The 58,164-nt window shown below is 40.1% G+C and overlaps 1 protein-coding gene across 1 annotated transcript; it reads left to right on the top strand.

Annotated features, from left to right (window-relative positions):
* The first annotated feature begins 1,855 nt into the window (after positions 1–1,855).
* On the top strand, positions 1,856–57,473 carry SERINC5 (serine incorporator 5). Its single transcript, XM_089494796.1, has 12 exons — positions 1,856–1,976; positions 24,215–24,382; positions 30,282–30,460; positions 31,860–31,942; positions 37,261–37,354; positions 38,663–38,874; positions 41,045–41,140; positions 42,841–42,967; positions 46,469–46,535; positions 49,459–49,498; positions 54,494–54,641; positions 55,914–57,473. The coding sequence occupies exons 1-12, from the start codon at positions 1,950–1,952 to the stop codon at positions 56,059–56,061; spliced, it is 1,389 nt and encodes a 462-aa protein (XP_089350922.1). The 5' UTR covers positions 1,856–1,949; the 3' UTR covers positions 56,062–57,473.
* Positions 57,474–58,164: the final 691 nt, after the last annotated feature.

Raw genomic sequence — 58,164 nt, 5'->3', positions numbered from 1 at the left:
GCACTTGCTGCATCATGAAGGTGCCACGACATGACGACGCTAGGCATGTCATGTCAAAATGGTGGCGCCCATGTGTATAGGGCGTCACCATTTTTACGCCCCATCACGTGCGAGGGGCGTTTGAAAGCCCCGCCCCTCACACGTGACGGGGCGCCTCATAGCGCCCATTTAAATAGGGCCATAGAGAGCTGGGTATGTTCAGCCTGGAAACATGTCGGTTAAGAGGTGATATAATAACCTTGTTAAAAGTATTTGAAGGGCTGTCACATTGAGGATGGAGCAAGCTTGTTTTCTGCTGCTCCAGAGGACAGGACACAGAGAATGGATTCAAACCACAGGAAAAGAGATTCCACCACAACATAAGAAGGAATTTCCTGACAGTAAGAGCTTTTCAACAATGAGACACACTTCCTCGGAGTCGGAACGTGGTGGAGCCCCCTTCTTTAAACAGGCTGGATGGCCATCTGTCAGGGGCGCTTGGATTGTGTGTTCCTGCATGGCAGAAGGGGGCTGGACTGGATGGCCCTTGGCCTCTCTTCCAACTCTATGATTCTAGATACAAGTTCATAAACTTTGAAAAATGCTATGGTAGAAAATGGAAGGAAATGAGGCAGGCAAATGCCACACAACTGTCACAGATTATCTGAGTTTGCTGGTGAAAGCACTCTTGCCTCTGACTCTTTGTCTCCTTGGCCTGAACCCTTGAGGCTGGGGCTGCTTGCTCATCTTACTCTCTGGAACCCTTGACCTTTGGACACAGCCTTGTCAATCTGCCTCATGGGAATCCTAGATCTCAGACTGCTTGACTATTCTCTGGCTGGGACCCCCAGTTTGTACTACGGAACTTTGCTTTAATCCTATTTTGTTTGCAATGGACTTTGCTTTGCCTTGAAACTGCGCCAGCCTCCCTGGGAAGTTTCTCTTCTTGAGGGCAGCTATCAGCATTCTTGGCCGCTTTCCCAGACAGCAACCAGTTTCTACCCAAATATATGGGTTTGTGGGGGAAGCAGTGGAGCCCCCTCCTTCAGGGTGTCACCTGGGGCAGTCTGTGCCCCCTTTTTTGTTGTTAACTGTCTTCAGGTTGATCTGGATTCATGACGACCCTATGGATGAGGCATCTCCGTCCTCCACTGCTCTGCTTCATTCCTGCAACCCCATAAAACCCATGGTGGCCTCTTTCACAGAGTCCCATGATCCACCTGGCATGCAGCCTTCCTCTCTTCCTACTTCCCTCCACCTTTCTCAGCATGACTGCCCTTTCCAGTGAGTCCTTCCTTCTCCTGATGTGTCCGAAGGAGGACAGCCTCCCTTTGGTCCTCTTGGCTGCCAGGGAGCTTTCTAGGGCCCATGCCCTTCTCCTTTGGGATGTCCGCGGGATCCTCAGCACTCTTCTCCGGCTCCACATCTCCCAGGAATGAATGGGTTTTCCTCCTGTCCTCTTGCTTGACTGCCCAGCTCTGGCATCCCTACTACCGACCTGGCAATAGGGGAGTCTAAGCTTTGCCCTTGCATTTGAGGGTCTTCTCTGGTTCTTTCCCTGGAGGCCCCAGTGCCTTTGCTGGCCCTTCGGGAGAGCTGGGCTTCCAGAGGAGCGTGGGAAAAGCCAGGGCAGCAGGTGGCCTACCTCCTTCCCCTCCATCCCTCCCTGTCTCCTCCTCCTCTTGTCCTTTTCAGGGCGGGCTACGCTTCCCATTCCCAACCGCCTTCCCCTTGATCTCCTGCTAAGCGAAACTGACGACAGCGGAAGCTTTGAGCCTAGAAGCCAAGGCAAGCCAGGCGCCTCCTCTCTCTGGCTCAAGGCAGCAGCAGCAGCAGAAGAAGAAGGAGGGTCCATTGCTGCTGCAGCCTGAGCTGGAAAGGCAGAGAGGCAGAAAGGCAGACCCCGCTCCCTCTCCTGCAGCCCCTGCCTTTGGACCTCCGCCAGCAGCCAGGCATCAGGGGCCAGGAGCATGTCTGCGCCCTGCTGTGCAGGCCAGGTAAGCAGAGGGGGTCCTCCTTTTCCCGGACGCGTCCTCCATTATTCCCTCCTCCTCCTCCTGCTGCTGCTGCTGCCCAAGAGAGAATTCCAAAGCACCCTCCATCCTTTGGAGAAAGGCTAAGGAGCATGGGTTTATTTATTTATCTATTGTTTGTTTGTTTCTATGAGAGGTTTTGTTTGGCACTGTCCTTCCTCCTCCATTTTTCTGAACCAAAGAATGGGGTGTCCTCCTTTTCCCGGACGCGTCTTCCATTCCCGCTCCCTCTCCCACCTAGGAATGCCCTCCATCCTTTGGAGCAGGGGCTAAAAGGCATGGATTTATTTATTTCCTGTTGTTGTTGTTGTTGTTGTTGTGTTATTTCTATGAGTGGTTTTGTCTGGCAGTGGCCTCCTCCATTTTTCTGAAGCAAGGAATCGGATTCCTCCTTTTCCCCGGACGCGTCCTCCATTTCCTCTTCCACCTGCCCAGGAGGGAATTCCAAAACGCCCTCCATCAGTTGAGACGGGGTTAAGAAGCATTTTATTATCATCATCATCATCATCATTATTATTATCAGTGCTTTTGTTTGGCACTGTCCTCCTCCATTTTTCTGAACCAAGGAGGAAAGGTCCTCCTTTCCCGGACGGGTCCTCCATTCCCTCCTCCTCCACTACCATCTGCCCAGGAGGGAATTCCAAAACGTCCTCCATCATTTGGAGCAGAGATAAGAAGCATGGCTTTATATTGATACGAGTGTTTTGTGTGTGTGTGTGTCTGTCCGTCTGTCTGTCAGTCTGTCTGTCTGTTTAGTTGTTATTTGGGTTCTGTCCCTCCTCCACTGTTTCTTGATCGTCCTCTTTCTTTCTTTCTTTCTTTCTTTCTTTATTGGAGGGGAGATGCCTTGTCCTCCTTGGCAGTCCTCCTTTTCCCAGGACGCATCCTCCATTTCCACCTCCTGCCCAGGAGAGATTGCAAAATGCCCTCCACTTGAAACATGGATTTGCATTTTATCTCTGAGTGCTTTGTGGCTTCTATTTTGCTCCAAGAGTTTCTTGGCTGTCCTACATTTGGCAGTGCCTTGTCCTCCATGGAAGAGGGTGCTGCTGGCTTGCCTGGCTCCTTCAGGGCTCCTGTGTGGCAGGTCCTCCAAGGCCTCCGTGCCACATTTATTTCAACCTGGGCTGGATCCGCACTGCTGAAGTAATCCAGTTTAATACCACTTTACCTGCCATGGTTCAAGGCTATGGAATTCTGAGAATGGTAGTTGGTTGTGGCACCAACTATCATTCTCAGAATTCCATAGCCTTGAGCCATGGCAGGTAAAGTGGTATTAAACTGGATTATTTCTGCAGTGCGGATGCAGCCTCGGACAACCAGCCCTTGCAGTGGTCCCCTTCACAGGTTCCTCAAGGGAGCTTCACCCAACAGACTGGGTCCCTGCCCACAAAGAAGATCTCTTCCCTCATACTAAGCATTGTTGTAGTTGCTGTTGTTGTTGTGTGCCTTCTTCACATTGGTTCCGACAGGGCAACCCTATCCTGGGGTTTTCCTGGCAACGTTTGTTCAGAGAGGGGTTTGCCTTTGCTTTCCTCTGAGGCTGAGAGAGTGTGACTCACTCAGGGTCACCCAGTGGATTTTGTGGCCGAACCTTGGGCTGCATCCACACTGCAGAAATAGTCCACATTGGAGTTTATCACACGAAGGAGATCGGGAGTTTATCCCGGGAATATTCCAGAAAAATTGCAAAATCACGCGTAATGATTTCACAATACGTTGCACAAAATGGTCACAAAGAAGCATTAATGCTCGTCTTTTTACTTTCAGGATTTCAGCAACAATGCATTTCCAATATCGCTTTATATATGCAATTGCGTGTGATATTCATTTGTGCAATTACTTGCCATTTCCGCTTCATTTGCAGGATGCTTTAAATGCGCCTCAATCTCTGTTTAATGTCGAAATCAGCCCCAGTGTGATAAACTCCATTGACACCACTTTGACTCAATGCTGTGGAATTCAATGCTATGGCTATGGCTCTGGTGCCACAACAAACTACAATTCCCAGGATTCCCTAAGCCTTGAGCCATAGCTATTAAAGTGGCGTCAACATAGACACCACTTTAGTGGCTATTTCTGTAGATTATTTCTGGTCTCTAGAGTCATAATAGGGTGCATCTGCACTGTAGAAATTATGCAGTTTGACAGCACTTTAATTGCCATGGCTCAGAATCCTGGGATTTGTAGTGTGTGTGCGTGCGTGCGTGTGAGGCACCATCAGGCTTTGGCAGAGAAGGCTAAGGACTTGGTATTATTGTTGTTGTTACTGTTATTATTATTATTATTATTATTATTATTATTATATTTATTTGTATCCCACTTTTTTCTCAGGGTGGCTACATATTAAAAACAATACAATTAAAAACATAGACTAGAGGTACATTAAAAAGAATTAAATTATTACAGTGTTAAAATAGATAACTATTAAACGAATAAAATGCATTTTAAAAAGATAAAACTATATAAAACACTTCAAAATGGAAAAAAAAACCATTGCAGGCCAATTACAACCATTCTGTTCAAAACTGCATTATTTCTACAGTGTAGATGCGGCCCCTATACAACTCTTAGACCACTATGCTACATTGGCTCTCTACACAACCTCTGCTTTTCCATTGCTGGGAAATGCCTCAGAAAGGGTCTCTTCCATCGATGTGATAATGGGCAAGGATTGGTGGCATTGGTTGTTGCTAGTGGGAAATCTGGTGCCACAGCAAACTACAAGTCCCAGAATTCCACAGCATTGAGCCATGGCAGTTAAAGTGGTGTCAAAGTGCATTATTTCTGCAGTGCGGATGCAGCCCCTGGCAAAGTAGCTTTCCTAAAAGAAAGCATGGGGAGGAATCCACTCCATGAACCAGGATGATTTTTCAATTGCTTCCCTTTGCTTTTGCAGAGGCAATATAAGCTTAATGCAGGTGCATACTCTCTCTCTCTCTCTGTGTGTGTGTGTGTGTGTGTGTGTATCCATCATTAAACGCCTTAAATTTCTCAAACGTGGCAGTGGTGCCATTGTGGAAAATGTAAAAACAATGTACTGTAGCAACACCTCTCGTACTGGAAGGCTGACGTTTTCATTGTGTTACAAGCTGTTGTAGGATGCCGCCTGTGCCACTGGTTTTGTAAAGCACACTGCCCATAGAGCTTGTGTGGTTTTTTAAAAAAAATATGAACTGTTTTACCACTCTTAAAACAAAAATCAGGCTCAGAAATGTTCAAGACAAGAGTAGTGTGAGTATGTAGAGACATCTTGTAGCTCCTTTGAGACTAACTGAGAGAATGAAGTTGGCAGCCCGAGCTTTCCTAGACTTAAGTCCACTTCCTCAGAAACATTTGGGAAATTTGGGGAACAAATACATCTGAAGACGTAGGCTTAAGGCTAAGAAAGCTCATGCTGCCAACTTCTTTCTTTCAGTGAGTCTCGAAGGGGCTACAAGATCTCTCTACATACTGATTCTGCAGACTACCATGGTTATATCTTTGAAGAATGGTGTGGTTAGCGATGCTTTGGAATCTGTTTGTTGAATGCAAGATGATCCTTAGTGTTATACATAGCAAGGAAAGGCTAACCTGGATCCAAAATACACTGCAAAATAATCTGGTTCCAGACTGCTTAATGGTATAGGAGCCCATCCCGTATCCAACCTGGCAACACTACTTGGAGAAGTCAGAAATTGAACATAGAATCTTTTGTCTCCAATGCATGTGCTCTGTCACATAGGTCCAAAACACACACTGCAGAAATCATTCAGTTTGAGACCGCTTTAGCTGTCCTGGCTAAATGCTAGGGAATTCTGGCAACTGTGGTATTTGTGAGACATTGAGCTTTCTCTGTCAGAGAAGCTGCAGTGTGTTTTGGACCCAAGTTTTTTTTTCCCTGCATGTCTTTCTCTCTCAGAGTAAAACTGGCAAACTCACTGGATGATAAGCTAGGGAGTGTATTTATTGGCTTTGGAGAGTGAGGGTGTGGGAGGAGGCAGGCATTCAGTTGCTTGTTACTCTAGAGTGGAAGGAAGAACAGAATTTCCCCAAGGAAAAGGAATGGTGACGAGTGTTTTGGCAACCGAAAGCAACAATCAGTTCTATTATTACTCATTATTCGGTCACACAGCCCAGTAGCTCAGTCATGTAGCCCAACTTTTAATATGTTTACTTGGAAGTATGTCCTGTAAAGTTCACTGAAACCCACATCCTGATATGCATGTTTAGATTTCTGTGAATTCTGTTCCCAAATCAGTCTTTCCTATGCTATAAGTAAGCATTTTGAATACTGTTGTAAATCTCTCTCTCACCCATCAATTGCTAATTGGTAGGGGGAAAACCCCACTCTTTTATTCTACCTCACCTTGAGAGAACTATTTCAATATATAAATAAAAATAATTTTAGGACATTACAATATGACACTGTTTGTATTCCTCTGTGCCTGTTGAGCCAAATAAATCTGATATATATATATATATATATATATATATATATATATATATATATATAAACACAATACTAAAACAGTCTTTGCTTCTCCCTTTTGCTCCTAGTTGGGTTGATGTTTCTAATATAGAAGGAAAAAAAGAAGAGGAACATTTAAAAACTGAATTTTATTCTGATTACTGTAGCATAAGGGTGTGCAACTCTAGTTCTCTAGGGCCCCATTCCCACTGGTTTATAAAGCGGATCAAGACGCGGATTATGGGGGCATCGTTCCCATTTGAGCGTGCATTCAATCCTCATTGTGCCAATTTCGTTCCCATTTGAATTCGGATCTGATCCCCATGTAATCGATTTTTCCTGGGAAAACCCGAATCAGTAGTAGATAATCCGGGTTAATTTGACTGTACTTTTTTGGAGGTTTTTCCTGCACCTCCCAAGTCTGATTTGGGGCAAATGAATGGGAACGACAAGGGTGTCTGATTCGGGAACTTGGGGATGGGAGGATCAGTGCTCAAGGGGCTGGCCTGGGGATGTCACCTGCTTGTTCTCTTTCCTGCATTAACAGCGCCATCAAGTTCACATAGCCTTTCCCCTGGTGGAGTGGGAAGCAGGGTAAGGCGATCACATGTGTAGACAAATTTAGTTTTTAAAAAATTAAGCTTTCAATCGCCTAAGCGCTGTCGAATGTCTAAACATAGCAAGTTGGTACATTGACATCCAAACGCAATAAAAACATTACGCCCCCCTGCAACCTCTCCCCGCTCCACATGCATAGATCAACGTGTGAAGAGAGCCATTCAACACCATTTTAAAACTATTTTTTCTTTTCTTTTTTTTTTTTACATACCTGCTCGAACGCCCCCCCAAACAGCCCAGGGAGCAATGGGGGAGGCAAAGAGACTGAGGGGGATGGAGGCTCCTTTTCCGTTTTCCAGAGGGAGTCTGGGAAGACACAGGAGAGCCGGGGAGGCAATGGGGGGGAACAGAGGGGAAAAGCACCTAAGCGATTGATTGGCTGTGACGTCAAGTGCCTAGGCGCTTGATTGACAGCTGCTTTTTTTAAAAAAAGAGGTTCCAGAAGGGCAATGGGAACGGGGAGCAAAAAAGTAGCTTCAAATTACAACTGAGAAAATTTCAATGGGAACGAGGATATGGGTCAAAAAAAACCGAGTCCGTTTGCACCCTTTCGTAATGGGAACGAGGGAGCAGATTCGAATACAACTTGGAAAAAAAATCAGAGTCAGAATCGCACCAATATAAGCCGCTTTTTTGCCCAGTGGGAATGGGGCTTTTATGTCTTTAGTCTAAAAAACCCCATCACCCCTATCCAGCAAAGCCAGTCTTAAGGTTTTAAAGAAGTTGTAGTCCTGAAACAGTATATCTGTACATTCAGTGTAAAGTTGCATAAAGATATGCTGCTTTTAAATTGCCTTTTTGAGTTGTTTATAAAGTGAATACTCTGCTCATTGTACAAGCCCAAAACAAGGTAGCTGAAATGTTAAATTCTCTGTGAAAGCTGGGCTTTTGGCCATGTCCGATAAAATGTTTCCACTTCTTTACTGTTTCCTGCTTTCCAATTATTAAAAAACAGAACTGTTTTGAAATGGCTCTTAAATTTTTCTGCATATTAAAGGATATAGTAAATTTTCAGTGCTGTGGATTCACACACATTTTTCATCTCCCAGACACACCCTAGCAGTAGAAACAAGTTCTGTAACTTTGGAGACATGAAAGCCAAGAATTATTTTTTCATCTACAATGCCATACAAAAACCTAACCCATGAGTAAGAAAGACTTGCCACAAGCCAAGAGCATTATATTTAATTGCTCAGTCATCAACACAGCTGATGAACAAAATTGCTTTTCAAATTGTGAAAAAGTATAGAATATACAATCCTCCAGCAGGAAAGAAGAAACAGCAAATGCAGCAATGTTCATTTTCCTTTTTCTTTCTTTTTTTTTTAGTGCAGTGCTCAACTTTTTAAGCCATATTAGGTTAGATTCAAATTTAGACTCATACCACTGGGTTGGCAGAAGTGGACTTCTTCACAGCAGCCTTCTGAAAATACTACACAGATGTTCAGAGGACCTTGCTGAATGGGATAAGCTGTGATATAATCTTGGAAATCAGACAGAGTTCTACTGATATTCATGAGCTGGATTCTATATCTAGCCTGTGAATTCCAAGTGGGTGTTATCTTGATCACGCTGAAATCAGTGTAACATATGTATGTTGTGTATTTCTCCTATTAGCCAGCATGTGCACTGTTTTATTTTGAAGTGCTCTTGTCAATTGCAGACTTAAGCAAAAGCTGGGCAAGTGAAATCCATTGAGCAAGACAACTTTGAAATACACATAGTGTATTTTTACTCCAGCTGTGCACCATACTGTGATCCTATGGAGTATAGCAATAAGCTAAGTATATTCTGGGATGGAGAAGTAACACTTGAAATAAAATATTAGTAGAAGATAACAATTGCACTTCTGTCCTGAAACAATTATTCTTGATCACATTGTGCTTTTATCACACCCTACAGAATACCCTGAAAATCAAATCTGATATTGTTGTACTCTTTCAGCTCTATTTTCTCCTTTCTAGTAGTGCCTTGGTCTAAATAACCTAAAAGCACCTGCTTGGAAGCTAAGCAGGGTCAACACTATTTAGTACCTGGATGGGAGATTGCCAATTAAAACCAAGTGCTGTGGGCTATATTTCAGAGGAAGAAACTGGCCAACCCCCCCCCCCCCCAAAGAAAACATCGGTACTCCTTTCCTAAGAAAACCCTATGAAATTCATGGGCTCTCCATAAGTCGATAGGTGACTCAGATGCACAGATAAACATACAGAATAACAGTGTCTGATGTGCTGGGAAGTCAATAGACACATGGCAATCCCCCCCCCCCCCAAAAAAAAAAAAAACCCATACAGATATGTTGTAGACTGGAAGCTCTAAGTTCGTGTAACAACTTTTTAATGGGGTGGAGGACCATGATCATCATTTTTACAAAAATAACACTGATAGTTACAATATGTGACTGGTTGTAACAGCTGCTATTAGTAATATGCCTGGGTTGGATCCCATATTTCCTCCTGTTTGTAGTTAACATCTCCTGCTTGCATGAGCTGCAAAGGACAGAAGGAAGCAATTTTCACCTATTTTCCCCTTGTCCATGATACTTCTCCCTCCCTTGCCCATGATATTCACATGCCTCCAGTTTCCACCCTGAACACACTACCAGATTCATAGTCTACAGCCAAGTCCTCTGATACAAGCACATCTGCTTGGACCCGCATGACAGAGGCACCAAACTCATGGAGTTATAAGAGCCGTTCCTCAAGCTACAGTACCCACCATTTAAAGTAAAAGCAAATAAACAAGGCAAGTCTTGTGCCCAGGACTAATCTACTACAGAACAAAATGAAAACATAAAATGACAGAACCCCATTGACAGTCACATACAGTTCCCATCTGAGACCACTCAGATGTATCGTCTATGAACTGCAACCTATTCTGGACAGTAATGCTGCCCTCTCAAGAACTCCTCCTGGCAGGCCTTTACTTGCCTGCAGACAATCTCCCAACTCCAAGTAGTTGGGTACCTACAGGAGAACACACAACACAGATGTGGAGAAGGGTACAAGAGTTGGCCACAAACCCAGATGCCAACTCTATACATCTATTCCAGAAGTGTCATCACAGGATCTAATGGCATCACCCACAGTTGGAGGGACATCGAGTGATATATGCCATCCTGTGTCAAAAATGCCCTTCAGCACTCTACATTGCATAAACGTGACAGTCTCTGTACCAGAGGATAAATTAAATCTGACATTAGGAACAGTAATACACACACACACACACACTAGCTGCAGAAGACTTCAGCCTTCTTGGACATTACATCTTGGTCCTTGAACAAAACTACAGTCCGAAAACTACAAAAGAAATTGGAAAGAGAAACCACAGAACTGAAATGTAGCCACAAACTCCAGCCCATTAAAGGGGATTGAACAGAGAGAATGGTTTCCTGGCACACTACATACATTATAACACGATAATGTCAGATATATTTCAGAAACTCTAGTAATTAATCCTGAATAATTTTTATTATATTAGTTATAAAAATGTTACTTTGGTGTTGGTGTGTAGGAAACAGCTGTTCCTGTTACATGAGTAGCTGTGTGTATGCATCAAGCTATTTGTGTTCCATAACTCACTGTATAAAGTGGAGAGACTTTACACTATTGTAAATCTCTCTCTTTATTTCTCTTTCTCCACACACAGATACACACACACACTGCTTCATTTAAATGTTGCATAAAAAACAAAAGTTTTCTTCTAAAATCAATGGATTTATCATGTGTTAACAACATTTAAGTCAAGGAGGAAGTAAACTCCCCTTGAGCATTACTAGAAGCAGTATATTCTTCACCCACACATTGAAACACTGTTGAAAAGATGTTTTGCATCTATAGCATGAATCTTTTTTCATTTAAGAAAACACATATATACATACTTTAAGTACTCAACAATATAGGCAACAACAGTCCTTGTATGCAAAATAGTTGCAAGCTATCCAACTGTAATGAATTTGGCTATATCCATGTGTATTGGTACTTAATCTTAAAACTTCTCACTTTCCAACTTAATTCTGTGCATCTAGTCTAAAGCATATGATTTCCTGGCTTTTCTTCAGTCAAAGCAATTTAATGCTTACAACACTGATTGTTAACGCCTTTCTTTGTGCATACTTTTCTTCAGGCAGAAAAAAGCACCACCACATGGATTATATCGTGGGCACGCACTAGGCCTACACAATTGTTGTTTGCTTTTGCTTACATAAAAAACATCTGCCCCATTTCACAGGAAACTGCATTTTCCATGTGGTTTGCTCTATAGCATTTCTCTGGAGACTAGAAAGTTGACCTCTGTCTTAAATAAAGCAGCTGTAGTGGAAAACTTTGGTTACCATTGTTTCTTTTTCAGAGTGATTGTGTATTTAAATGAAATGCTGACACACTTTCAGGGTGATGTTATGCCAGGGTTATTGGAAAGACTGTTCTTGTCACACCCATTATATATATTACATTTAGCAATATTTACATTACATTCTGATTTATACATTTGGCAAAAGTAAACTTAAGACAGGTCCACCAATGTCTGGGGCCTATTTCTATGTCAGTGCTTAGAAATACTGGCTGCAGTCTTGCTGGTTAGGAGTAGATCCATTCAATTTATTGCTGAATAGCATGGAAACACATAGGTAAATCCTATTGAGTCAGTGGGCCACTTTAGTTAGGACTAGCAACAGAATTCATGTCAATATTTTAAGAGGAAATAATGCGACTAAATTTGTCCTTGTTAATGGTGGGTGATTGTAGCCTTTCACTGTTTATTTTTGGACTTCAGCTCAGACAGTCCCACGTCATTAGCTATGTTAGGTATGGCTGTTGTGAGTTGTGTAGTGTTGCTGGGGAGAAAACAGAGTCTTGTGAATTTGACATAGGCAGTGTTTATTCTGCACTTCTATGGCAAAAAGAAAAACACTCCAGTAATAAAGAAAACTCTTTAATGTGTCAGACATGTCATGAAGAACCGTCTATGTTAGTAGCTACGGCAAAAAAAAGTTATCACTCTCCCCTGTGGTTTTTCAAGGGTTTTTCTAAATCCTATGATTTTCAAAATTGTTTACACTCCCTGAAATAGCTAAGTTTATTCTTCATGCCATGGGCAGAATGTTTAAACAACTGCACCTAACTGAAAGGTTTCCAGATTTGTAGGACTGTGGTCCCTCACATCTCTAGCCAGCTTGCTGGTTGGGAATGATGGCAACTATATTCCAAAACATCTGTAAGGCACTATGTTAGAGAAAGCTGCTTTAAGGAATATCTGTAGCAAAGCTTAAAATGTTAATAAAAAACAACAACAATCACATTTAAAGACAGATCACATGTTATCACTTATGATGTAGTTATCGTGCCTGAGTGAATTGTGGTTAAACAGTTTAAGACTTGGTGTGTAAAGTCTTGAGTACTGCAGTCTTTCTAGGATTACAAAGATTTGGGTTTGTAATGCCTTTACTGCATGTTGTTGCTTGAGTGGAAGTTGTGCGGGTAAAAATAAACAAAATACATTCAAATTTCATCTGAGGAGCGCTATACAGTCAGTATTTACAATTAAAGATTGCTTTTAGAGTTACATCCTACTGTGAAATTATCTTTTTATGCGAGGGCTGCCAGTAAACGAACAGAAGGGTTACTACTGTAGAAATTAAAATATGCCAGAAGGAGATTTTAGGTTGCTTTATAACCTATTCGATTCAAATTAAAAACAGTTTATAAAGGGGTTCTACCTGATTTGCTGATCTTGAACATGAAGGTCACTTTTTTCTCTGTTGCCTGATTATCTGTAGTGACTAGACATTGCCTCCAAGTAACCAGACAGGCAGTAATTCATAAACTGGATTTGGCTCTCAGTCATTGATTAAATTCAGGCCATCAGATGGACACAGAGTACTAACCAAGGGTGAATTGAGACAGGTGGGCTCCTGAAACTTTCCGTGGGCTAGTAACATCTGTCCATCATTGCATTCCTTTGGGCAATTCTTATCCTACCACCTCAAGAGGTAATGTTGAAAACAAACCTAGGTCAGTGTTTAGTTGCTCTGACTTTACAATCGATTAAATTAAATTCATTCTAAAATATCCAAAAAATCAATTAGTCCCATGATCTGTTGGATTAAAGTACTGTGACACTCTTCTGCAATAAGGAGAAAGAGACCTAACTGGGATAGGCCACAAAACGGCCTTCTTTCAGTCTTGAATTATCCACATTCTTAAAGGGTTCACACAGACTTTGTTGAAGTAATTTGGCTGAGGGGACAAAAGCAGTGTCATGAGTTGAGGAAGGATTAATTATATTCCTGCCAGATCACATCACACCAGTTCACTTAACAAGGAAGGTTTATTAACATGCACAAAGAAAGTTCTAACTTCTAAAACTTCCCCTAGGTGATATAATAGGCAGCAAGTTGGGTATTATGCACAAGAGAGCAAAAGTCTATTGTAATGAGCAAACTTTCCATCTGCTGGCAGAAAATACCAATTCAGCTAGTATTTGATGAATGAGTTGGCTGTATATTTATAGAAACGTGACTGTGAAATTGAATGCAAGGGCATAACTTTAGGAATGGTTTCCTAGCTTAAGTATATTACATATTTTGGGTGGAACAAAGATCAGCATGTGATAGCTAGTTAGATAAGACTTTGTCCTGTATCATTCAAGGCAGTCTCATCTATTTCATTGTAGACTGTTAAGATTATATTGGATATAATATATTGTATTCCAAAATTCTAATTGACACTTGGTTTATTCTACCTGCTAGCATTTAGGTTGCTACTTTATACATTGGCCCTTTCAGAAATCAATTCATATTTTGAAAGTACATCATGTTTCAAACAGAGCTATTGCATAGGTAGAATACATACTGCTTGAGTTGACTTAAAATAAAGATTATTCCGTTTTTGGAAATGATATTACTAAAACCATACTTCTGAAGAGAGAGTCTTTTTGTAAAAAAGAAGAATTACAAGCTTTTCCTAAAACTAATGACCAAAATATATAAAATAGCATTTGTATTTTATATTTTTAAATATGTCATTTCTTCGAATATGGTAAATACCATTTGGTTGTTCCTAGGATTGCTTATCTCCAGTCACTGCACAGCTGAGATTGGACCAGCTAACCGACATTTTTGAAATAAGCACTCTTAATAAAAAATATTGTTTGACTTCCAGAGTATCTGAAATCATTTGCAAAAAAAAAAAAAATGTTCAGAGTTTAAAGCAGCAAATATAACCATGTTTGAAGTAAGTGGGACTTTATTGCAGGGAAATATGTTTGGGATTAGAATACCAGCATTTACTGTTACTGTTTAGTTGTCTGGCTTTTCTCAGTATTTATGAAACAGACTTTAAAAAGAAACAAAGTGAGCAACTCCTATAAAAATATTTGTAAATCTTTAAGACATTTTTATCTTTAAATCTATATGCACTTTACGTGAATATAAACCAGATATTTCAGTTATTTGCCTAAATCTGTTTACCAGATTTTTTATAATTCTGTATGCTGGCTTCCTCCAGGATTTTTTAAAAAGTACAAAACCTAATGTTTTGAGTCTGCATCCCATCAATGGAGCTCATATGGCTGTCTTCTAATGTGACCCTAAGTTCTGATGTGACTGTAAATAAGTTCCATATTTTTGGACATCTTGGAATATTTAGATTGCCAGGACTGGAATAATTTCAAAATGCCTTGCTTTTCCTTTTTAAAAGTTGCCAGTTATCTTCAGACAGTCATCGTATCATTCACATTGTGCTTGGGCATTTTTCTCAACTCTGAAAGTCTTCCTCTTATTTCTGCAATCCATATAACTTGAAAGAAACAAACCAGAAGGATTGTTTTGGACTAGACATGATTTCAAAAGCCTTGTGGCTGGTATTTTTTTAGCAAGTAAGAAAAAGAAATGCTCATCAGAATTAACAATATGATACTATGTAAAAAATTTTACTTAGAATATGCAACCTATTTTGCTGCGTAAACATCTTGATATTTGCCTCACTTAAGTATGAATAAATTAGATTGTTCCAACTAATTAAAAACACTGTTATTAAACTGAATATCGACATACCTCAGTTAACCAAGTGGATGTGTTTCTGGGCTTTACTTTAATACCAGACATGGAAATAAAATGGAAAAAAAATAGGGATAGGTTCCTGTACCAGAAAAAAAAAAGAGCAGTTCAACATGTCTAAAGTTAACATTTTATTCAAAACTAACATTGTGTGCATGTGAAATGAAACAACTAAATCAAGTAAACCTTGCATAAGTAAACAAAAACATTTTGAATCTTCCACAGATCTCTTGAAAGTTGCTTCAAAAATGCATCCTGGGGTGACTTTCCCCCCCCCCCCTTTTTTTAAACAAGCTCCAGTTTTCTTATGATTTCCATGTCAGCGGTGAAATTTTAAGTCTATGCTTTTTCAACATGCCAGGGTTGCTGGCGAAGCAGGCTAAGCTGCTTTCCACTTTTATTTCTGATTTGTCTTTCGTACATGCTCAGTAAATGACTCCTTGCCTGTTGTACGTAATCACATACCTACAATAGGATCACTAGAGTAGAATCTCATTATTTCTTAGGTCAACCCTTATTGCATTGTTTACTGCAGACATACTGTTGAAATCCAACACTGAAATTCTGTCTTTCTCCAGCCCTCCTTCACCATCCTCCCAGTGCCAATGCTACAAACAAACAAACTCCCAGCTAGACAGAAGAAAAGGGAGGACTTGGCTCTGCTCCCATAGAAAGACTTTCTAAAAAGGAGTTGCTTTGTCTTTGTTAACTGAGCTATATCTTTACTTGAAAGTAGTAAGATCTTGCAGCACCTTTGAGACTAATTGAAAGATAGAAGCTGATAGCATGTGCTTTCATAGACTTGAGCCTACTTCCTCAGATGTGTGTGGTGGAGTGGAAAGCCCGGGGACAGACCTTTATAGTAGTCTCTGTGTAGGAATTGTCCATAGGAATGCTCTCCACCACATGCCTCTGAGGAAACCGGCCACCCCGTGCGCTAACAGACTCCCTGGCCGAGCTGACACAGCTGGTCTCGGAACTGGTGTTGGAGTCCCCTAGGCTTCTTGTCCTGGGGGACCTCAACATCCCCTTCAAGGCCAGCCATAGTCCAACTGGTGCGGCTCGGGAGTTCATGGCTACCATGACTGCCATGGGCCTATCTCAATTGGTCTTAGGGCCCACGCATTCTGCTGGTAACACTTGATATGGTCTTTTGCACGGACATGGAGATTCCATGGGCGGAGGTAACTAATATCTCTGCCTTGTCATGGACGGACCATTTCCTGGTTGAGGCTCAAATCAAGGCTTCTACCTCTAGCCCCCCCCCCCCAGGGGTGGCGGACCTATTAGAAAGGTCCACCCTCGAAGGCTGATGGAACCCAAAAGGTTCCAAGAGGCCCTAGAGGGGTCTATGGTTGGAACTGACAGCAATTCTGTTGATGCCCTGACTAACATCTGGGACACTGATCTCTCCAGGGCTATACACAGTATCGCTCCCAAGTGTCCTCTCAGGCCTGCTTCCAAAAAACAGCCTTGGTATATGGAAGATCTCAGGGAAAGGAAGCGGGTCCTGTGACGACTAGAGCGCGACTGGCGAAGACACCAGCATGGCACTTCTGGACTCTCTTTTGAAGGCCTACGGAGTGGCGATAAGTGCAGCAAAGAATTCGTTCTATGCTGCACGTATTGCGTCCGCGGAGTCGTGTCCGGCAGAGCTGTTCAGGGTAGTGAGGGAGCTTACTCAGCTGCCTCCTCCTTGAACTCTATTTTGGAACCATCCATGCTGTGACAAGTTTAACAACTTCTTCGTGGATAAAACCTCTCGGATAAGGGCTGATCTCGACGCCAGTATTTCTTCAGGATCCAGAGTAGAGGTCTCCAGAGCCTCCGTGGACTCGATTGTACTGGATCATTTTAAGTCTGTGAGTACTGAGGAAGTGGACAAGATCCTTCGAAGTGTTAGGAAGACAACATGCTCTCTTGATCCCTGTCCCTCTTGGTTAATGGCTCGGGGGGGGGGGCTGTAACTATTATGTTGCGGGGACCTTGAAACGGTGGTACATGCTCTGGTGACCTCTCGGTTGGATTTCTGTAACGTGCTCTACATGGGGCAACCCTTGTACCAAACCCGGAAGCTTCAATTAGTGCAGAACATGGCAGCCAGACTGGTCACTGGATGCCCCAAGACCAGTCATATAACACCTGTTCTACAAGATCTACATTGGCTGCCCATTCGCTTCTGGGCGCAATACAAGGTGTTGGTTATTACCTGTAAAGCCCTAAATGGCTTGGGCCCAGGGTACTTGGAGGACCACCTCTCCCCATATAATCCGCCCCGCGCACTCAGGTCGACTGGGAAGCAACTGTTGAAGGTTCCAGATACGAAATATTCTGTGACTGCACAGAGGGCATTTTCCAGCTCAGCCCCACAGCTTTGGAACTCTCTTCCTGGTGAGCTCCGCTCGGTTACCTCCCTTGACTTATTTAGGAAGAGGTTAAAAACCTTCTTCTTCCAACAGGCTTTCCCTAGACAATGTAATACCTGCTTTCTCCCCGCTGTACCGTTGCACCTGCACTTTAGGCTAGCTATTGTTGTGATTTTAATCTGTAAGTTTCTATCTTGTTTTTAATTGTATTATTGTATTGTTTGGGTTTTTATATGATACTGTTTGTAAAATCGTACATCGCTGTACTTCTGTGTAACCCGCTTTGATCTATTAAGGAAAAGCGGGCTATAAATAAACAGTTTATTATTTATTATTTAAGTCTACGAAAGCTCATGCTACCAACTTATGTATTTCAGTTAGATTAAAAGGTGCTGAGAGATCCCTGTGCATACTGATTTTCCAGACTAACACGGCTATGTCTTAGAAAGTAGTAGGGCATACAATTGGCCCTTAGTATCTGTGGACTTGCCATCCATGGAACCAAGCATCCGTGAATGGCTAGCCCCCGTTGTCCCATGTTGGCATGGACCGCATCTTAGTGGATACCAAAATCCGTGGATGATCAAGTTCTGTCATCCCAAATGGCAGTGTTACAAACAGGGTTTGCTTACTATGCTTTTTCACCATGCCAGGGTTGCCATGAATATAATAAAAAAAATAGTGTGTTCACAAAGTAAAACATAAAAATAAAATAAATTTAATATCTAAAATACAAATAATATTCAACATATATCTAAAGATAAATATATTCATAAATTCATGAATATAAATATATTCAAATAATATTCAAATAATACAGTAACAATAAATTCTCTTATATCCAAATATGCTGTATATCAAGATATACAGTGTATAAATAATGCAATACACTGTGCAGAGATGCAGATCCCAAATGGTAGTGCATGCACATGGCTGTGCTGCCATTACATTTCATTGTTCCCAATGCACACTCCGCCATGGGACAATGGGGGCTATCTTTAAGGTTGGCACAACCATGTGCATGCACTGCCATTTGGAATGACGGAACTTGATCATTTGGAATGACGGAATTTGATCATCCATGGATTTTGGTATCCGTTGGAGTGGGGTCCAAAACAGATCTCCCATGGATACTGCAGGCCGATGGTATTTCTTTTAATCTTACAAAGGAAACAATTTTCCATTGTCTGCTGCTACCACGCTGCAGAAATAAAGAAGTTTGACATCATTTCAGAAATGTAGACTTATCATTTTCTCCTTTTTATCCCTTCAGATCTTAGGGCCCAGATTGCCATTACTAAATCGGGAATCTGTCATAAGCCTCCTTGCATAGATGTATAGAATATTATATATTTCTATGACATTTTGAACAAATGAAAGTTTCTTGTTTTCTCTTTTCATATATACTATAGAAAACAACTCATCTTTATTAAGGAAACACATGTGACAGGTGCTGAAACTTAATTAAACATTTCCCCTATAAACATTGTAGGTTTACTACTTAATTACAGTACCTGTCTGCTGGAGTTAGCTTTTCTTAATAACATTTTAAAAGGGGGCAGGGGGGATCATAATACTATTTAGCAGCAAAACCTGTTTCGTCTTTTTCTGGGATGGGGTAGAGGCTTCTGCAGGTGAGAGCTGATTCAGCTTTTGTGAAGGCTGTAATGTTGAGAAGGCTTCAGGCAAAATCTGAGTTTCTGTGTTCACTTGCGAAAAGAGTGAGATAACTGGGTGTGACTTCTCATGCAGCAAATATTAAACATTAGTTTCAGGTATGTTTCTTTCAGATTTCTTACTTGGTGTGCATAGCATTTTTTCCATTATATTTTTATTGAAGATAAAAAAGAGACATAAAAGACAGAATAAACATACTCACACACACACACACACACACGAATTAGAAATATACATGTTCTTATACATTCTTATATGTTACTTGTATCCATGCAGCTAATGTCAAGTCCAGTTTGGCTTGTACTTTTACTGTTCTCCCTCCCTCAATCCCTCTTGTGGTTGAATATCCAGAAGTTTTTATTTAGTTTTGCCTGTGACCCAGTAGAAAACCTACATCTGCATTGGACAATTATTTCTTTCCACCACTTATTCCACTTACTGTGGTTAATGATAATATAGGGGAGTCTATATCAAATTGAATTAAAAAATCATTACGATAGTACATCTTTGTTCAATTAGACAGAGCATTAAAATTTTAAAATGTGCATTTAATAAAAGTGTTTCTCCTCCCCTCAAAAACAGTCCTTATTATCACTTGTCAACAGTTACTTTTTGTGAAACAGCATTTATGGAAATTAAGTGTAAATGTCCTTTTAAAAATTAGACTTTCTAATTAGGACTTTGCGTTATTGTTTTTTCCTCCCCATTAGAGCTCTTTTGGGCCAACAACAGTTCCACACTTAATTCATCACAAAAGCCTCTTACAGTGTGGCAGTGAATTAAGAATGGTTCAGTAGGACTATTCACTCAATTGGTGCTTGGTTTTGGAAGGCATGCAGGAGGGGCAAGCTTCCGGATTTCTGTTTACTCAGTGAAAACAATTGGAATTGATCTGTTTTGTCTGAGTAATGAATAAGAAAGAACTTCAGCCTTAAACATGGGAGACCTATGTTGTAAGCTTTGGGGTTCAGCAGTGTTGGATGGATGAGCCGGATAGTTGGTTCTACAGAGAGTAATTGTGTGTTGTGCTATTTTCTCTTTCTGTGACATGATGGTGAGTGGGAGAAAGTCCACTCAGTGATCCCACCCACCCCAAGTCAATCAGGCAGATAATGGTGTCTGTGAAAACCTGGAAAGAATATTTGATCAATAATGAATCATGATTTCTCTTGGCAATGTAGTAGATAACTAGGGCTGTTGCTACACTGCAGAATTAATGCAGTTTGACACCACTTTAACTTTCTTGGCTCCATTCTAAGGAGTCCTGGGGTTTGTAGTTTGTTGTGACATCAGAGCCCTCTGACAGAGAAGGCTAAATATCTCACAAAACCACAAATCCTAGAATTTCATAGCATTGAGCCATGGCAGCTAAATGGCAGGTAATGCATGGTGTCAAACTGCATTAATTCCACAGTGTGGATACAGTCCAGGTATCTTGCAGACCTTTTGGACTACATGTAAATCCCACAAGCCCCAGCCCTTATTTATTATTATTTAATATTATTTCTATATTGCTTATCACATCCAGTGATATATCAGAATTGGACCTTTAGTCAGGAACTGTGGGAGTTAAAATGCAGATACTCGCATGGAGGGCATTAGGTCGAGTATGATTCCTTCAGGGTTTGTTAAACAATTGCTATTAAAAATGAAGAAGGCTAGACACATACTTAACATCCCTCCTCATGGGCACCACACTTTTCCTATTTTTTAGATTGTTAGTCTGGTTTTGCTAGCCTAGAAAACTCAGAAAATTAAATCTCATAATTAGCCAAGATGTACAACTGCAGTTTAAAGAAAAACTGACACTGTGTAATCTTTGTTCTACAGCAAGACTGAGAAACTGTTTTGTGTGAAAGATGGAGGCCGACAAGAGGATGAGTTTATGTATAGTTAGCAAATAACAGAGCAAAGCTGGAAAAGATAAAGAGATGGAATGCATCTGCAACTTACAGGGGGTTAGACTTTCCACTGATTTCCAAAATCAGATAAATTGAGTAGAAATGTTTGTCTGCATCTCAGATCAGTAACTCAACAGCCGGAGAGAATGTGGCTAACACAAGTTATCTCTGTAACATACTGATTCTACAAGTTACTTTGGCATCTCTCTTTCTTTTCTGAAAACCTGGTGGAAGTGAAAAGAGGGCTGGCTTGTGTTCACACAGATAGCTGTCAACCACTGTGAATAAATGAATTTATTAAGAAGCTAGGCTAGAAGGTAATAATAGGAAATAACATACGTGGCGCATTTATGTTTTTCCTGCTTTGCCATATTTTCTGTATTCTTATTAATTTATTTCTATGACCTCTTTTTGCCAAAGTCCTTACCCCCCCTCACCTTTTGAAAGTTAATGCAAATGCAAAGTTAAAATAATATAATACAATGTACAAAATAATAAAGAATTAGTATTTCAGTGACATCTTTAAAAAATATACCTGTAACCCAAAAGCAAAAAATGAACCTCCCAAAAATGTCAAAAAGGGAAAAGTAGGCATAACTTCTCTGGGGTCAGTGGCCTATAAGCTTGGAAAAATTCCTTATATGTGCCTTCATGGACGGCTCCATGAATTCCACAGGGTTTTCTTAGGCAATGAATACTCAGAGGTGGTTTTGCCAGTTGCTTCCCCTGAAATATAGGCTACAGCACCTGGTCTTTGTTGTTGGTCTCCCACCCAAGTACTAACCAGGGCTGAACCTCCTTAGCTTTCAAATGCAGTCAGGATCTAGTGTCTTTAGGCTTGCTGTCTCCTGGGTAGCAGCTTCTTATTAATACCCAAGACAGCATGGGAACTGTAGAGGCATCCACAGTTCTTGCATTTAGTGCTGGAGTTTATTTCTGTTTATTTATTTGTTAAAATTATGATTCAACCTTTGGCCTAAAAAGCACACAAGTTAATGTCAACATCTAACTTGCATAAAACATAAAACATTAAAATAACAACTAAAAATCCAGGAACAAGACATCTTCTAAATACGGCAAGCAGACATTAAAATCCAAATGCTAGGCAGAACAACAACAACAAAAAGCTTTAACAGCTTCCCTAAAATTTAGCAAAGGATAATGTAATCTCCTCCACCCCTAGGACCTAGATCCACAGGGGGAAAACTGCCCCACAACTTCTCTTGATGATAAAACATGTTTCAGAGCCTCTAATTTAAATCTTAAATTGCAAGCAGATTCATTTATGTCTTAGTAGCTAGTATTCCCACTGTCTTGATTTTCAAGTTATCTTTCATCAACAGATTGAGAGCCGAAGTAATAGGGATTATTAGCTCTCCAGCATATGAGAGCCAGTGTAGTGTAGTGGTTTGAGTGTTGGACTATGACTCTGGAGACCATGGTTCGAATCCTGCTTGTCCATTGGCAAATCACACTTTCTCAGCGTCAGAGGATGGCAATGACAAATTCTGTCTGAAGAAACGTGCCAAGAAAACCCCATGATAGGTTCTCCTTAGGGTTACCATAATTTGGAAATGACTTGAAGGCACACAACAACAGTAGCTGCTTATGAAGTTCTGAATGGCAAATGGTGGTCTTCCTATGGATCCCGAATCTGGTCCACAAGGGAATTGTTATTTACTTATCAATCCAAGCAGGCTGCTTTATATCATTTTATTTATTCATATTTTTATCCTTGCACATAGTTCATTATGGTACAGAGTCTCACAAGTTCATCTTAATCAGAAAAAATTGTGTTACCTTAAAAACTAGCAAATTCTATTGCAGCATAAATTTTCATGGCCTACCTGCCACTTAGTACAGAAGTGTTAATAAAATATGTTGTCTTTTAAGGTGCTATAGGATGCCTTTGGGAGTGGGGTGGAATCTTCTGTTACTATAACATTGCAAGTATTTTTGCTGCTACAAACATTCCCCCCCCTCTTTTAGGACTTTTAATATGTTATGGACTTGATTATAGTGTCACTTTGGGAAATTTGCAACTTCTTTGTACCTAGATCATAGAATCATAGAGCTGGAAGAGACCACAAGGGCCATCCAGTGCAACCCCCTTTTTGTGCAGGAACACAAAATCAAAGCACCCCTGACAGATAGCCATCCAGACCAGATTCCATTTAAAAACCTTCAAAGGCCCCATTCACACTATGAAAATAATGCAGGATGAATCCTTGTTGTTCACACTCATCCCAAATGGACTCGATGCACGTAGAGTGGGGCTGGCAAAAATCCCCACTTAACCTGGGATATTCAATCCCGACTTTTCCTGAAAGATCTGCATCAATCCGCATCTTCATCAGTGTGATTAGCTTTTGAATCAATTCGGATCACTCTATATTGTTCAAGGGAATGGAGGTGGCTCCATTTTATCTTTAAATGATGGCATGTGTGAATAACAAAGGGGTTACAATGACTTGAAGAGATTCACAAACCCCAAACAAAATGGGAACAACAAACCCAGTATGCATCAGCACAGCAATCCGCAACTCCTCAAGAGAAAAAAAAAAAGAGTTTGAATGCCCTTCACATTCAAACTCAAAAAATGAGTTTGAATGTGAAGAAGACACCACCACTCTTCGAGGAGGTGTGCTCTACTGTCAAATAGCTCTTAAATGTTAGGACAGTGATGGGGAATCTTTTCCAGACCCGAGTGCCCAAACCGCAACCCAAAACCCACTTATTTCTCACAAAGTGCCATGTTCCTCTGGCTTTCTAGTAACAAACTCTGGCAAACTCTGTGCTGGGGTGACAGAGTGTGTGCCCACAGAGAGGGCTCTGAGTGCCACCTCTGGCACCCGTGCCATAGGTTCGCCACCACTGTGTTAGGAAGATCAACTTCTGTTTTACAAAACAACATACCCTTTCATGACACATCAAACCACCTTTGGAACTGAGTGAGGGATGCAGCACCAGTAGGGTTTGTTGTACTTTCCTCCCCTCCCCACCCCATGTCAGAACTCTTTTAGTTGCTGATGCATCTAAAATATGTGTCTTCATTGTGATAATTACCGATAGACATTTTAAGCTGATTTTAAAATATGATGACACTAACTTTCATTTTGTTTTAATTTCCCCAGTTGGCCTGTTGTTGTGGTACTGCTGCATGTTCACTTTGCTGCCAATGTTGTCCAAAGATAAAACAATCAACCAGCACTCGTTTTATGTATGCACTGTACTTCATCTTGGTGACTCTCATCTGTTGTGTCATGATGTCAGAGACAGTAGCCAAAGAAATGAAAGAACATGTAAGTAAATGGGGTTTTATGGAAGAAGAATGGAGATGCTAATATTGATTTTAAAATGGAGAATGGGTGGCATGTATAACTTGATGGTTACTCCCAGAAGAAAATGCTGTATGTTAATGGAAAGTTTGGAAGAAGAGACTGTGGATTATTATAATTATAATAATTATAAGGAAAATATTACATGATTAATGAGCCACTCTTGTGTTATATTATTTAATGTTCAATACTCTTTAAAACTCCACCAAAATATTCATATGCAAAGACAGGAAACTGTTTCAGGAATTTTGAGCAACTCAGAACAGTACATGTTTCAGTAATGCCAAATGTTTCATCCTGTGTTTTGTTTTGAAAATGAGGAGTAGGAAGAGCCAGTACAAAGGGTAATTGTTTGCTCAATGGCAAGAGATTATTTCTCTCTGAAACTTTAGTGTTTGGCGTCTTTTAATGTACAAACATAAGTGATTCAAACAGTTCCTTTGTTGGAACAGTTATCTCCTTTCCAGTCCTGCTGCAACTTTAGATTTCATAGTGGTGAATGTTCAGGAGCTCTGTTAGTTTTTATCACTGAACTGAATTCATTTAGAAATAATTATCAGTCTTCATCAGAGGTGAATTTAATTGAGGCTGTTCTCTCACTTCTTTTTCACCCCCCCCCCCTCTTATGTTGGTGCATCTGCTCTTCCTATTCATTCAGTTGGAAAATGAACTCATTATTGTATTGCTTGCCAGTTGGAGACTTCCCTGACACATGCTCTAAGATTATGCAGAGGTGACATATCATGGGCGGGGGTATCTCCAGTCTTTAGACAATACCAACAAACACTAGAGTGGCACTCTTTATTTCTTTTGTCTGGAGAATAGGTTCACCAATACAGTTGATAACTATTCAGACTAATTTATAATAATAATAATAATAATAATAACAACAACAACAACAACAACAACAACAACAATACTTTTATTTCTATCCTGCTTTTTGTTGAGTCAAAGCGGCGTACATAAAACCTCCCCCCCTTAAAAAAGTATTAAACAGTATAAGGGTAAAATTCAACCGTTAAAAACCAAAACGATAACCAATACCAATAACTGATATCCATGGGCCGAGTCATCACATGTGTGGGGGAGTCTTGTGTGGTTGAATTTTTTATTCCGGGAAGGCCTGCCAGAAGAGATCTGTCTTAATGGCTTTCTTAAAACTGTCTAAATTAGTAATTTGATGGATCTCATCTGACAGGCCATTCCTTAAGTTGGGAGTGATTGCAGAAAATGTCCTCTGGGAGGTTGCCGTCAGTCTGGTCTTCAAGGGCTGTAATAAATTCCTCCCAGAGGATCTGAGTGTACGGGGCGGATTATATGGAAGCAGGCAATCCCTTAAATAAATTGGGCCCAAGCCATGTAGGGCTTTAAAGGTGATAACCAACACCTTGTAATGTGCCCAGAAACTAATTGGCAGCCAGTGGAGTGATTTCAGTATTGGTGTTATATGATCACTCCTGGTTGCTCCTGTGATCAGTCTGGCTGCCATATTCTACGTGTGAAAGGGATCTAGGAGTCCAAGTAGACCATAAGTTGAACATGAGTCAACAGTGCAATGCGACAGCTAACAAGGCCAATGCGATTTTAGGCTGCATCAATAGAAGTATAGTGTTTAAATCATGGGAAGTAATAGTGCCACTCTATTATGCCTTGGTCAGGCCCCACCTGGAATACTGTGTCCAGTTCTGGGCACCACAATTCACAAAGGACATTGAGAAACTGGAGCATGTCCAAAGGAGGACGACTAAAATGGTGAAAGGTCTGGAATCCATGCCCTATGAGGAACGACTTAGGGAGCTGGGGATGTTTAGCCTGGAGAAGAGAAGGTTAAGAGGTGATATGATAGCCCTGTTTAAATATTTGAAGGGATGTCATATTGATGAGGGAGCAAGCTTGTTTTCTGCTGCTCCAGAGACTAGGACCCGGAGCACTGGATGCAAGCTCCAGGAAAAGAGATTCCACCTCAACATTAGGAGGAACTTCCTGACAGTAAGGGCTGTTCGACAGTGGAACACACTCCCTCGGAGTGTAGTGGAGTCTCCTTCCTTAGAGGTCTTTAAACAGAGGCTAGATGGCCATCTGTTGGGGATGCTTTGATTTAGATTTCCTGCATGGCAGGGGGTTGGACTAGATGGCCCTTGCGGTCTCTTCCAACTCTATGATTCTATGATTCTATTCTGTACCAATTGGAGTTTCCAGACCAGGCACAAGGATAGCCCCATGTAGAGCTCATTGCAAAAATAGAGTCTTGAGGTTACAAGTGTGTGTACTATAGTTTCAAGATCCCCCAGTTCCAGGAAAGGGTACAGCTGGCGTATCAGCCGAAGCTGATAACAGGCGCTCTCATGCACCTGATTTCTTATCTGAAGCGATGGATCAAGAAGCACCCCCAGACTGCAGACACAGTTCTTTGAGGGGAGCATGAACCCCTCTAGGACTAGAAGTTGTAACCCAATGCCTGGTTTAGGGGCCCTTACTGTGAGTACCTCCGTTTTGTCTGGATTCAGCTTGAGCTTGTTTTCCCTCATCCTATCTATTACTGCCTGAAGACACTGATTGAGGGGAGAAATGCCATCTGTCGTTGTCGATGATGATTGAAACATGGAGAAATATATTTGGGTGTCATCAGCGTACTGATAACACTCCACCCCATGTCTATGGATGATTTCTCCCAGCGGCTTATGCAGTGCATGACAGCTGTTGATGAGGTGGTTCTTGCAAAAAATAAGATATTATAAAACATTTTCAGAGGCTTTGCTTCCTGACACCTGTTAATCACAGTAGAAGCAAATGTTGCTGCAGTTGTATAGAGAGCAGGGACAGGACTGACCTGGCTGCCAAAGTAGCCCCATTTGTAAATATGCTAGTGAAGCAACATATACTGTCCAAGATGTATGCTCCAGGATCCTCCTTTTTATCTTATACAGCATAGTCATGTGGGCATCAAACTTCTTGGACTGACCCTGAACAGGCTTAGAACTGAAAACTCCTTTTGGATTCTCCAGAATAGGATAGGATTGTATGTACTTCCTTTTGAATCTTTAACATGGAGTTGATGGAAATCTTGCTGTGCTGATTTTGTTCAGACAAGCTTTGTTGTTGTTGTTGTTGTTGCTGCTGTCTTGCCGCAGATGCTACATACATGAAGTTTCTTGCGGAATATTAGTAATGCCTAACACCACAGAATTTGAAAAAACCAAAAACTTAAACTGCACATCATTTTCTCAGCACAAGAATAGAATATTTCCCAATGGTAACACACAATCCTTTGCTTTATTTCAAAAGCTTTTTACAGGTGATGAGACCTGTAGCAAAGATAATCTTTCCCTCCTCTGGCATTTCATTGCAAATATTGAAGTAGAACAGGAGAAAGAAAAAGGGATGGCCCTTCTAGTTTCAGCTGTGACCTCAACCACTGTAGGTTTCAGCTTCACCCACAAGCCCACAAGGGGAGGCAGTGCTTGACAGGTCCTATGATCAAGTATGAAGCTATTTTGGTCTCACTAGTTGCTCTATAAAAAAAATATAAATGTTTTCAGACATTGTCAAAACAATAGTGCAATAGTGTGCTTTCTCATCTTTCTTAGCTGCTAACATTGGCCAAGACATCTGAAAATGATGTTTGCTCTTCTGTTACCAACTAGCCTTCACTTCATGGACTACCTGCTTCCATTTTCAAATTACTTTCAATAAGCCTTTAGCAGCAAGTGATTTTGGCTATCAGTAACCAAATTGTAATGCATGTTTGCTAGCCTTTTGCTTTCTCCCATTTTAGTTTTATACACAAAGGTCAAAATCCAGATTTCTCCTTGGGTGCACATGCTGGCCTTGTATAAGCCCCAGGGAAGTTTTGGGACACCACCCCTCACCCCACCAGGCTGCCTTCTTGGTATGCATCAGACTTCTTTTGCAGATTTCTTCAGTTTCATATGCTGTTTACTGTACTTGCTCGTTGAGAGGAAAAGTAACTGGTTCCAGGTTACCCAGCAAATTTCAGAGTTGAGCTGGAATTTCAACTTGGCTTCCTCTGGCCCTAATCAGACCGTGACCCTTCAGCCCAGTTACACTACGCTAGCTCCACTTTCATAGAACTTCTTTCATTGTTCTTTGGGTCATAGCCAAAGTTTGGATGTGCAGCAGTAAGCAAGTGAAGTATTTTCCATTCCTTGACATAGTTAGGTTTTCTTCCTGTCAGACATAGTCAACAGCTTTCATGTTTCCTTTTTCCATAGCCTCTTTAAGTAAAAAATAGGTCTATGTGTTTTTTCACTCTGATTCTCTGTGAACTAGGTTTAGTCTTGGAAAATAGTCTATTAAGTCTCAGAGTGTCTGCTTCATGCATAGGGGAAAAAGGTGTCTTAATGTTCTGCTCAGCTGTTACAAAAATGTGGTTAGCTCATGTCTGTGAGGGTACAGAGAAGCTTTTATTTTATTGCAAATGCTTGTATTTGTATATGTCAGTGTGCCTATTTACAGGATGTACCAGTTGTGAGCGGGTAGTTGCCTGCCTTTACAAGGGGGCACAGCCCAAGGATATAGGCTCAAGTCACAGAAATTTGCTCTGTGAGATGTGTTTTCTGACTGCAGCTGCACATTACTGTGTGGTGAGCTTGTGGCCAGAATGTGTGTGTAGCTGTTCTTTTTCCATGATCTAAAGTGTGGCCTCAAAAACAAATATTTAGAAAGCGAAGAGAGGGCTGAAATCTCCCCTTTGCAACACTTTTTTTTAAAAAGGAATAAGTATTTCAAGCTGTTGGGAGTTGGAGAATGGATATAGATTTTTGCTCATTCTCACTCACTCTGACTCCCCAGACACATATGTTCTTGTTTTTGTTTATTTTTAAAACGGTACTTAAACAAAATACTACTTTATAGAAGTTAACAGATGAAAACCACCATTATATGTGTAATCAAATAGAACATAATATAGTTGTGCAGTCAGCCTAAAGAAAACAATAGAAATTCAGCTAAAGTAAGACCAGATACTGAAAACTTCTCATCTTCCTTCTGAAAGATTGTTTTTAGTGGACTATTAAAGCTGCATGTCATTGGTCTATGGAAGGGTTTTTTCGAGGACATGGGATTGTTCAGATCTCCCCCTCCAAGGGCAGAGAGAGAGAGAAATCCATCCCCAGAGGGGAAGATCCAATGTCACACACTCCCTTTGGGTTCCTACAGCCCTTACTTCTCCAGTATAAGAAGAAAGAGGATAGAAACATGTCCAGGGTGGGCCAGTCAGTGTACCAAGGCTATCAGTCCACAAGATCTCCCTGCTCCTATACCTGCCCTCCATCCCAAGCCAAATTCTGATCTACACTGCTCCTATAACTGGCATGGATTACCATGGTCCAGGAAACAGCCCAGGAAATTATGTTCTGCTTTACCTATGCTGTCAGAGCTTTTGAATACTTTGGAGGCTCCAGCACTAGACCTCTCCATAGCACATGGTCAGATTGCTTTGAAATAAAGTTAAGTTAGTAAACCAAGCAATAAGAAGTGATGAAACAGCTGCTAAAGACCAGTAGCTACAGTTCTGATTGTAAGTCTTTCTAAAATGCTGTTAATAAATAAATTATTGAAATAGATAATCATGCTGTTTCAGAAAAGGGAATGATATACAAATTTGACTATCATAATTATACAAGTATTCTAAAAAAAATCACTTCACTTTCAGGACAGTAAGCCACAGGTTGGCTTTTTCTTTGATATTCTGTTCTTCCTGTCAAGTTCCTACAGATGAATTTAATTGAGCTACGTAGGTTGGCAAGCCTAAACATATCCCATAAAGATGTTAAAGGTGCTTAAACTGATAGTTATAGTATTGATACTCCATGTATCTAATATGCTTAATTGTGTGTTTCAGATTCATTTCTATGAAACAGTATGCCAGCATATTCAGGCAGGTGACTCCTGTGAGAAGCTGGTGGGCTACTCTGCAGTGTATCGTGTGTGTTTTGGAATGGCCTGCTTCTTTTTTATCTTCTTCTTACTCACAATCAAAGTCAACAGTAGCAAAACCTGCCGTGCATACATTCACAATGGGTAAGTTAGATGGATGTCTGTGTAGTGATGGGGTTGCTGTTGAACACTCACCATGATATTCAGCTGCATTTGTCCGCAATTCTGTAAGATGTAGTGGTCCTCTTTTATTTAGTCCCTTATCCTCTTTCCCCTACTTTGTGACTGAATACATTTTGGAGCTTTGCCATCGTTTGAGAGACTTCAGGGCACTTCCACAATGTTTTAAAAGACCGGAAAGTCCTAAATATTGTTCCTGTTCATTTTGATTTTATTTTGGAGATCTGTACATGTTTTGTTTATTTCAGCTTCCGGTGTGGTCAGAGGCTTTTTAAACCAGCTTTCCAGTTTCATTTATTTTAAACCAGTATAAAATCAGAAAGAACAGGAACAAAATCTGGGACATTTTAATCAGTCTTTTTGCATCCTCTATGTTTATTCATAGCCCTTAACAAGCAATAATATCAATAGCCCGTAGGTCTTGTTTTCAAGCTGCTATTGCCTTTCCCCTCCTTCCTTTGTTTGTATACTTTGCTGGATGTATATATAAGGTGAGTTTAAAGTGTGCGTCACTCAGAGTTTTGTTGTCGTTAACTGTTGTCAAGTGGACTTTGACTTACGGTGACCCTGTAGAAGAGAGACATCCAAGTCAGCCTGTCATCAACCACCTTGCTCAGGTCTTGCAGACTCAGAGACATTGCTATTTTGATTAAATCTACCAATCTGGAATGTGGACTTCCTCTTTTCCTTTTGTCTTCTATCTTACCAAACATTATTGCCTTTTCACTCAGAGTTGATGGTCAGGTGTCAGTGATAATGTTCACAGTGACAGGGGACTTTTTCTCCATTTTAATTTGCCTTCACTCCTAGTTGTCTTCTAGCTTCTGCAGTGTAATAGCTGGGTGCCTGGTAAGGAAAAGTGCTTCCTATGATGCATAGCAAAAGTAATACCCACAAAATTCATGGGAAATATAGTGTTTCTTTCTAAAGGTTCATCTTTAGGGGGAGGAGCTGTGACTCATTACTAAAGCATATGGTCTGCATGCAGATGTATCTGTTCTAAACTCAATTCCTAGCATCAACTGAAACCTTGGAAAGTCACTTTCAATCAATTCCAGTACTACTGGGCTAGAGGGACAAATGGTATGACTCATTGTACAGGGACTTCACATGTTTATGTGTTAATGGGGCTTTCCTCTGCATACATCAACAGATAAATTCTTTGAGGAACTGTAGTCAAGTAGATTCAAGAGCAAGTCAAAAATCTGTGTATCTGAATATGCTTTTGCATATATGAAAATACCTTTGGGGGAGATGATACACCAATATTCATTGTCACCACCATTACTCTGGGTCAACAAATGATGTTTCCTTATTTGTGTATTTCTAATCTTTGCAGTTTTTTGTGTTTCTCTTTCCCCAGATTTTGGTTCATAAAACTTATAGTCCTGGCAGCCATGTGCTCAGGAGCCTTTTTCATTCCAGATCAGGATACGTTTCTTAAAGGTACAGATTTTAAAAGAAATTCTGTGCGCTTTTCTTCATGGTTTACCGTATATAGGTATCAATTTAAAGTAGATATAAGCCTTTCACAATCTTGCTAGTTATGAGAGAGAAAGAGCTATAACATATGAAGCTAGTAATAATGCAATGAGTCTGGCTTAATGTTTTCCTATCTTAGGGGCTTTACAGACCTGTATCAAAGACTGACATGGGGGAGGAGTGGGTGCGTTGCAGCCACAGTACGTATGCCTCAACTCCGCCCCCATGCTGATGTGACACCGCGCACCCCATCACACGACGGGTGGCATCATGGCACTCCTCTGGCACTGCATTCAGATGATGCAGAACCAAAGGAGTGCCGAAAAGCCATGCCACCAGTGGCTATTACGCCCTTTCTGCAGCAGAAAAGGCCAGATTGGGCTGCAGTGTGCGGTTGCCGCAGCCCCAATCTGGCGAAGAAAGAGATATCTGCAAACTGCCCCTTAGGGGCGACCTGTTCAGCCCGTTAATTGCTCACTCAGTTTTTGGTAAAGATGAGCAAGAGCAGAGGGGCAAGAGTGGAGAGGCCAGAGCCAGAAGTGAGCCTAGATCTACCTTCCGGGTATAGAAAGGAGATATATGCATGCAGGAAAGAGAAGATGAAACAAGATTCATTCATTATTAGCACTGAAGCCACAGGCAACCAAACTTGGAAATTCTACAGTGCAGTTATAGTGTTCTCTCTCTCCTCTTTCCAGAATAAGTTAGTGATTAATGGCAAAGGAAACTTGAGAGGCAAATATTTTAGAAATAATGTATATGCAGCATACATTAGATAGTCTTTAGAGTGAGCTGTCTATCTCCTTCAAATGCTGCGAAGCAACCAGAGAGAGAACAAATTTATACTTAAAATCTTAATATTTGATTCAGCCCTTTTCTCTTAGTATAATAACTGTAGAGGTGAAACAGACTTCTTTAAATTAACTATTTAGTATGGTTAGTGACCAGAGATAATAGGAGTCAGCACCCAAAATTTGGAGGGCCACATATTCACTATTTTATTTAGTAAAAGGGCACCAGTATAGTAATCTATTACACAATTGTAATTACAGAAACATACCCACCTTTTTCCTTAGGCCAAAAAGCCCAAAAGGATTAAAAGGAAAAGTATTAAGTGCTAGAACAGTTGGCAATACATGTATCAATGCATGCCAACTCAGCCAAAACTTTTATAGTCCTCCCTTTTTATTTCATAACTGAATTTTGCCTGAGCCAAGCTGTTCCTAGTTTAAAATAGCTTTTCTAACAAGAGGATATCCCTTCTTCATTCCTTGTTGTATCACAGGAAACAGGCTTGTAATCACCCTCCTGCCCTCCACAGTGAGAAATCAAACCAGCAGGTTATAAAAGGAAGGGCTAAAACTGCATAACATGTCAAATGTATGGTTTGCATTTGCTTCTTTGGGTGGAAAAAGAAGCTCTCTTGGTGGTGATGGGAAACTGATCTGGATAAGAACCTGTTGGGGAAGAGCTAACTTTCCACTCATAGTATCTTCTCAGGAAAGATCTTTTCATCCCCAGATTTCCAGAAAGCTGCTGTTTGCTACTGGAGGGAGTGGTGATATTTGTGCTGTCCATTGGGAGTCCAAGAAAAGAATAAGAGTTCACCTCACTGATCCTGTGCCTAATTGGCTCTTTAAAACAACAACAACAACAACACACCTTTAATACAACAGATAGTTTGACACAAACACACTTACATAAAACCTACTCAGCACCTCTAACTCCTTCTTTTCCTTTTCTTAATTTAAATGACAAAACATCAGGGTTATACAAATAGAATTTCTCTATCCACTTCTTCCCAAAAGCTGTGTCTTGGTATGTGAACACGCCTATCTGATGAGTGGAACACAAAGGCTTCACCTGCTTTACTGCTGTATTAGAAACAGTGTCTTTCTTCTTTTTCTGTAAAGCGTGCATGTTTTCAAGCAATAAAACTTCTACATGTGCAGGAGAAATGAGTCACTCTGGAATGTGTAAACTTTGTTGGCATGTCAAGCTTGATATGATTAGCTCAGTCACTGTACAGTTGGGCTGTGCTGCAGGCAGGAATTAGTGTTTTTTTCCTTCTTCTTTCTGTTCTTTATGTGGAACAATTAAACCAAACTGCACTTGATCTAGTGCTGCTGAACGTCAGCAGCAATTGCTGTTAAAGGCTCCTGCAATTTTGATAGTCTCTAATTTGACGACATCTAGTAAGACTGAATTAGATTTCTTGCAGAACTTCCATTTCATTACTGTAAGAACCATGTATGTGCAGCCATATCAGAGCAGTAATTCCTACTAATTAAATTAATTTGCTGCTGTTATAAATGTTAGCAGATGGCAATGTCCAAACTCTGCATGGAGGAGAAAACACACAGTTTTCTTAACCCTTCAACATGAAGGTGCTTTTATTAAATAAGGCCCAATACAGATTGAGAGAAAGGGGCGTCCAGAGGCCGCCCCTTTCTCCCCCAAATGGAGGCCGCAGCAAACAAATGCTGCAGCCTCTGCGAGGCTTAAAAAGAACCTGCTCCTGGCAGATTCTTTTTGCGCCACGCAGGGCGCCATTGGTGCCCTTGTGCACACCGATGATGTACACGTGGTACAACGCCATTTGGACGCTATGCCATGCGTATGTCATCATGGTGGCCCCTGTATAGATGGGGGCAAGCCATGATGGTGCCTGGTAGGGCTCGGGAGCATGTGAGAACCTGAACCCGCTCTCCTGAACCCTAAAATCAGCCCCAGGCTGGCACTTTGCGCCAGTCTGTACCAGGCCTTAGTTAACTTTTGAACTATAGGGCCATTAGACTATTTAGATATTCCCTTCTTCTTACATGTTTTCAAAGAGATACAAGCTGTCAGGAGTGGCAGGAGATATATTTGAAATCACTGACAGATGTTTGTGTGATCTGAAGTAGATTCATAAGGATTCTTGAATTCCAATTATTTAACAATAGCAGCAACAAAACTACTCCCCTCTGCCCTTAATTATACTGCTGAAAAGGAAAAAAAACTCAAAGCGTAAGCAACCAGGACTGGGGTAACCAGAAGGATTTTTATGAGTGGAGTACAAGATCTATTCATTTCTGTTATTCAGAACAAATTCCTAGACTCAAAATTCCTAAATTCTGAGTTCATATCTTTTGTGCCAGCCTCCAGCCAGTGGATCTTAGGCTTCTTGCAGTAAACAGCTTGATCTCAGTCTACCACAAATTGACATAGAGTGAAGTGTTTCTTTAAAAAAACATAGAAGAGCAATTAATTTAGAGTGTGAGAGCTGTAGCTCTTTGAATATTGAGATGAGGTTCAGTTTATTTCCTTCTCCATTTAATAAACTGGCTCGTGATTTCAGAGAGAGCAATTGTGTTGCCTCAGTACTAGATACCTTGCCTCATTATACATGTTAACTACATTGACCTTTCTCTCAGGTTACATGAGACATCATGGGTGTAGCTTAGGTAAATAGTCTTAGAGCCATGTGTTGCATTTATTTGCATCTATAATTTAATTAATACACATATAGCATTGTTTGTAACACTTAAATCCCACATTTCCTCCAAGGGGGAATTCAAAGACATAGCTGTGTTAGTATGGAAAATCAGTATACTTAGGGGGTTTGCAGCACCTTTGAGACTAACTGAAAGAAAGAAGTTGGTAGCATGAGCTTTCCTAGACTTGAGCCTACTTGATCAAATGCAAATATGCATCTGAGCAAGTAGGCTCAAGTCTATGGAGTTTATCACACTAGCAAGATCCCACAGGCAAACAGGATTTAAACGTGATTTAAAGTACATTCAAATTTAAACAAAACATGCACATTTGGGGAGTTTTATCACATCGAATTGCTTCTAAAATGAAATAATGTGAAGTTAAATGGCAGTTAAAGTAGAGAAAAGCAGCAGCTTTGTACTTTCGGGATGTTTTTGTGTTTCTCTACTCCCCACTTTTTTCAGGATGTTCCGAAAGTAAAAAGCTGCCGCTTTTCTCTGCTTTAATTGTGGTTAAACTTCATGTTATTTCACGTTAACTGTGACGTCATGTGATAAACTTCAGGCATTTCCGGGTTTTCTTTGCTTTAAATCGCGTTTAAATCCCATTTGCCCGTGGGATCTCGCTAGTGTGATAAATTCTTATGAAAGCTCATGCTACCAACTTCTTTCTCTCAGTTAGTCTCAAAGGTGCTATAAGATTGCTTTCCTCCAAGGAGTTCAAGATGGTTCACATACTGCTCTCCATTTTTAATTCTCACAACAGCCTTAGGTAGGTTAGGCTGAGAGATTTCAACTGGCCCAAATTCACTGAAGGATCTCCTTGACAGAATTTGAGCTCAAGTGTCCCCACATCCTAGATCAACAAACAAAACCCTATACCATACTTGTAAAATGTTAGCATATAAACCAGAGTGGGAAACCAATTAAATCAAAATATTACTCTAGGGACCCAGCAGTTTTGATGTGTAACACTGTTCTGAGAGATCGCTCTAAAACAGATAAAAATGGGGAGTAGAAAAGCACAAAAAGCACAGTAACTTCCAGTTTGGGAAATGGTGGTGTATTTAAAAGCCAGAAGGCATTTGGAAGGAACTAAAAAATAACTCTGCCCCTTGGAGAGCACATTCCTCTGAGATAAGCTGAACAGCAATAGTTATGGCAGTCTTTGTCCAGGAAAATATTAGATTGCAGATTATCTCTTTCTATAATTTCTGTCTGGAACAAACTGTTCATCCTAGATATGAGAATAATGTGTCATGAAATGAATAAAATACAGATTTTTTTAGTACCATAAAAGCAGTATAAATGCAAATATGATGCTGTCTTTTGGGTGGGGAATACAATCAATGCTTGTAAACTTCGACCTGGAAAAAACTATCCCATTTCAACCACAAACTGTACTGTGTGGTTTGTTTAGGGTCTGTTAGGCTACACTTTCCAAAACGACCGTTCTAAGTATAGAAAATCTAAATAAAACTCCTTAAGCATACAGATGTAATAGATGCTGCTAAACAGAAATACTTAATGCAGTATTTCTTGGTTAAAAAAATATTCCTGTAGATTCATTTTAATTTTAAGAAGTATTTATATCCTCTTCTACGTTATGTTGCTTTTTAGGTTGTTGTTGTTGTTGTTGTTTTGCACTCTGCTTTTCTATAATTAGTTGTGTTATTTAATGCTAAACTGTATTTAAAAGTGCCTTTTTTGTTGCTTTTCTACCACTTAATCCAGCATTGGTGCACACATTTCTCAATATAAAAGCAGTGATTGCAATCACCTTGCAGCTTATCACTTCTCTTACAGCATGGCGTTATGTAGGTGCTACAGGAGGCTTCCTCTTCATTCTCATCCAGCTTATCCTTCTTGTAGAATTTGCACACAAATGGAATAAGAACTGGTACGTTATCTTTTCATGCACATACAGTAATGGTGCCCATGTAAAATGTATTCTAATTAGATTTTTTTTAAAAAAATTAAAAATTAGGAAACCTCTGCATACCTTTCATCACACACAGTTGATATATATTTTGGTTTTGTTTTTTGCAACAAGCATTCTCATTCAGAATCTTTCAAATTATTTCTTCATTTTTAGATATTCTACCCTTTTTTATTCCTTTCACTTCACCTTTTATCTGTTGGATATAGGTACTTTTCATTTGACTGACAATTTTCACTGCTGTCACAGTGCTTAGTGGTGCTCCAAAGGATCTTTTTTAGTTGCATATTTGTCAAAAATACATGAAATTGGTAAAAGTAATAAATATAAATGAGATTTCTTCATTGTGTTCAGAGGATAATGAGCAAGCTGGCTTTCATGGTATATTCTTGTCTGCATGGATTCTCTGACCTTGATCTAGTCATCATCCTTATGATAGGAAAGTAATACATACTTCTTTTTGGTCATCTTCATTCTGAGAAATCAGGATTTGTTTTCATGGGTATAAGAAGTGTTCTTATTTGAAGGATTATCCTGCAAGTGAGCCTTGAAGGGATCATCTTCCTCATTATTACTGTCTATTAGTCTGTAGTTCTTCTGGGCATGGGTCATATCAGTTTGTGAGTCCTGTACAACTCAAACTATACTTTCTTTAGATGATGAAGATACGACATATAAACTGTATTATTTATTTGAAAAATTTAATAAATATTCTGTTGAATTGGTTGATTTGTATCCTACTACTCCTGTATTGGCATCGAAGTACAGTGGTCCCTCCACATTCACTGGGGTTAGGGTGAAGGACCCCTGCGAATGTAGAAAAACCACAAATAAAAAACATAATTTTGTTTGCCTGAGAAAACACCTCTCTAGGAATCTCCAGGCCCTCCAATGCAACTCTGTAGTCAAAATCTGCCAAAAATTGATCACAGAATCATACTGGATGACCTACAAATACCTAGAGAAGAATTTTTTCTAGGGACTTCTAGGTTTTCCAGCACAACTCTATGGTCAACTTCCAGCAGAGTTGCACTGGAGGATTTAGAGATTCCTAAAGAGAACATATGAATCAAAACCGCAAATAATCAAATCCTCAAAAGTCAAATTCATAAATTTGGAGGGCCAACTATAATTAAATCATGGAAATATGGAAAATTTGACCCTGTAATGAACTCACTCAAGTAGGTGTCTTCTTAACCGATCAGCTGGTATCATTCATTTGTCTTTTCTCCAGCTAAATGCACTGATATGTTTTTCTTTCCCAAACAGGACATCTGGCACAAAGCACAATAAACTCTGGTACGGCTCCTTAGCTCTTGTGACGCTTGTACTGTACTCCATTGCTGTTGGAGCTCTGATTGTGATGGCTCTCTTTTACACGCGTGCTGATGGCTGTACATTTAACAAGATCCTGCTTGGTGTCAATGGTGGCTTGTGCTTGTTTGTTTCAATGGTAGCCATCTCACCCTGTGTCCAGAACCGTAAGCAAGCTTTTTGTTATTGTTCTGATCTGGTTTTAGTTGGAACTATTGAGCACTTTGTGGATGTAATTTAAATATCAGTATTCCGGTTAAGGTTTTTCCTAAGTTGTGTTTCCAACATTTACCAAGCTGCAAAGTCTGGAGTTTAAGATACCATGGGTTGCTTGAATCATATCCTGTTCTAACTGAAAATCCTTCTACCTGGAATTCAAGAGAGAAGCTTCGTGAATACTATTAGAATTTTATGATGTGTTTGTAACCAGGAGCCCATCCACACTGCACAGTGAAATTACTATCATTCTATTTTAACTGCCATGGTTCCTGGAATTTGTAGTTTGTTGAGCCTGGATGAGAATTCTGAATGGCTGATCCTAAAATGCAAATCACAGGATTCTACAGAACAGAATAATGGTAGTTAAAATGGAATAATAGTGCTGTAATTGCATAGTATGCATGGGCCCAGCTTGTTTGTCCCAGTCTCTGACCAGCAGCTAAATCTTTCTAATGCAGTCTAATCTACCAGTGCCCATGGCCACTTCTGATTATCCATTACAAAAGGACTGCAGTTTGGCATTAGAGGACATGATTTTGCCATAGAATGTCCCAGGTTCAGTTCTGTCATCTCCACTTTAACAAGGATCTGACTGTAGATGATGTGAAAACCTTCTTCCTGAAGGAGTAGAGAACCAATCCAATGTACTAGATAGTCCTGGGCAAAGAGAAAGACAGTCTAAAATGATGTACGGCAACTTCCTATGAGAATCATTGCATCATTAATGACTGTTCTTATATTTTCCTGCCAAGACTGTCTCCAAAGTCATTTTATAATTGAAATCAATGCCAAAACATAACATACAATTAGAGATGGGCAATTGTGTGTATGTGCACAAGGAAAATCTCCCTTGGCCTTTGGCAATTTGTGTTACAATCCTAGTTCCAGGAATTTTTACTCCAGAGGGCTGGGGCAGGAGAATTTTGGCATTCAATTCAATAATAATAATAATAATTATTATTATTATTATTATTATTATTATTATTATTTGTATACCGCCTTATGGCAAACCAATCCAGGCAGTTGACAACAGTAAAATATAAAATACAACAATTAAAAACACTTTATCCCTCCCCACCTTAAGACAGTATTAAACAGTATAACATATTAAAAACACAATATCAAAGCATAAAAACAACAATTAAAAACTAAAACCCCTGATATCCCTCTGTTGATCCTCAGCCATAACTAAGATGGGGCCACGGGAGGAATGAGGGAATCTGGGAACCTGGGCCGGGATGGTTAATCTGGAAAGGCCTGCCGGAAGAGATCCGTCTTGACCGCTTTTTTAAAGCTGTCTAATGATGTTATCTGACGGATCTCATTCGGCAGGTCGTTCCAGAGTTTGGGGGCAACAGCAGAGAACGCCCTCTGGGAGGTTGCCGCAAGCCTAGATTTTAGAGGCTGCAGTAAGTTCTTCCCAGAGGACCGGAGAGCGCGGGGAGGATTGTACGGGAGGAGGCGGTCCCAATTCAAGGGCTAGGGGATGGTGGATCCCAATCCATATTATCAGGGGTTTTTTTTAATGCTGCATTGGATCTCGATTCAGTTAAAGCTGACTCATTTGAGTCAGTGGTACAGGTCAAGCTGTTGTTCCATCTATTCAATTGAGTATGCTTTAACTATGAGTAAGTCTGGGATAGAATCATTTGTTCTCATGTTTTTGCATTATTTTGTGTGGGTGTGTGTCATTGTCATGCCAAAGGACTGAAATTGTATATTTGTATGTCGAACTGTCAAACTGTTAAGTACAGTACTCTTGTTAGCCATTTACACTCATCAAGATTTGTTTATCTATTTGAACCTTTCATAAAAGAAAAATGATTCAGAGAGAGAAGTATATTTGGATAATTTAATCCCTCCCCCATTTTTTTTTACTTATGGCTTTTTAATTGTCATAAACTTTATTGTGTGCATAAAAAGTTGGTTGAATCCAAAGGATCTGACCAAAAAGGTCATCTTGTGGGAGGAATATTTCTTTCATTAGAAAAAGAAACCTTTCAGTCCAATCCAATGAATATTTTTGTAAAAAGAACCCAGCTCCTCAACCCCCCCCCCCCCCATAGTCTTTCTAAGAAATTATCAAGGTTAACTTTATTTTCATTTTTCAATTTGTAGGTCAGCCCCATTCTGGCTTGCTGCAGTCGGGCATTATCAGCTGTTATGTCATGTATCTCACCTTCTCATCACTTTCAAGCAAACCTCCAGAAACTAGTAAGTTATGTCAGGGATTGCACAGGGCCAACCCAATCATAAGGCATAGTGATTGAGTCACCACTTTAAGAAGTGGATTTGGAGTGTCAGGAAAGGGCAACCAATTGTTACTTACTTTGTTATTATGGTATTTTTACTGCTAGAAACAGGGAAAGGTACAGGAGGGGTTTTATGGCTCCTCTGTCAAAATAATTTGGCCAGGAGGTGCAATTGTACTCCAGGTTAGGCTGCAAAATAACTTAAGGCAACTTTGGGTTTATGTGTACATGTACATTGATGGTATCGTAACAATAATTAAGAATCATTGCTGGTCTTGGGATCAGTGTTTGTCTAAAAATATGACAGTATTGCCTTAGAAAAACAAACAATTTCAGGAGAAGAGACAGCTACATAAATCCTTCTCTGTAGGTCCTGATTTCTCTATTAATTGCATTGCATGTAATAACTGAAATAGTTTCATGAAACAGTTTGATATGTGATGTATTTTATTTTATTTTATTTTATTGGGTGGGTGGGTGGGTGGGAAAATTGTGTAAAGAATAAAAGGAAAAGAAAACACACTGACTTAACTAGCTAAAGCAAAACAAGACAAGATAGGAGTCAAACAATGAAACATCCATACATACACTTCAGTAAAGGGCAACAGGATATCCAGATAAACATCCATACATCATTTGACATCAGAATGCTATGCACGCAGATGAGGAAAGGATTGTGAGGTCCTCAATCTGCTGTCTTTCCAATGTCACAGTATTAGTTTTAGCCAACTAAAAGTCATAATTTCTGCTGTTCATTTCCAGGAAGAAGGTAAATAGTTTAAAGATATTGTGTACACCTGTCTATAAATTTCAAAAATTGCTTCAATATAAAGTTGGCACAATTGAGAACCTCCCTCCAAAAGGAAGCAACAGCTGGACATAAGCAAATCATATGCTTAAAAGAAGTATTAAGTAAATTACAACACCAGGCATTAGCTGAATTACTTAGACTATTGCTTTAAAAAGCACTGCAATGTCCAGTATATCCAGAACATATGTTTTTGCTGAATAAGTCACAGGTTGAGAACACATCTCTCCACTTGCATTTTCCCAATGTTGACCTTGGTATGGCTGAACTTGGCTGAATTACATGGGACATGTCTTGTATATTTTGGCATCTAAATATTTCTTTTTTTTAGCAATGTTGGAATCAGGTCTAAGTCTTCAATCCAGAAATGCCTGTTGGATAAAATTAAAAAGTAATGAGAAAGAGTTTGGTACAGAGGTTAAAGGCTCAGTTACAAAGAAAAAAACTCATTTTTTTAAAAACCCTTACATCTACTTACAATATATCAATGAAGCAAAACATTAAAAGAGAAAAAACAATTTAGTGATTGCTTCTAGTATTTAGACAAAGCTCTGTTTCAGTAAGAAGCAGACTGGTTTTCTTTATTTACAGTGTGATAGGACATCTGTATAATACTTGGTTCCACTGAGATCCTGCCACTGCTGGAGGTACTGATGGAAGTGCAGCTGCTGTCTGGGATAAAATAGACCATATATAATGTCAGAATTGCAATGGTTGCCATACATTTTTCTCTGAATTCAAGGTGCTTGTGAAGACATTTAAAGCCTCTAAACAGTTTGGAACCTTGATACTTGATGAAGCATCTCTCCCCATGTCCATGGTAACTGTTAACTGCTTTTTTGTGTTTTTAAAAGTCTTAGATGAGAATCAGAAGAACATCACAATCTGTGTACCTGAATTCAGCCATGGGCTACAAACAGATGAAAACTTGGTGACTGGGCTGGGAACTACCATCCTCTTCTTGTGTATTTTGTATTCTTGGTATGTCCCGAGTTGTATTTGTAATGTGGTCTGCAAAGTTAAGTATAACTACCAAAATAAAAATACACCTGTCTTCTTTTAGAGGACAGTGGTTATTCAACACCATTCCACAGCATCATGATGTCCGCTAAATTTTAAATGTAGTGTAACATTCATCTTGAAATGGTTTAAGATGCTATTATATGTAGAACAGTAAGGGGAGGACTCTATCCGTATTTTGGGGTCAGTGCAGCAGTAGCATTCCAAACTGCTGGTGGTACAATAATGGTATGGTTTAATTTCAGTCAGGTAAGAGGAGCTGTTATAATTCTGTTATACACTGCCTATCCATAACAGAAATAACAACAAGTGCCTATACATCAGAGTGTTCCACATAGTGGTTGTTTCATAGAAACATAGAACAATAGAATCAGAGTTGGAAGAGACACAAGGGCCAGCTCATCCAACCCGCTGACATGCAAGAATACACATAATTCCAGTAAGAGCCACTGTCTGTCTCCCTGGGGGTGGAGGACCTATTAGAATGGTCCACCCTCGAAGGCAAATGGAACCAATTGGATTCCAGAAAGCCCTAGAGGGTTTGTTGGTTGATAATACAGGTGATTCTGTTGAAGCTCTGGTGAACACATGGAACACCGATCTTACCAGGGATATTGACACAATTTCTCCCAGATGTCCTTTCCTATCTGCTTTGAATTGTATACCAGAGAGCTGAAGAATGTGAAGCGGGTGGGACAACGACTAGAGCTCAAATGGCGCTCAATTGGACTCTTATCTGACAGAACTCGTCATAAGAAATTTCTTTATTCTTATAGAGAGGCAATAAAAGCAACGAGGAGATCCGCCTTGTCTGCTTGCATTGCGTTTGCAAAGTCTAATCCAGCAAAGCTGTTTAGGGTGGTGAAGGAACTTGATGCCTTGATGGCATTTCTTAGACATGTCATCAATGCATCCCTTAGGGAGGGTTATGTACCATCTGTCTTAAAGAAAGTGGTTGTTAGACCGCTTCTGAAAAAACCTTCCCTGGATCCCCTGGACATGAAAAATTATAGGCCTGTTTCCCATCTGCCATTTTTGAGTAAAGTGATTGAGAGGGCTGTCACTCTTCAGCTCAAAGTGGTCTTGGATCAAGCCGATTTTCTAGATCCATTTCAAACTGGCTTCAGGACAGGATATGGGGTGGAGACTGCCATGGTCGCCTTAACTGATGACCTCTGTCTAAGCATTGACAGAGGAAGCGTGACCCTGCTGGTGCTATTAGACCTCTCAGCGGCATTTGACACAATAGACCACAACATCCTCTTGGAACGCCTGAGAGAGCTAGGAATTGGAGGCACTGCTTTGCAGTGGTTCCATTCCTTCCTCTCAGGTAGATTCCAGAGGGTGATGCTCAGAGACAGTTGCTCTTCAAAAACAGAGCTTAATTGCGGCGTCCCTCAAGGTGCCATCCTGTTCCCGATGTTAGTCAACAACTATATGAAGCCGCTGAGAGAAATCATCCGTAGACATGGAGCTGGGTGTTATCAGTATGCTGATGACACCCAAATATACTTCTCCATGTCTCCGTCATCAGCAATGATGACAGATGGCATTTCTCCCCTCAATCAATGTCTTGCAACAGTAATGGACTGGATGAGGGAAAACAAGCTCAAGCTGAATCCAGACAAAATGGAAGTACTTACGGTAGGGGCCCCCAAAACAGGTATCGGGCTGCAACCTCTAGTCCTAGAGGGGTTCATGCCCCCCTCAAAGGACTATGTTCGCAGCTTAGGGGTGCTTCTCGACTCGTTGCTTCAGATGAGAAATCAGGTGAATGCAACGGTCAAGAGTGCCTGTTATCCGCTCCAGCTAATACGTCAGCTGCGTCCTTTCCTGGAGCCGGGTGACCTCGAAACTGTAGTACATGCACTGGTAACCTCAAAACTTGATTTTTGCAGTGCCCTCAACATGGGGCTACCCTTGTGCCTAGTCCGGAAACTTCAACTGGTACAGAATATGGCAGCCAGATTGATTACAGGAACAACTAGGAGTGACCATATTACACCAATATTGAAATCACTCCACAGTGATTGTCATTACCTTTAAAGCCCTCCATGGCTTCGGCCCAACCTATTTAAGGGATTGCCTCCTTCCATATAATCTGCCCTGTGCACTCAGATCCTCTGGAAGGAATTTGTTGCAGTCCACTAAGACCAGATTGACGGCGACCTCCTAGAGGACTTTTTCCGCGATCGCTCCCACTTTATGGAATGGCCAGCTGGACGAGATCCATCAAATTACCAACCTAGAGAGTTCAAGAAAGCTGTCAAGACAGATTTCTCCTGGCAGGCCTTCCCGGAATAGAACCTGGCCACGTAAAGATCTCCCCACAGACATATACAAGTGAAGACTCTGCCCACCGTTATTCTATTATTGTACTATTATTTTTTGATTTTATTGTCTGTAATTTTAATGGATAGAATTGTTTAATATTTTTAAGGGGCGGAAATTGTATATATTGTTGTATTTTTTAAAGGTTGTACGCCACTTTGATTGTGGTAACAAAAAGCGGGATATAAAAGTATTATTATTATTATTATCATTATCATTATTTTTCCTAAGACCTTTTTTCTGATATAATCGGTATACATTTTTGCCTTCCCTTTAGAATGAATGGGTGAAAAATGGCTGAAAAGTTGTCCAAAGTCTATATTTCTACCTACAGGGCTGGAAAACTTAAGACCAAAGCCAGCCTTGCTGGCATCCCAGTTTTCCAAGAAGCCCATCCTCTTTCATCATGTTGCCACTGTTTGATAATTTCCACCAACCCCCCATAGTTTTTTAGCTCCAATTCTGAAATTCTTCTATTAAAGCTTAGCTACTAGTGGTAAAAAGTTATAGCTAAAATATACTGGCTATTTTTGCTTCTACCCTTTTGCCTCTGGCCATACCCACCACTGTAACACAACTTCCCAGACCTTTTCTGAAATTGAATTCAGGCCTGTATCTGAAAGAGGTTCCCTAGTGGTGAGGACATATGTGTGAATTCTGTTCATTTGTTCATAAAATGTTCTGCCTGGAAAATCCCCTGTGATATTGCTTAATAGAGGAGGTAGCATCCCTTAATACAGCCATTACTTCTTGACATGTTTGTTTCAGCCATTGCATTCATACAAATTAGTTTTGCGAAGTAGTAGTTTTATCTGTGGAGGCACCGAGTAACATATTAATCTCTTTTACACTCCTGTAGAACAATTTGTTATATAGCGTTTCCTTTGGATCGTTTCGGTAATACTGTTTTTGCAGATGTGCTTAATTACAGAAACATCTGAATTTATTTTGTACAAAAGAGCCAGATTCCAAGGAAAACGTCTCTTAGATCTTTATGGTTCACTCTGTACTCCTTAATTCATTTAGGACCAATATTGTCCAAAAATAAGACATTCCCTAATGTTAGTGTCTTTAACAAAAGAGCATCAAAGAATGACTTGTTCCACTGATGAATTTCCTGTTTGTTTCTAGCTTGACCTCAACAACACGTGCAAGCTCTGAAGCACTGAGAGGAATATATGCAACACCCGAAACTGAAGTAAGCCAACATTTGCTTTTGTACTTCAGTCTTTTTTCAGTGATGTGTAGACTTACTTTGATGGGGTCGTCTATGATCTTGTTCCTCTCAACCACTTGTCCATTTGTCCCCACCCTCCTGTATTTCTGCATGCTTAAATTAGCTTAGAAAAGACTTCCTACATTCTAATTCTGTCCAGCAACTCAAAGTACTCTCAGTATGTCCTTAGAACGTGATCAAGTGGACCGGAACAAAAGAGCAGGAAAAAATGGCTTGGTCCTGGGTTTTCTGAAAGCGCGTCGAAACCTGGCTGTCTGCGCGGCCCGCTACTAAGGTGGGCTGAACACCTATAGGCTGACTGCACCACACAACATCAAGCTGCGCTGCACGGTTTTTTTTCCCTTGCATCCCCACCTTGCATGTGCAGCATCACACAAACACACCACCTGCAGCCTCCAGTTACCTCCTTCTTCCCGCCCAGATGCTTTTGTAATGCACTGCCTGTACAGTGCATCAGTGATACTTTGGCAAAGCACAAACATGGAGTCCTTCCATACATGCCCCCTTCACCCCATACCCCCTTGTTGGACTGTCTGGTTTGTGTATGATATCCATTGCATTATTGGAGATCTTGTTTTTGCTTTGCTGCAGTTCCGTACAGGTTTATATGTTGGTGTGATGATGCATATTTTCCACCTTAAGTTGGAGTATCACAGCTTCTTTTTGCTCCAGTTTTTAGCCCCGGAGCGCGGCTTCCTTTCACGTTCCACCCAGTTTCATTTCTTGTGTTGCTTAAACACCCAGGCTTCAAAGCGGTTAGAAGCTGCTTTATTTGGTCAGTGCGGATGACCCAAGTGTTAGGATTTTGTGTGTCCTGCTTCTGCTTCAGCCACCTTGAAGAGCTTGCAACTTACTAGCTTTTTTTTTTGCAAGATGTTATCAAGTTTTAGGTTTCAATATTTAGACTTTCAACTAGTCGCTAACAATGAACTGTGGATGTCTTGCAATAATTGCAGTCTACATACAGATATATAACCTACTGTGGCAATTTTGTGATGTGTCAGAAAGCTCCAGTGCTGGGGCACAATGGAAAAGCCTCATCTTGTCAAACACATTGGGATAGCTCCAGGTTTAGGAGATTAGCACACTCTTTTAATGCATTTACTTTTAAAACAGGTTTTATTGCATTTGCCTGTGGGCAGACAGATGCATCCTGTTTACAGCCCGGATGCCAGCCAGGCTTATCCCATGCCTTTTCCAGAATGGTAAAATCCCATTCTTGAAAAGCTACAGAATAAGCCCGTCTAGCATCCAGGATGCATACGGGATGCATTCACCCTGTCACAGGTGAATGCGATAAAACCTCTTTTAAAAATAAATGTGCCTTTATCCCGTTGGGGATAAGATGTATTAATCTCTAGTGTTATACACAAAAGAGCAATTGAAACAAGTTTAGTTAGGAATACAGTAAATATATCCTATGCACTGCTTACATGCTTCCTTCCATTGTTTACATGGTTTCCAGTGCAACTCAAATATTTCTGGCACCTCCACATTAAAAAAAAAAAAAAAAGGTTTTGCTTTTAGTGTGTTCCTGTGTGCCAAATTGGTTGCACTAGTGGAAGGTCTGAAATCAGTTCAAGCTAAGACAGTTCCAGATGGCATCCTCTCCAGCTGCTATAGAGCAAGTTGCCAGCCAAGGAAGTGCTTCAAAGAAGCAGCACTTCTCAGGCTTTGGCACAAATGTATCTGGCTCAGTGCTTGCCATCATTCCACTGCCAGTTTCGACCTCCCTAGTTCATTTGGACTAGCACCAGTCTACACCACTGGGCATGCGATTTAGCATGCCTGTCACTCGGCAAACAGCAAGGTCGGGAAGGCCTCTTAGTTTGTTGATTCTTCTTTTACTGTGCAAGAGACAACACAGATGTATTCTGTTTTAGGAGACATTCCTTGTTGCATGAGAGAGCTCACAACGCTGCACTATAATGTAACATAATAGAATTACTTTTAGATCATTTGCTTTTAAAGAGCACTACAAGAAACATTGTGTGGGAACATAAAGAAAAGGCTAACAGCAGGCAACTGATTGTATGTCTCATTCTTTCCCATGATAGAGGGCCTTTTGTCTTGTGATTAGAAATGTAAACATAATTCTCCAACTGTATCTGTTGCATAGAGAGTCTCTCTTGCATGCAAACTAAAGACTGTTACCCATGTTATGGAGAACTGTTTACATGCATGTCAGCATTGCTAATTGCATCTCCCAAGAATTTGCAAGTCCTGAATATCTGATAAATGTAATTGTTTATGCATTACCGTTTTGGTATTGTCATAGAATTAGAAGACGATCCCTTTTTATTTTAACAATTTAAAATGCAAAGGAACAGCTATGCCAAACCATACAAAAACCTCATTATTCTGCACTGATAAAATGCATTGAAATATTTTGCTTTTGACAGAATTTGTGATCAAGTTCAAATATGTCTTCCAGAGATATTTTATATTAATATAGGTTAATATAGATAAAAGAAAATTCATGTTTCCAGCAAAGAATTAATTGGTATTGAAAATGAAAATGTATCAAATCACAACATGAAATTTTAATATCCTAACTAAAATATCTAAATCTTTTTCTTAGTAATTTACTGTTTACCTTATATAAAGAAGAATCTAAACTACTTGATCACTTTTAAATACAATATACTGTTGTGCTTTTAAAATCAATATATTGTATTATTAGATTGTGCTTACTTTCTAGCAATGATTTCTGAACTCAAGCTTAAAGTTCAGAATATTTTAACTTCTGTATTTTTTAAAATGAAAGTCCCTTAGTATGGTTCAAAATTATGCAACAATTAACTTTTTATTTTAGAAAATGCAGCTTTCATTTCTGTTGCTTTCTTTCCTGGTAAATGAACCCTTTTTGTTTTTTGTTCTTTAGATAGCTCGCTGCTGCTTTTGCTGTTCTCCAGATGAAGATGGTAAGGGTTCATTCAGCCATGCAATTTTAATTTCAAACAGATTTGCAATATTTACAAAAGGGTGGGCAGCTTTTATGTGTGCACCACATGCTAAGTTCTTGCCTACATTTGTTGCTTTGGATGTTTTGGTATGATTTTTAGAAGCCTGCCTCCTTTTTCCTTTTTTAAATTTTAACCTTTAAACAGTATCACTGAAGTCTGCAAAATTGTTATTTGTTTTTTTTAATGAAAATTGGCAAAATCTTGGGCATAGGAAATATAATTTCATTTAAAATCCAAATAATATAATTCTTATAAAATTATTATTCATAATCTTCATGGGAGACTTAAATCAGCTTTTGGGGTTAGGACATATGTGGACCCAAACAGACAGGCCAAAATAAAGCTGTTTTGGGTCACTTTGGAGGTATGCTTTTTAAATGATGCATGCATCCTAAGAGGCCGGAAGCCACACCAAAGCCACGCTCCAGTTCTAAGGACTGGAGTGCAGCTATGGCTCAGCTTCTGGCCTCTTAAGACGCATGTGTCATTTAAACAGCATACCTCCAAAGTGACCCAATCAGCTTTATTTTGGCCTTTCTGTTTGGGCCCATGTATATCCTATTTAATCCTCAGTCCAATACTTGCCTACTGGGATGGGCAGTATCCATTTATGCTCTCCACTGATGGACAGTGACAGTTGAGAAATGAGTAGCTGAATTGTTTCTACCCAGATTTACTCTGAGAACTTTATGCATCTTGTAGATAACAATAACTGAGTCTCCCTAGCTAGAAGCAAGAGCGTGACTTGTCTTGTAAATAATGTCTGTAATGCAAATCCTGTGGTTTATAGCAACACTGTCAGAGTGCCTGAAATGCATGTAAACATTATTAAAACCAAAAATGCATAGATATTAATAACACTATATCTTAACTTCACTCAGTTAAATCTGCTCAAAGCACAGCTGTATTTTTTATTTTTTTAGATAGCTGTGCTTTCTGTGGAAAGTACATAATCGCACCAGAAGAGAGACATGTAACTTAAAATAGAAATTATAATCACAGGGTTGTTAATTATAGGCACAGCTAAAACAGCATATCTGTGGATGGAAAATGGCATGTGTCTTAGTTTTCCTGTCATATGTTTCTGTGGTGTATTTCCCCCTAGAATGAACTGTGATAGATTGTACTTTTGTGGCAACTTCCATTGTGTACATATCAGGTCTGTTCTTATGCTGCTCCCATTCTTTTTATTTGCCAATAATTCATGTTGGGTGGGGAGTAGGGGTGAGTATTGGAATATGTTACTACTATCTTGAACAGTTTTGTTGTGAATTTCTCTACTGTGAAGAGAAATTGAGGTCTTTGCAAACACTCTATAATAGGGAACTATGTAAGGCAGGACAACAGCAATACCAAGCTTTATGCGAGGTACAGAGGATGCATATGACCCTTCAGAGACTGAACTACAGCTCTCAATTAACTATTGGCTGTGCTGGTTAAGGCTGCTGGTCTAAGCAGAACTTAAAATGTTCTGGCCTGTCCATGCTTTGTGCAGAACTTCGATTGCATGTACATTTCCCCAACCTTGGGCTGAGCAATGTTGTCAGTGTGTTAGAAATGTGTAATTTGTGATTCTTTGAGGAATGCTCTAATAGTAAAAATCACCTCTAGTACAGCTCAGGAAGTGGCCTCCATAACTTTTGCCATCAAATTGGCAAGGAGCATTTTGGTGAGGGAGTGGCAAAGCACATGTATTACATTTGTAAAAATACTGCAACTTCAAATCTCTGCTATCTCTTTGTTGAGCTACATAGATCCGTATGTGAAATTTTAGAGAGCTGCTACAGATAATTGCAGATCAAGGTGGGAATCACATGCCACATCCCAAAGGACATTTTGTAGCCCACAGAATTCTCCTCCCTATTTCCAAAGTAAATAAATAAACCAGAATGAAAACCACATCTTCAGGGGATGTGATTTTCCTCTAAAATAAAATGCAGGTGTGGACACTTTCTTTTAGAGGAGATTCATTCATATCTTCATTTGGCCCAACACCATATTTGAGAAAACAGGTGTGAGCTTTCAGTCACTTCCACTTTTGCTGAAAGTGGCTGCTGTAGACTTCACCGTTTTTGAGGAGGATGAAAGACAAGCCTTCTGAAGTTGCTCATTCCTTGGGTACGAAATATAGGGTTTTAAGAGACCATGGTCAGATTCAGTATAAAATATCTTGTGTTTCTGAGGCAGAAGACAAAAGCAAATGAATAATGGGAAGCTGATGAAGCTGACTGTAAAATAAAATGATCATGAATATAACTTTCATCTTAATTACAGATGAAGTTGATATAGCCTGTAGACTCTACTGTTCAAGGAATATACAGCAACATATAGAATTACTGTATATATTTGACTCTATGTCAACAGTCAGCCCTCCATATTCACTGACTTTTTATCTATAAATTCATGCATCCATGGTTTGAAAATATTTCAAAAATATATAAATTTCCAAAAGCAAACCTTGAATTTGCCATTTTATATAATGGACACCACTGTTTTTAATAGGACTTGTATAAGTTGAGGGCAGGTTTTGGGGGCCAAAATTATGGATTTTGATATGACTCATGGATAAGTGAAGGATAAAACTTAGGGGCAAAAGATCTAAAGGATGAAGCAAAGGGGAAAAATGTCAAAGAATTTACAAAATTCCAGCAAGCATAACTGTGCTCACATTAAACGCTGGATGAATGAGAGAGTAGAGAAGGGTCAGTGCTTCCAGGACAGATTATGTTCTTGCCTTTCATCAGTGGATGGCTCCTTTTTTAAAAAAAAAAAAAAGAGAGAGAGAGAGAGAGAGAGTTAAAGTACAGAATGTACCCATGGATACGTTGATTCAGATTTTTTGGGTCAATTTTTTGACTAAAATTTCTAGACTTATATATGAGTATATACAGTAAGCATGATTTAATACCACAGTTCTCAGAATAAGCTAACACCACATAATTCCTCAGTCTCAGATGCCTTCAGTGTCATGTACCTACCTAGCCTCTCACATAAACTGTTGACTTATAGTGAAGTCTTATAGAGTCTATTCAGAGGTAAGCACCATTGAATTCAGTAGGACTTTTCTGGCAGATACATGTGTATAGTATTACAACCTTAGTTCTCTTGTATTTCTGATTTTTCTTCTTATTTAAATACCTCTTTTTACCTTAATATGTAGTTCCCTACACATGGAACAAAAAAGAAGACATTACTAAAGGGTGCAGGGTGTGTGGCCCACACCAGATAATACCCCAAAGAGATGTCTGCTGCCCCCTTCGCAGCCCTTTCTGGGTCCTGCATCAGGTGACACCAACCTCAGCAACTCCACTATATTTCACACTGGTGGAAATGCTGGCAAAGGGAGTTTGAAATCAAGCTTATCAATGTATCAACAACAGTAGTTAAAAACATTCAATATAGTGGGGGAGGGGCAATAAGAAAAAGAGTGACAGTTTTCTAAAAAAATGTCCTGAATTAGGGAACTCAGGAGCAAAACTAAGGGGTGAAATAGACTGCCCTGGAGGCCTTCTGAAGGCATATTGGAGCTGCAGCAACTGCATGCCACAGCCCTAATCCACCTTTCTGCCAACCAAAACAGAAGCAGCAAACAGCCACTCCTTTTTGTGCTGGCAAAAAGCCAGCTTTTCCTCCTCACCGTGGCTGGAAGTTCGCTTTAAGATGCTCTGGTGGCGTGCCCATGTATGGGCAGCTAGGTGGCTTGAAGCTGGCCTCCGGGCATCTTGAGGGCACATGTCATCTGTACACCACGGTCCCAAGATGTCCAGAAGCCTTTTTATGCTGGTCTATTTCACACCTGAGTCAGCAGTAATAACCTCAAATTTCCAGCAGTCCAGAGGCTTGTCTAAGAAACGACCTCTTCAGTTTTATATACAGTGTCACCAAGAAGAAGCAAAAGGGATATCTTGAGACAGGCTATCCACAACCAGGGTGCAGCAACAGAAAAGAATGTCATATACATTCTTTTCTGTGCACCAAAAGAGATTCGTTAACAAAGAAGGAAAGTAAATTAATGTTGGTATTCTGATTTGCATAATATTTCCTGGGAGATCTGTTTTGTTCCTTCAGAGCTCCACTGATTTTAATTGAGCTTGCTCCCATCATAAGTGTGTACAGTCAGCCCTCCGTATTCACTGATTTTTTATCTATAGATTCATGCATCCATGGTTTGAAAATATTTAAAAATATATAAATTTCAAAAAGCAAACCTTGAATTGGCCATTTTATATAATGGACACCACTGTATTTAATAGGACTTGAGCATCCATGGATTTGTTATCCATGTGGTGATGGTGGGGTTTCCTGGAAACAAATCCCACTGGATACTGGGCCCACTGTATAGGATTACAGACTACCGTAAATTCTCCTTAATTCTTCTTTATACACAATAACTGGGCCAATTCACATATTCATGTCTTCTTTAGGGATGTGAATTTTAAATCTAATTGACTTAGATTTCAGTAAGCCAGCATGGTGTAGTGGTTTGAGTGTTTTACTAGGGACACTGGGAAACCAAGGTTCGAGTCCCCACTTGGCCATGAAAACCTAGTAGGTGACCTTGGGCAAGTCACATTCTCAGCTTCAGAAGAAGGCAAGGGCAAACCCCCTCAGAACAAATTCTGCCAAAAAAAACAGCAACAACCAGTAATAGGGCCTTAGGGTCAACATAGGTCAGAAACTACTTGAAGGCAAACCTCTGTTGAACAAGTTTTGCCAAGAAAATCCCATGATAGGTTCACCTTAGGGTCAACATAAGTTGGAAATGACCTGAAGGCACATGCCAACAATAAAGTGCATATCAAAAGCCTGCATCTCAGTATTGTCTTAAAGAGTGTTGCATACTTCTTGAGCTGGCATTCTGATGGTTAACTTCATTAAAGTGAGCATGTAGTAATGGTATTCTAGGCACTGAAGCAAACCCGGATCTTTCTTTTTGTATTTTTGTCTACACAGCTGATGTTGAAGAGCCTGCTAGCAGAAGGGGAGGCCAGAAAGTAATTTATGATGAAAAGAAGGGCACTGTATACAGCTACGCATATTTCCATTTTGTGTTCTTCCTAGCTTCTCTCTATGTGATGATGACTGTTACACACTGGTTCCAGTAAGTGCTCTTCTCAAAATGGCATTGGGCTGATGTAGCATAATGGCTTTTTAGTGCAAGATAGGGTGTTTGTAGTTAATGGTTGCCACTGGCTTGCAAACTCGTTAGGTGGCCTTAGGCAAGAGGATTATCAATATGTAGGGATCATCAATATGAATTGATTACGAATGTGTAACTCTAGGTTATGTATTCATAATTTAGATTGTGAATGCCAGCCAATGTTTTATTGCTAATGTTTGTATTACAAATTAACAAATCGCTACAGTTGTATGCCAGTGGCATAATAGTTTGAGTGTTGGGCTGTGACTCTGGAGACCAGGATTCAATTCCCCACTTGGCCATGAAACCCACTAGGTGAACTTGGGCAAGTCACATCCTCTCAGCCCTAGGGGAAGGCAATGACAAACCTCCTGTGAAGACACTTGCCATTAAAATCCCATGCTAGGGTCCCCTTAGGGTTGCCATAATTTGGAAACAACTTGAAGGTGTACAGCAACAACAACATTCACTATACAACTCTAAATAGCACCAGCCCATTCTGCATATGCACTAACCTGACTGATTTTGAAGCTGAGCAGAGTGGGATGGGAATCAGTAGGAATGGTAGGACTAAGAAAGAATCCTGACTTAAATCCTTGAAAGCCACTACCAGTCAGAGTTGATAATACTGGGCTATTTGGATCAAAGGTCTGACTCAATATCAGGCAGCTTCCTGTGTTCCTCTCAAAGTTCTTGAAAGAACTGAAATGTGTTACTGAATTTCTATTAAAAATATGTGACATTATTAAATAAGATTGCTTTATAGATGACTGAAGAGTAGCCAGTGAGATAACCCTGCCCCCATCTAAGGTTCCAGGGAAGAACTAGGATATTACAGTAATTCATGAGCCTAATTTCAGCTCCACTTAAATTGGTAGAAAGCTCCCCAGTACTAACCTGTGTGGATCAAATCCCATGCACACTGGCATATTTCTAAGAAAACATAAGATTGTTTAGCTAGAATGATGAAACATGGGGGTTAGGGTGGGAGTAGAAGCCTGAGAACAAATCAGCATGGCTTCAACAAACCCTGCCTCATCCTTCTTTTAGAATTCTTTCAGGGTGTAGCAAGGTCTTTAAACAGAGATTGGATGGACATCTTTCCAGAATGCTTTAGTCATGCATTTCTGCATAACATGAGGTCCAATTGTTTGGCCCTTGTGGTCCCTTCTAACTCTAAGACTGTGTGATTCTATGAAATCAGCTAATGCCTACTTGTTTTCATCATTGTAGTTATGAAAGTGCTGCAATCGAAAAATTCTTTGCTGGAACCTGGTCTATCTTCTGGATTAAGATGGCTTCCTGCTGGATATGTGTCCTCCTCTATTTGTTAACTCTTCTAGCTCCTTTCTGCTGCCCAACCAGAGAATTTTTGGTGTGAACCTCCTTCTGTTACAAGACCAGTGGTTTAGAGGATGGAGAAGCAAGTTTGTGTAATGACTGTCCTGACATTGATGGTTAGGCTATTGCTCCCTCTTCTATATGAAACTTATATGTTTATATACTTTGGGGTTGTTTTCAAAAACATTTACTTGCATTGTTTGAATTAAGAGAGCCTGAATACAAAAGCGGCACCTCAGTTAAGAACTCAAATAATATGAATGTTATTAAATATCTCATAATAGTTAAAATGCTTTAAAGTTATTTTGTGTTCCTCCTGTGAAATACAAAATGCCTCTTTATTAACAGGGAGAAAGCTTTTCCTGTTTTCTTCATTTGGCTGGGACTAATTTTATAGTCCTCATAGGTGTTAATATCCAGCTTTTAATGATTTTCCCAATAAAAGAAACACTTGTTTAGAATTATAAAATGAATCTTAAAAGTGGGATGAAGATATCATCATAGGTAGGCGTAGCATCAGCTCAAGAGTATTTTCTTCTGTATTAGGTGCTCATAATAAATTATTGCATATGTGGATTGTAGAAGAAAAGAGTTTATGGTCTAGAGCTATTTATTTATGGTATTAATGAAAGGCACCTTTATATATCATTGGGTGACATGATGTGGAACCTGAAAATATGACTGGGATGTGAAACACTGTAAAGATTGGTGCAATTAATTAACAACTATTATGAGTCACTCTGGGACTAAATGCATCTGAAAGGACTGATGAGCAACAAAACGTGAGTTCTGTCCATATCAATAAGTCTATCTTAGTAAATCTGAAGAGTCTCCTTTTTAGAAGGGTTATTAAATGAATCTGCAATCTACTTGAAATTGTGATGTAATAAATTATATGTAGGACCTAAAAGAAGGGTGTATGGCTGAATTTTGGTTAGTGGAAGAATAAATTCCAGTGGAACCAGGAGGAAATCAGTGAGCCTTTAAAACCAACTCTCTGGGGAAACCTCCTAGAGTTAGTTTTAAAGGAAGTGGACAAGCTGAGGAGTAGGTTCCACTACCAGAATGTTAGATTTATTGCTAACAAACAAAGTGAACTTTTTTTTTTTTGCAGAGTAACCTTACCTAAAGAGTAATTTGGAATATTCACCTTTTTTCCCTGGGTGGGGATTGGTTGTTTTGGGTTCATTTAATCCATCACTTCTTAGGCTGCATTTGCACTGCAGAAATAATCCAGTTTGACATTGCTTTAACTGCCATGGCCCAATGCTATGAAATTCTGGAAATTGTAGTTTTGTGAGATCTGTAGCTTTCTCTTGACAGAGAGCTCTGGTACCAAAACAAACTACAGATCCCAGGATCCCATAGCATTGAGCCACAGCAGTTAAAGCAATGTCAGAGTGGATTATTTCTGCAGTACAGATGCAGCCTTAGGCCCCATATAGACAGACCAAAATAAAGCTGCTTCGAGTCACTTTGGACATATGTTTAAATGATGCATGCAAACTAAGTGTCCGGAAGTTGTGCCAAAGGACTAGATTGTGGCTTTGGCACGGCTTCCAGACTCTTAGTACGCATGCATCATTTAAACAGCATACGTCCAAAGTGACTCGAAGCAGCTTTATTTTGGCCTGTCTGTATCGGGCAGTGACTCCAGATTTTGTCCATGAACATGTTGTGATATAATTCTTTTAAAGTGCAATTGTAGATAGAGATTATAAAGGGAAAATATATTTAACCCATTGCAGTTTTAATGTCGGGGCAGAGAACTGCATCTTTTCTTTTCTTTTTTTACTCTCAGTTAGGCTATGTCTCAGTCTATTCATCTTAAGAACTGAAGCTGAACTTTGGAAAGATTTGAGGACTACAAGTCATAATCCAGGCAAAAAGAGTCCTTTTTTTTTCAACGTCCTGGATCAAAGTTAATATTCTAGTGGGAAAGAGTAATATTGGAAGAAAATACATATAAACATTGAGGCAGCGCTAAGGCTGCAGTCCTAGGCACACTTATCTGGAAGCAAGGCCCCCTTACTCAATTCTTAGTAAACATAGGACTGAACTGTAAAAGATTTTAATTGTTGATTTGGAGGTAAGCTTATTAGCTAGGTAGACACCTTTACTTTGGTGTGATGTTTAGTGCATG

The sequence above is a fragment of the Sceloporus occidentalis genome, unplaced genomic scaffold, assembly GCF_023333645.1.
Source record: "Sceloporus occidentalis isolate IW3139 unplaced genomic scaffold, rSceOcc1.0.p SCAF_1, whole genome shotgun sequence".
Lineage (NCBI taxonomy): Eukaryota > Metazoa > Chordata > Lepidosauria > Squamata > Phrynosomatidae > Sceloporus > Sceloporus occidentalis.
Note: the sequence above shows the minus strand (reverse complement) of the source record. Positions and strands in the feature narration are given on the sequence as shown.

Coding starts and splice junctions, on each gene's coding strand:
- SERINC5 (XM_089494796.1), top strand. CDS start 1,950: ATGTCTGCGCCCTGCTGTGCAGGCCAG. Junction 1,977..24,214: donor CGCCCTGCTGTGCAGGCCAG/GTAAGCAGAGGG, acceptor TAATTTCCCCAG/TTGGCCTGTTGTTGTGGTAC. Junction 30,461..31,859: donor CGTGCATACATTCACAATGG/GTAAGTTAGATG, acceptor CTCTTTCCCCAG/ATTTTGGTTCATAAAACTTA.